Source organism: Astatotilapia calliptera, chromosome 8, assembly GCF_964374335.1.
Source record: "Astatotilapia calliptera chromosome 8, fAstCal68.1, whole genome shotgun sequence".
NCBI classification, from domain to species: domain Eukaryota; kingdom Metazoa; phylum Chordata; class Actinopteri; order Cichliformes; family Cichlidae; genus Astatotilapia; species Astatotilapia calliptera.
In genome coordinates this window covers 18,710,225-18,779,301 of record NC_137429.1, presented here as the reverse complement: position 1 = coordinate 18,779,301, position 69,077 = coordinate 18,710,225, and the positions used below count along the sequence as shown (strand labels likewise).

Genomic DNA, 69,077 nt, shown 5'->3' with positions numbered 1-69,077 from the left:
AGTAATTTTGGCTGTGGATCACAGGGTGAAGAGTGGCGACAGCCTAGAGTCAGAATCCAGTGAAATATCTGCGTCACCTCTTATAGTTTTCCTGTAATCTGAGCTCAAAAATGTCAATATGTAGAGTACAGTAAAGCAAAATGGGAAGATTTTACTATCAATTTTCTCAAAAACCGTACAGTAATTTTTGCTGTGGATGACAGTGTGAAGAGTGGGGGTCACCCAGAGTCATAATCCAGTGAAATATCTGTGTCACCTCTTACAGTTTTCCTGTAATCTGAGCTCAAAAATGAGAATATTAAGAGTACAGTAGAGTAAATTGGGTAAATTTTATTGTTAATTTTCTCTGAATCATACAGTAATTTTGGCTGTGGATCACAGGGGGGAAAGTGGAGATAAACCAAAACTGGGAGTGGATTGTGAAGTAAAATAGTGTCAGGACAGAAAACACTTCGTTTCTAAGCCAGTCGGCACCTATACCGTAATATGCGTAAGAGTAGTGCAACCACATTTTAGGTGCGGCTGGCGGGGCGGCTAGCTTGACTGTGACTTCGTAAGTGAGGGCTCACTTGACCGCAGTCTCACTGGACCCTCTACAGTTCGCATACCGCCACAACAGGTCCACTGATGATGCCATAGCCCTGACACTACACACTGCCCTGTCACACCTGGAGAAGAGAAACACGTATGTGAGAATGCTGTTTGTAGATTACAGCTCAGCATTCAATACCATCGTTCCCTCGAAGCTGGACAGGAAACTGCAGGATCTAGGACTGAGCAGCTCCCTCTGCAGCTGGATCCTTAGCTTCCTGTCTGACAGACGCCAAGTGGTCAGACTGGGCAGCATCACCTCATCCCCCGTCACACTGAACACTGGTGCTCCACAGGGGTGTGTACTGAGCCCTCTCCTATACTCACTCTACACCTACGACTGCACAGCCACTAACAACTCCAACATCATTGTGAAGTTTGCGGACGACACTACAGTGGTGGGTCTTATCACCAATGGTGATGAGACGGCTTACAGGGAGGAGGTCAGCGCCCTGACCCACTGGTGTCAAGACAACCATCTCACCCTCAACGTCGCAAAGACAAAGGAGTTGATAGTGGACTTCCGGAGGTGCAGAGAAGTACACACCCCCATCACCATCAGCGGCGCTGCTGTGGAGAGAGTGAGCAGCTTCTGGTTCCTTGGTGTACACCTGGCTGAGGATCTTACGTGGTCAGTACACACAAACAAAACAGTGAAGAAGGCGCAGCAGCGCCTCTTCTTTCTCAGGAGACTGAAAAGATTCGGCATGAGCCCCCGCATCCTCAGGACCTTCTATCACTGTGCCATTGAGAGCATCCTCACTGGATGCATCACCACCTGGTATGGCAACAGCACCGCCTACAACCGCAAAGCTCTCCAGCAAGTAGTGCGGTGCTCTGAACGGATAATTGGAGGTGAGCTTCCCTCCCTCCAAGACATCTACAGGAAGCGGTGCCTGAGGAAAGCGGGGAGGATCATCAAGGACTCCAGTCACCCCAGCCATAAACTGTTCAGACTGCTTCCATCAGGAAGGAGGTTCTGCAGCATCCGGTCCCGTACCAGCAGACTGAGAGACAGCTTTTTCCACCAGGCCATCAGACTGCTGAACACGTCATAGACACCTCAGCTTCACTACTGGAACTTTAACATTATGCACTCCATACTGTACAGTAATGCCACTGTTTTGCACATACAGAGTCTCAACTCTGTATATTTTATTTAATTTATTTTATATATTTTATTTATTGTTTACTCTATTTAATTTGTAAAATATGTGTACACACACACACACACACACACACACACACACACGTAGAAAAATATTTAGTATACACATCCAGAAATGCATATACTATTATATATTGTACATATATTTATTAGTTTCAGATGTAGCCATTCTTGTATTTTGCTTGTTTACATTATTGTATTTTGCACAACTCTGTTGCTTGTGAAGCTCGCACACAAGAATTTCACTCACATGTGCTGTACCAATGTACCTGCACATGTGATGTGACAATAAAAGTGATTTGATTTGATTTGATTTGTGTCTTTATTTCCACATAAACTGATGAAGCAGTAGTGATGGACTGCCTGACAGATGAGGTCAGCAGGAGTCTCTGTGAACTGTGATGTTTGTTGATGACACTGTGATATGTAGTGAGAGTAGGGAGCAGGTGAGGTGGAGGTGTGCTCTGGAGAGAAGATACAGCTTCTCTCCAACTGTGAAAACTTTGACATGAAGTCAGAGGTTCAGGACCAAACCACAGTAACTCCAGCAGCTGAGTCTGCTGCAATAAACCATCTATAGATTACATCATCGGTTTCACGTCTCCTTGTTGTAAAATATGCCTGTGTGTAGACTCATTTAAGAACTGGGAAAATGTTGATGCATGAGTCAAGTCTCAGTCTCCTGACTTACAATAACAAAAGTTTTCTTTCATTTGTTGTAACTGAATTTATTTGCTTCTTCTTGTGTGTGACAAAAATGCTGTTTTCCAGAGAAGCTGGTTATGTTTCATAATCGTTTGGCTCTCAGTCACAGAGGATTCATGGAAAACAAGAGAAACACACAGAGCTTCTACACAAAGTCAGTAAGAGTGTGTCCAGATTCCTGAACCATGATGTCCGCATGTTATGAATGTTCGTGGCAGTGCTCCATGGCTTATGTCATGTGCATGCTCACCATTTTTCCTTCAGCTGGATCCTGTGACAAGAGTTTATTACTCAAGCTAGGTCATGCAGATTTAGGCAAAAATTACGAGTGACCACACGTGATGAAATCTTGGATGCAGTACTACTACGACTCTAATAATAATAATCATTATAATAATTTGGGTTTAGAGCCCTCATAAATATAAATACTGAAGTACAGGAGATGACCATGTGAATTTATACTCCGTCAGTATCAGAACAGAGCAACCAGAAGTTAACTTTGACTTCTGCACGTCAGAACGTACAACATACGTTGTGCACTGCAATGAGGAAGCTGGTTTAGAGCTATTACTCCTGATCTGCATCATTTGACATCCACAGGAGTCATGCTATACCACAAATTTAAAATTTAGATCACAGGGTTGTGTAGGATTAAGGACTTGGACTTGCATCCTGACTAACCACAGTTCCAGTCTCATATTACTCAGCCTAATGTGGACATAAAATCTCATCTGCACTGTCTGCTCTGGAGAAACATGACTGTATGAAATTGATGTTTGAGGGCTGAGAGGAAAGACTTCTTTGAAAGATATTTTAATGGATCTCTAAATAAAATAAGTGTGAAATTGGTGTAAAAAGCATGTTGACGAATGTGTTATTGTTTAAGGTAAAAGAGAAAAAGAGGAAAAAACCCGTATTATTGGTAAACCTGTTCAAAGAATATTGCACTGTTACTAGGCTGTACTTTATTGAAGCGTAATACATTCACTAAATAAAGGTTAAACGAGCTGCAAGGATACCAAGCTTCCCTTGTTTTTTCAAATGTATGTGAGCTCTGTTTATTTTCTCTGTTTCACTTTTGTAATTTTTCCTTAGAAGAGACTAATAATTAAAGAGGAAACAAATATTCTTTTTACCCCAGGACTGATATACTGATCAAGAGCTGAGCATCAGCATAGAGCACTCAGGTGTGTGTTAACAGACTGTTACACCTCCCAGGAGAAAATTCATCCCAAAGCCAGAGAGTGCAATGCTCAGAAAAACTGCCACAGCATGTTAAATATTAATGACAGTTGAATTAGAAAAGGGCTGAACAATTATTTTTTTCAATGGTTACCAGGAGAAAACCATTGTTCTCTTTCTCTGTGTATTTGCACAGCAGCAGATCTACAACAGAATGGCTGAAAAACAATTGAATGTTTGAATTGTCCAGCCACGAAGTCCAGATTCCATTTAATTTAAATGCTGTGGCAGAACCGTGAGAGAGCTGTGCACAAGAGAAACTTAGGATAACTTGATGATCCAAAACAACATTGTGTGATGTAGAAGAGTGGGTCAAAATTCCTTCGCAATGATGTGAGAGACTGATAACGTCATATAGAAAACTCCCTCGCTGAAACACATTCAGTTTCATTTTCCCACACTTCTTACTACTTTCAGTATTGCTTTGTCATTCATGTTTGCGTGACGGAGGTCACACACATTGTGTGTAAAACAGCCACACGCTGGATGTTGCAACACAGACTTCAAAGCAGCTGACTGCTGTTTCTTATGGGCTCATCATGATTCACTCAGGTTAACAGCTGGATGTGGTACAGCTGTGACAACTGAAGCCATCCACACGACCCACCTCCCACGTGATCTTAATTCGGTCATTCCCGATCACCTTAGCTGGTGTCACCCATTGGGGCTTCCAGCCCACACATCAGCACAAATGTTGCTTTATACTATACCATGTTGCCTGTTGTATTGGGTGCAAAAAATTAGGGCTGGGCAATGTGAGGAAAATCTCAAATAAGAACATTTCTGTTTTGCTGTATCACGATATATGTAAATAACCTAAAAATTCAATGTATCGCCCAGCCCTACTAGAAATACTTGTAAATATCTTCAAATACAGGAAGCTATCTGGGCAAAGTGATCTGGAACACGGAAAGTAGAATATCTAAACAAATGTAACCAGCTAACATCAAACACAGGTTATACTTTATTTATCTTCTGAGTTTTTTCACATACAGAAAGACAGTACTATGACATCCACTTCAAACTGGGAAATGATGCTATGATACATAATATTGAGACACACTATTCTAATCTACTATTACATTCTTTGTAAATTTACAGCAAATGAAACGAAGCACAAAGTCACAGTTGTTTTTTTTAATTTAATTTTTTTATTTTAATTTGTGGTTTGACGCTGTTTCTTAACTCAAAATGTCCTGTTGTAATTGGACATTTTGAGATAAGAAACAGCGCCAAGCCCCAACAACACTTCCCTCATGGTGCTTTATATTGTCAGGTGAAGACCCTACAAGAATGCACAAAAACTAACCCCCTAGAGCAAGCACATTGGCGACAGTGGGAAGGAAAAACTCACTTTTAAAAGAGAGAAACCTCCGGCAGAACCAGGCTCTGAGATGGGGGTGGCCATCTGCCTCGGCCAGTTAGTGATGAGGGAAGGAAGTTGGGGTTTTAAAATGTAATTTAGGTTGCTGAATTAAAAGAACATTTGACGCCAGTTTAAGAGTTTTGTAACAGAATCACGTGCACGTTTCAGTTGGATTTTAGCGTGCACATGAGAAAACCCTCAAGATGACATTTTGGCTCCTCAGCTTGGCATGTTTTTTGAATATGCTGACGACCGCTTCGTCAACCACTGGGTTGCTTGACCTCATTAACAGTATTGGAGAAGGCCACTTTTCACGGAGATCATTGGCTACTTTCAGGCCGAGTTGTTCAATGTTTTCCATGGACATTTTGTAGCTTTTGGACAAAATTTTGTTCCAGATCTTGTGGGAAAGCCTCTGTACAATAAACTCTGATGTTCCTGCATTCCATGTAGCTGCCTCATTTTCTCCCTTCATAGCGTGCATTACCAGATCTTTGGTGACATTTTTCACAGCCTCCTGGTACTCTTCCCTGTGTTTAGAGACACTAAGTACTCTTGTTGGTAATGCCAACAGGTGTTTGGTGAAGGTTGGGACAGTAATACTATCAAGCTGTTCCCTCAGATTGAAAATCAGATATTTTCCCTTGCAGTTGTGTGTCTTGCAAAGATCCTTGAGAATGGCCTTGTCTATGTTTTTCAGCCATTTGGGGGATAGATCCAAATGTTTCAGCTCAATTTCAGGCCAAATTTTTTCCATCAGGCGATCGCTAATGCAGTCAGCAGTGAGGCGCTCTGTGAAGAGCTTGTATTTAGTGGAGACTTGTTCTATGGCCTGTGAAACCACCAACTCAATCACTTTGTTGACACACAACTTTTCCCCACTCAGACAATCAGATGAGGACGACTCTGGGGTTGCCGTCTCCTGTGTTTCAGTCTGAGACTCTACTAATTCTTTTCTCTGCGTGTCCAGTTCTGTCTGCATTTCTGGTATGTTTGTCTCTGCCTGACTTTCTTTAATCTCACTGGAGTCCTCACTCTGTGGCTGCAGAGCTTTCTTGTCCTCCTCCAGTTCTTTCTCTTCTTTCTCTGCATCCTGACATTTTGTGATGGCCTCTTTGACTTCTTCTTTTGTGTCCTTCACCACTTTCTGTTCTTCCAGGAGTTTCTTATTTTGTTCCTCCAGGACTTTTTTCTCCTGCTCCAGATTCTCTCTCAGTGTTTGTTCTTTCCACAGAGCATTCCACATAGTTTCTTTCAGATCTCGTTCATGTTTCTGGAGCTGCGTGAACTTGGCAGACAGAGTGTCCTTCTCCTGTTTCAGCATCAGGATTTCGTTGTCCCTCTGCTGAAGCTGCTCTTTCAGACAGTTCATCTCAAGGTCAAGGTTGCTGACCTTTTCCTGATCTGAACACGTCTGTTGCTCTTTTTCTTTGGTGGCGCTGCTCACCTGCGGTTTGCGCGACACTGATTCGTCAGTGACTCCTGCAGCTTGGTTCTCATACAGCTCCAGCTTGGTGCGCATGTTTGAAATTTGAGTCATCATCTGTTTGATTTGCTGTCTGGCTCTACTTTCACCCTCTTTTAAAAGTTTGTTTTCAGTCAGAGTGTTTTGCAAGGCTTTCCTAACCAGCATGAGGTTGTCGAGTGCACTCTTTGGCAGAGTGAAGACAAATTCTGGTTTTCCTTCCTGATTGCTCATTTTTGATATTTAACTTTGAAACAAATTTAGCGTGTTACACTAAATAAGATATTCAGATGTGAATTCGATAATCAGATGTGAATCAGGGTTTGAAGTTGGCTGTAGCAGAACAAAAGTTCGTCTAGTGAATCGCTCGTGACTGTAAGTAAGAAACGTGCTTGACCAGTGTGCTGTTTCACCCCTATTTATAGAATTTTGGTGACTGTGATGTCATGGCCTCATTCTCTTTGCTTTGATGTTTGAAAATAGGTCCCGCCCATTGAAAATAGGTCCCGCCCACAGGCTCTCAGAATTTGTCAGTTAAATTCATACATTAATTTGAAATATGTTTTTGTTTTTTTTTAAATTTTAATTCATCCCTCTTCTAAATTTAACCTAAGCCCATTTTCAGAGCGCTGCGTGTTCATCACAGCCATAAATATGTTAGAAATGAAGAGATTTCACTGTGTTCAAGTACCAGATTTAGTGCTAATTTTATTCAGTCATCCAGTGTTTGTTTAGCTTGTTCAAATGTTTCAGGTGCTGTAGAACATCTGATTAGTATTGTTCATTAATGCTTGTTTCCTATTCCTGTTCAAAGTAATACTCTGCGCACGCAGCCAGTGAGAAAACGTCTAACGCTAGACCCGCCCCCGGGAGTCAAGCTGCTTGCATCTAATGTCTCTCAGTTACATAGTAAACAAAGCTTGCAAGGAATCAGGAATCCAGCATCATTACTAAACATCTAACAGGTGCCAAAAAAAAGAGCAACATTGAGCTGTTAACACTTCACAGCCTGCTCGTTAAACAGACAGTAGGGATCCAGTAGGACTGGACACAACATCAAGCCTCTTGGCTTCTGGTTTGATAACTTCACTCATTTAAAAAAAGAAAAATGCTGTAACACATCAGTGTGACATGTTTGCTTTCATCCTGCATCAAATTAAAACACAGAGAATATGTGTACTAGGTTTTTTTAAGGTGATCTTTTTATTTTTCAACAGCTTATTACTAATTACGGATTTTGGGGAATACTAAAAATCATGACACATCAGGAAAAAAAAATCTTATAAAGGACGTGAAGCGATGTCACTGATGTTGTCACTGCTGATGTGACGCTATACCTTGTTTATGGTAGTACCTGAACTGCCATAAAGTTATGTTAACGCTGTGCTTTAGATTACAGCCAGGAGTGTGGCAGAGGAGGAATTTTGCACTTTCATATAAAATCCACTTTTGGACTAAGTAGATCAGTTAATGGCTGGACTATGGAGGAGAAGTTTTTGCAGAAGTTCCTGTAATAACCTACCATTCCCAGGAATCTGCACAGTTCAAGTCCTTTATTTAGGTGTGGGATATTCATTAATCGCCACCACTTTGGCGCTAAGGGGCCGCACCTGACCACGTCCCACTTCCCTGCTCAAGTATGTTACAGTGGCCTTGGCAAATTCACACTTTGTCAGGTTGAGTGTCAGCGCTTATTAATCTTGAAACCTGCATGACACACTGGCAGACAGAAAAGACCATTCGGTGAAAATATCAATTCTGGGGATCTGGAACATGGAAAGTAGAATATCTAAACAACATTATTGGTGTGTTTTGCCTCAGTGTTATTGATATTTATATGCTTATATTTTCACAATTGCAAAATCTCACTGTGGATGTAAGAGCCAAATTGTGGATATTTTGCATCCACTTTATTGTGTAATATTTTAATTGATTGTATTTGATGGCTTAGGCCCCAGGAAGACTAGCAACCACTGTTGTGGAAGCTAATGGAGTTCCTTATAAATAAGCAGACAAATAAACACTATTCTAATCTTATATTACATTCTTAGCAAATTTACAGCAAATGAAACAAAGCACAAAGTCACAGTTGTTTTTTTTTTATTTAATTTTTTATTTTAATTTGTGGTTTGACGCTGTTTCTTAACTCAAAATGTCCTGTTGTAATTGGACATTTTGAGATAAGAAACAGCGCCAAGCCCCAACAACACTTCCCTCATGGTGCTTTATATTGTCAGGTGAAGACCCTACAAGAATGCACAAAAACTAACCCCCTAGAGCAAGCACATTGGCGACAGTGGGAAGGAAAAACTCACTTTTAAAAGAGAGAAACCTCCGGCAGAACCAGGCTCTGAGATGGGGGTGGCCATCTGCCTCGGCCAGTTAGTGATGAGGGAAGGAAGTTGGGGTTTTAAAATGTAATTTAGGTTGCTGAATTAAAAGAACATTTGACGCCAGTTTAAGAGTTTTGTAACAGAATCACGTGCACGTTTCAGTTGGATTTTAGCGTGCACATGAGAAAACCCTCAAGATGACATTTTGGTTCCTCAGCTTGGCATGTTTTTTGAATATGCTGACGACCGCTTCGTCAACCACTGGGTTGCTTGACCTCATTAACAGTATTGGAGAAGGCCACTTTTCACGGAGATCATTGGCTACTTTCAGGCCGAGTTGCTCAATGTTTTCCATGGACATTTTGTAGCTTTTGGACAAAATTTTGTTCCAGATCTTGTGGGAAAGCCTCTGTACAATAAACTCTGATGTTCCTGCATTCCATGTAGCTGCCTCATTTTCTCCCTTCATAGCGTGCATTACCAGATCTTTGGTGACATTTTTCACAGCCTCCTGGTACTCTTCCCTGTGTTTAGAGACACTAAGTACTCTTGTTGGTAATGCCAACAGGTGTTTGGTGAAGGTTGGGACAGTAATACTATCAAGCTGTTCCCTCAGATTGAAAATCAGATATTTTCCCTTGCAGTTGTGTCTTTTGCAAAGATCCTTGAGAATGGCCTTGTCTATGTTTTTCAGCCATTTGGGGGATAGATCCAAATGTTTCAGCTCAATTTCAGGCCAAATTTTTTCCATCAGGCGATCGCTAATGCAGTCAGCAGTGAGGCGCTCTGTGAAGAGCTTGTATTTAGTGGAGACTTGTTCTATGGCCTGTGAAACCACCAACTCAATCACTTTGTTGACACACAACTTTTCCCCACTCAGACAATCAGATGAGGACGACTCTGGGGTTGCCGTCTCCTGTGTTTCAGTCTGAGACTCTACTAATTCTTTTCTCTGCGTGTCCAGTTCTGTCTGCATTTCTGGTATGTTTGTCTCTGCCTGACTTTCTTTAATCTCGCTGGAGTCCTCACTCTGTGGCTGCAGAGCTTTCTTGTCCTCCTCCAGTTCTTTCTCTTCTTTCTCTGCATCCTGACATTTTGTGATGGCCTCTTTGACTTCTTCTTTTGTGTCATTCACCACTTTCTGTTCTTCCAGGAGTTTCTTATTTTGTTCCTCCAGGACTTTTTTCTCCTGCTCCAGATTCTCTCTCAGTGTTTGTTCTTTCCACAGAGCATTCCACATAGTTTCTTCCAGATATCTTTCATGTTTCTGGAGCTGCGTGAACTTGGCAGACAGAGTGTCCTTCTCCTGTTTCAGCATCAGGATTTCGTTGTCCCTCTGCTGAAGCTGCTCTTTCAGACAGTTCATCTCAAGGTCAAGGTTGCTGACCTTTTCCTGATCTGAACACGTCTGTTGCTCTTTTTCTTTGGTGGCGCTGCTCACCTGCGGTTTGCGCGACACTGATTCGTCAGTGACTCCTGCAGCTTGGTTCTCATACAGCTCCAGCTTGGTGCGCATGTTTGAAATTTGAGTCATCATCTGTTTGATTTGCTGTCTGGCTCTACTTTCACCCTCTTTTAAAAGTTTGTTTTCAGTCAGAGTGTTTTGCAAGGCTTTCCTAACCAGCATGAGGTTGTCGAGTGCACTCTTTGGCAGAGTGAAGACAAATTCTGGTTTTCCTTCCTGATTGCTCATTTTTGATATTTAACTTTGAAACAAATTTAGCGTGTTACACTAAATAAAATATTCAGATGTGAGTTCGATAATCAAATGTGAATCAGGGTTTGAAGTTGGCTGTAGCAGAACAAAAGTTCGTCTAGTGAATCGCTCGTGACTGTAAGTAAGAAACGTGCTTGACCAGTGTGCTGTTTCACCCCTATTTATAGAATTTTGGTGACTGTGATGTCATGGCCTCATTCTCTTTGCTTTGATGTTTGAAAATAGGTCCCGCCCATTGAAAATAGGTCCCGCCCACAGGCTCTCAGAATTTGTCAGTTAAATTCATACATTAATTTGAAATATGTTTTTGTTTTTTTTTTTAATTTTAATTCATCCCTCTTCTAAATTTAACCTAAGCCCATTTTCAGAGCGCTGCGTGTTCATCACAGCCATAAATATGTTAGAAATGAAGAGATTTCACTGTGTTCAAGTACCAGATTTAGTGCTAATTTTATTCAGTCATCCAGTGTTTGTTTAGCTTGTTCAAATGTTTCAGGTGCTGTAGAACATCTGATTAGTATTGTTCATTAATGCTTGTTTCCTATTCCTGTTCAAAGTAATACTCTGCGCACGCAGCCAGTGAGAAAACGTCTAACGCTAGACCCGCCCCCGGGAGTCAAGCTGCTTGCATCTAATGTCTCTCAGTTACATAGTAAACAAAGCTTGCAAGGAATCAGGAATCCAGCATCATTACTAAACATCTAACAGGTGCCAAAAAAAAGAGCAACATTGAGCTGTTAACACTTCACAGCCTGCTCGTTAAACAGACAGTAGGGATCCAGTAGGACTGGACACAACATCAAGCCTCTTGGCTTCTGGTTTGATAACTTCACTCATTTAAAAAAGAAAAATGCTGTAACACATCAGTGTGACATGTTTGCTTTCATCCTGCATCAAATTAAAACACAGAGAATATGTGTACTAGGTTTTTTTAAGGTGATCTTTTTATTTTTCAACAGCTTATTACTAATTACGGATTTTGGGGAATACTAAAAATCATGACACATCAGGAAAAAAAAATCTTATAAAGGACGTGAAGCGATGTCACTGATGTTGTCACTGCTGATGTGACGCTATACCTTGTTTATGGTAGTACCTGAACTGCCATAAAGTTATGTTAACGCTGTGCTTTAGATTACAGCCAGGAGTGTGGCAGAGGAGGAATTTTGCACTTTCATATAAAATCCACTTTTGGACTAAGTAGATCAGTTAATGGCTGGACTATGGAGGAGAAGTTTTTGCAGAAGTTCCTGTAATAACCTACCATTCCCAGGAATCTGCACAGTTCAAGTCCTTTATTTAGGTGTGGGATATTCATTAATCGCCACCACTTTGGCGCTAAGGGGCCGCACCTGACCACGTCCCACTTCCCTGCTCAAGTATGTTACAGTGGCCTTGGCAAATTCACACTTTGTCAGGTTGAGTGTCAGCGCTTATTAATCTTGAAACCTGCATGACACACTGGCAGACAGAAAAGACCATTCGGTGAAAATATCAATTCTGGGGATCTGGAACATGGAAAGTAGAATATCTAAACAACATTATTGGTGTGTTTTGCCTCAGTGTTATTGATATTTATATGCTTATATTTTCACAATTGCAAAATCTCACTGTGGATGTAAGAGCCAAATTGTGGATATTTTGCATCCACTTTATTGTGTAATATTTTAATTGATTGTATTTGATGGCTTAGGCCCCAGGAAGACTAGCAACCACTGTTGTGGAAGCTAATGGAGTTCCTTATAAATAAGCAGACAAATAAACACTATTCTAATCTTATATTACATTCTTAGCAAATTTACAGCAAATGAAACAAAGCACAAAGTCACAGTTGTTTTTTTTTTATTTAATTTTTTATTTTAATTTGTGGTTTGACGCTGTTTCTTAACTCAAAATGTCCTGTTGTAATTGGACATTTTGAGATAAGAAACAGCGCCAAGCCCCAACAACACTTCCCTCATGGTGCTTTATATTGTCAGGTGAAGACCCTACAAGAATGCACAAAAACTAACCCCCTAGAGCAAGCACATTGGCGACAGTGGGAAGGAAAAACTCACTTTTAAAAGAGAGAAACCTCCGGCAGAACCAGGCTCTGAGATGGGGGTGGCCATCTGCCTCGGCCAGTTAGTGATGAGGGAAGGAAGTTGGGGTTTTAAAATGTAATTTAGGTTGCTGAATTAAAAGAACATTTGACGCCAGTTTAAGAGTTTTGTAACAGAATCACGTGCACGTTTCAGTTCGATTTTAGCGTGCACATGAGAAAACCCTCAAGATGACATTTTGGTTCCTCAGCTTGGCATGTTTTTTGAATATGCTGACGACCGCTTCGTCAACCACTGGGTTGCTTGACCTCATTAACAGTATTGGAGAAGGCCACTTTTCACGGAGATCATTGGCTACTTTCAGGCCGAGTTGCTCAATGTTTTCCATGGACATTTTGTAGCTTTTGGACAAAATTTTGTTCCAGATCTTGTGGGAAAGCCTCTGTACAATAAACTCTGATGTTCCTGCATTCCATGTAGCTGCCTCATTTTCTCCCTTCATAGCGTGCATTACCAGATCTTTGGTGACATTTTTCACAGCCTCCTGGTACTCTTCCCTGTGTTTAGAGACACTAAGTACTCTTGTTGGTAATGCCAACAGGTGTTTGGTGAAGGTTGGGACAGTAATACTATCAAGCTGTTCCCTCAGATTGAAAATCAGATATTTTCCCTTGCAGTTGTGTCTTTTGCAAAGATCCTTGAGAATGGCCTTGTCTATGTTTTTCAGCCATTTGGGGGATAGATCCAAATGTTTCAGCTCAATTTCAGGCCAAATTTTTTCCATCAGGCGATCGCTAATGCAGTCAGCAGTGAGGCGCTCTGTGAAGAGCTTGTATTTAGTGGAGACTTGTTCTATGGCCTGTGAAACCACCAACTCAATCACTTTGTTGACACACAACTTTTCCCCACTCAGACAATCAGATGAGGACGACTCTGGGGTTGCCGTCTCCTGTGTTTCAGTCTGAGACTCTACTAATTCTTTTCTCTGCGTGTCCAGTTCTGTCTGCATTTCTGGTATGTTTGTCTCTGCCTGACTTTCTTTAATCTCGCTGGAGTCCTCACTCTGTGGCTGCAGAGCTTTCTTGTCCTCCTCCAGTTCTTTCTCTTCTTTCTCTGCATCCTGACATTTTGTGATGGCCTCTTTGACTTCTTCTTTTGTGTCATTCACCACTTTCTGTTCTTCCAGGAGTTTCTTATTTTGTTCCTCCAGGACTTTTTTCTCCTGCTCCAGATTCTCTCTCAGTGTTTGTTCTTTCCACAGAGCATTCCACATAGTTTCTTCCAGATATCTTTCATGTTTCTGGAGCTGCGTGAACTTGGCAGACAGAGTGTCCTTCTCCTGTTTCAGCATCAGGATTTCGTTGTCCCTCTGCTGAAGCTGCTCTTTCAGACAGTTCATCTCAAGGTCAAGGTTGCTGACCTTTTCCTGATCTGAACACGTCTGTTGCTCTTTTTCTTTGGTGGCGCTGCTCACCTGCGGTTTGCGCGACACTGATTCGTCAGTGACTCCTGCAGCTTGGTTCTCATACAGCTCCAGCTTGGTGCGCATGTTTGAAATTTGAGTCATCATCTGTTTGATTTGCTGTCTGGCTCTATTTTCACCCTCTTTTAAAAGTTTGTTTTCAGTCAGAGTGTTTTGCAAGGCTTTCCTAACCAGCATGAGGTTGTCGAGTGCACTCTTTGGCAGAGTGAAGACAAATTCTGGTTTTCCTTCCTGATTGCTCATTTTTGATATTTAACTTTGAAACAAATTTAGCGTGTTACACTAAATAAGATATTCAGATGTGAATTCGATAATCAGATGTGAATCAGGGTTTGAAGTTGGCTGTAGCAGAACAAAAGTTCGTCTAGTGAATCGCTCGTGACTGTAAGTAAGAAACGTGCTTGACCAGTGTGCTGTTTCACCCCTATTTATAGAATTTTGGTGACTGTGATGTCATGGCCTCATTCTCTTTGCTTTGATGTTTGAAAATAGGTCCCGCCCATTGAAAATAGGTCCCGCCCACAGGCTCTCAGAATTTGTCAGTTAAATTCATACATTAATTTGAAATATGTTTTTGTTTATTTTTAAATTTTAATTCATCCCTCTTCTAAATTTAACCTAAGCCCATTTTCAGAGCGCTGCGTGTTCATCACAGCCATAAATATGTTAGAAATGAAGAGATTTCACTGTGTTCAAGTACCAGATTTAGTGCTAATTTTATTCAGTCATCCAGTGTTTGTTTAGCTTGTTCAAATGTTTCAGGTGCTGTAGAACATCTGATTAGTATTGTTCATTAATGCTTGTTTCCTATTCCTGTTCAAAGTAATACTCTGCGCACGCAGCCAGTGAGAAAACGTCTAACGCTAGACCCGCCCCCGGGAGTCAAGCTGCTTGCATCTAATGTCTCTCAGTTACATAGTAAACAAAGCTTGCAAGGAATCAGGAATCCAGCATCATTACTAAACATCTAACAGGTGCCAAAAAAAAGAGCAACATTGAGCTGTTAACACTTCACAGCCTGCTCGTTAAACAGACAGTAGGGATCCAGTAGGACTGGACACAACATCAAGCCTCTTGGCTTCTGGTTTGATAACTTCACTCATTTAAAAAAGAAAAATGCTGTAACACATCAGTGTGACATGTTTGCTTTCATCCTGCATCAAATTAAAACACAGAGAATATGTGTACTAGGTTTTTTTAAGGTGATCTTTTTATTTTTCAACAGCTTATTACTAATTACGGATTTTGGGGAATACTAAAAATCATGACACATCAGGAAAAAAAAAATCTTATAAAGGACGTGAAGCGATGTCACTGATGTTGTCACTGCTGATGTGACGCTATACCTTGTTTATACCTGAACTGCCATAAAGTTATGTTAACGCTGTGCTTTAGATTACAGCCAGGAGTGTGGCAGAGGAGGAATTTTGCACTTTCATATAAAATCCACTTTTGGACTAAGTAGATCAGTTAATGGCTGGACTATGGAGGAGAAGTTTTTGCAGAAGTTCCTGTAATAACCTACCATTCCCAGGAATCTGCACAGTTCAAGTCCTTTATTTAGGTGTGGGATATTCATTAATCGCCACCACTTTGGCGCTAAGGGGCCGCACCTGACCACGTCCCACTTCCCTGCTCAAGTATGTTACAGTGGCCTTGGCAAATTCACACTTTGTCAGGTTGAGTGTCAGCGCTTATTAATCTTGAAATCTGCATGACACACTGGCAGACAGAAAAGACCATTCGGTGAAAATATCAATTCTGGGGATCTGGAACATGGAAAGTAGAATATCTAAACAACATTATTGGTGTGTTTTGCCTCAGTGTTATTGATATTTATATGCTTATATTTTCACAATTGCAAAATCTCACTGTGGATGTAAGAGCCAAATTGTGGATATTTTGCATCCACTTTATTGTGTAATATTTTAATTGATTGTATTTGATGGCTTAGGCCCCAGGAAGACTAGCAACCACTGTTGTGGAAGCTAATGGAGTTCCTTATAAATAAGCAGACAAATAAACACTATTCTAATCTTATATTACATTCTTAGCAAATTTACAGCAAATGAAACAAAGCACAAAGTCACAGTTGTTGTTTTTTTATTTTATTTTTTTATTTTAATTTGTGGTTTGACGCTGTTTCTTAACTCAAAATGTCCTGTTGTAATTGGACATTTTGAGCTAAGAAACAGCGCCAAGCCCCAACAACACTTCCCTCATGGTGCTTTATATTGTCAGGTGAAGACCCTACAATAATGCACAAAAACTAACCCCCTAGAGCAAGCACATTGGCGACAGTGGGAAGGAAAAACTCACTTTTAAAAGAGAGAAACCTCCGGCAGAACCAGGCTCTGAGATGGGGGTGGCCATCTGCCTCGGCCAGTTAGTGATGAGGGAAGGAAGTTGGGGTTTTAAAATGTAATTTAGGTTGCTGAATTAAAAGAACATTTGACGCCAGTTTAATATAAAGACTTCGGACTTCACGTTTCCCAATTTTTGCTTTAAGTTATTTTGTTATTTACATAATAATGTAAATAACCTAATAATGATCCTTATTGCTGTTTTAGAGAGGAGCGGTGCTTCAAAGGATAGTTGCAGATTTCTGTCAGAATCTGCAGATTATACAGTACAAATAAAATGTTTACGTTGTCTTCCCAACATTTTCACTGACATCTACACTGGATGGCCAGGAAGCGTTCGCGATGTCTTCTCTGGCGCTGATAATTGGCTTCAGTCTTGTGTCGGTGACGTAAAAGGCGGATTTAATGCGACTTGACCGTTCACACAGCAGTCGCTTTCTAAAACATCGGATATGTATCGGATTCAGTACCACATACGAAAGTGACCCAGATCGGATTTGAAAATATCGGATTTGCGCTGTTCACACTGTCATAGCATGATCGGATATGGGTCGCATAGGGTCAAAAAAAATCGGATTTGATGCGCTTTCGCCTGCAGTGTGAACGTAGCCTAAGATTGTAGATGGGACCTGTTGTGGGGCACTCCTGTGATGTGGAAGGCACGTTCTCCATAACGTTAGCTGGATAACCAGGGGTTATCTGACCGGAGAGGTTCACTGCATTTGGTCTTCCACGATGAAAAAGTGAATAAATTTCTTCATCAGTAGTACGATGCGGTACACTAGTACAAATATTAGGTTGGCCAGAACATGCATTTGCCAGGGTGTTAATTAGCTCCTCATTCCTTAGAATTTGAGCCACAAAATTCCGTGCGGACTGGCTCATAGTGCCATTCCTCGCAGGTATATATATATATATATATATATATATATATATATATATATATATATATATATATATATATATATATATATGCATGCTGTTATTGGCACACTGAGGTGCTAGCTAAACAAGCCAAGACAAATAATGAACTGGATGGTCCACAAAGCACTATTAAATATGGGTCAAAGGACACAGATCATTTTCTTCTTACAATTTTAAATACATGTTCTCCTTCTCAGTTCATTGTCTTCAGAGGCTCCAAACATCATAATAACTGCATCTATAACATGCAGGCTTAAAATAGCCAAAAGCCTCATTTCCAATAAGGTCGACTGCAACAAGAAACATTGGAATAAATAAAAGGTTTTACTCAGTTCTGCTCAGTTGGAGTGTATTTGTGTCATGTCAGTATTTCTGGTATTTAACACTTGTAAGACAGGCATAATAAACCAAATAGAACAACAAAGGTTATAAAACCAGTTTGGTCCTCCTGAAGTAACTTACTTTTTTTTTTTTGCCACATTTAATTGTGCAAACAGAGCAAATGTACAAAATGGCACCTTAATGGAGGAATTCTGCTCTACTTTAACTTCCTGAGCTTAATGTGTGTTTATTACATTACATATTGTGCTTCTCAAGTGTTTGTCTAAAGCTGAACTGCAGCTTCAAAACAGCTGTTTAGTCATCTAATAAATATTACAGAATCTATATAAAAATGCAATGCACCAAATAACTTGTCAGAACTATTATACAGAATGAGTTAAATTACATAGTTTACATCTGCTTTGTATAACAACAGCAGCTGTTATCCCCGTGCTGGTAGCATGACCCTCCTCAGTGACGGCTGCTCTCTCTGGTGGGCTAGATGTCCACCACGCAGCCAGAGGCACTGGCTCTTATAGCATCAGATATGACTTTAGCTCCAGATTCTCCAATGCCATTTCCCTGCAAACTGAAGGAACAGTTTTAATACGACAAATCGATAAACAGGTAAATAACAATAAATAAACGGTAAAAGAAAACTTACTTGATGTATGTCAGTTGGTGGTTTCCCTTCAAAGCTGTTGCAATGAATATGGCTCCATCCATGCCCAGAGAGTTCTCCTGCAGACTGATGAATCACACACAGAAGATTTATTTTTTGATCAAATGTAGCGATATCTGTGAGTAACTCTCTAAATTTCAAATGTAAAGGTCTGGATATTGATGACTGTTGGATTCCAGAAGAAAACAAAAACAAAATCAGGGAGTTCAGCACACATGCATCTCTGTAGCTGGGGTTATTTGCAGCTAACCAAATAATGGATGAACAGCGGAGGAGAGTGTGGGAGAATAAACTTCAGCCCTGACTGAACAGATAAATCAGGCAGCATGAAATCAGCAGCTGCATTTACTTTTCTACCACAGGTTTAATATACGAATGTAGTTTATGTCATGAAATGAAGTTCCAGTTGTGCTTACTTCAGCGCCTTGAGGCTTCTGTTGGATTTCAAGGCGTTGGCCAGGGCCTTGGCTCCCTCCATTCCTACAGTGTTCCCACGCAGACTGAAAAACATAGTGGAAAATGAGCTGCCGAGCTCCACCCAGGTGAGCGTCTCATCAAACTAGAGCCTTCTATCATTTTTCTCACTTTTCTCTTGTGTCGTCCAATGACAGGTGAAATTGGTTGTTTACCAGGACTAAAAACGACAATTTGCAATGAGCTGCTGGAGGCAATTGTATTTTAATTGTCTCTTTTGTTGCTTCAAAAAAAAAAATTAATTATCCTTTTAGTGAAGTTCCTGAAAGGTTATGACAAACCCATCAAGAAAATCTTGAGATAAAAAGTCACTAATGAAGAAAGTTTGTATTGGTTACTTCAGCAAATAAGAAGCAGTCCAACTCATTCTAAAATCCGCTGACCAATCTTTGTTCACTGCTGCAAAAAAAGCCATTTGAATAAACAAAGAGATTTTACATTTTAAATTTACAATAAGATCAATAAAAATGCCAAATTACTGATGAAAAACGAACTACATTGCATGTTTCAGTAGCTTGTAGAGTCACCTCTAGCAGGAATAATCATTTCAGCATGTTTTTATCAGTGTCTCACATCACTGTGGAAGCATTTTGGTCCCCATATTTGATTCCAAAATTATTCCAGGTACAGAGGAGGTCATGGTTGACCTAAGGACTGCAAGGTGTCCAGATCCTGTGGCTGCAAAACAAGGCCAAATCACCATCCCTCCAACACAGTGATTGACAGTTGTTATGAAGTGTTTGTGCTGTGTTCAAATTTCCCCAAATGTTACTCTGTGCATTGTGGCCAAACATCTCCACTTTGGTCTTTTCTGTTTAAAGGACAATGGGCTTCATTTAATGTGCGTGGAGTTCTTACTCTATTCAAACAAACAAGTGGCTATGCAAAATTACTCTTAGATTTAAGAAACACGTGCACCAGCTTGTTTTTATTCTTACCACAGTTTATATGTTGATAAATCAGACTCTTTATGAACAAAGAGCCCTTTGTAATCGCCATAAAATCTGGATATTGTCACGTCTCCATGTCATTCAGGCGTACGTGCTTGACTTGTAGTCAAGACCGCCTAAACCAAGACAATACCAAGATCAGAGGGTATCGAGACCAAGACAAGACCAAGACCAAGACAGACCAAGTCAAGACCAAGACAAAGTTGAGACGAGACAAAGACCGAGACGAAAAAGTCTTTAAACTGCAGCCAGATGCTGATTCGTTTACGGGTGTCGGGCATATTTATGTGTTTTTGTGATGCACTCGCACAGCCCTCCTCACCACTGTCTACTGTCTCACTCACTTACTGGGAAGACAGACTCCACTTGACTGCCGCGTCTCTCACCCTCTCTGTTTTTCACATAATGATATTATCCTATATCCTCGCATGTGATTGGCCACAATATGGAGGGATTGGAGCATAGCTGAGCCACTGTGTGAGAGCTGAGCAGTGAAAGGAAATTAAGTGAGGAGCCGGCTCTCGCTTACTGGGAGTCGACTCTTGTGATTCACTACAAAGCACTCTCTAAGCACGGCTCTTAGAGCTGATGCTTTTGCGCATGACACATTAGACAGCAAGATCAAGACAGTGAGACCAAGACAAGACCAAAGTCCGTCGAGACCGAGACAAGATCAAGACCACGTAAAAGTGGTCTTGAGACCAGTCAAGACATCCAACTCTAGTACTTCCAGGTAAAGCAGAGAAAGCAGTTACTATCTTGCAAGAGAGAACCGTGCACCACTAAAAGAGGAAAACAGGAGAAAATCCAACTGAAGAAACTTAAACAATTGTCCAAAGAGGAAAAGGCACAGCTTTCCAGAGTGTTTTCAACAGTTTAAAAGAAAAATGAAAAGTGGGGCTCCTACTGACAAAATAGTAGCTCTGTATATCACATCCCCTGAGACTTGCTTGGAACTCAAAGTTGATATAAAAAAGTCTAACTGAATGAGAGAAAAAGAACAAAGAGGACCATATCTGTCAATCTGTGATAATAAACTCACTGAATTCTATTTTTCAGCATCCATTAGAGAGGGCCAAGAAATTAGACTGAAAGACATCCAGCACTAATATCAAGGCTTTTTTTTAAAATAAAAAATAACTGTAATTCTAAACATCCTGTAGAAATTTCCTACGACAGCCAGATTTTAATTTGTCTGTATTTTTGATTGCACATTGTTAGTAAATGAGGTCCAAAGTCCCAGAAATCTTGTGGTTTGTTCAAATACAACTTTACTATCCTAACCTGTGCAACTTCTTAAAGAGAAGAGGTGTCGTCCTGGCAACCCTTTCGAACAAGCCACACTGGTTCAATCTTGTTATCATTGCGCCATCATGAAATTTAATGCTTAGGCCTGTAGAGTCTGTGATGTAGCTCTTGGTTTGTTTTGCAGTTTCCTTGAGCACTGCATGGTCTGACCTCAGGGAAAACTGGTGGGCTGTTCACTCTTGGGAAGACTGTGACATTGTGTTAACACACCTGAATTCTCCAAACCAGCAAAATGCCAAAACCTTTGCTTTCACAGAGGTGCTCGCACTTGCTGATGATCAGTTAATCAAGTGTATTTGATTAGCAGCACCTGCCTTCTTAAGTCTTATAGAAGCAGTTTGGTGTTTTTCACATTACTGGGATTGTTGCATTTCTTTTTCACATGGCTGTATGTATTGTAATATTGTTATGGTATGTTTAAATTTAACTCTATAAAATCAGAGTGAATGTAAATCAACAATAATATAGACAAGTCATTACATGTGAAAAAAAATAAAGAAAAGTAAAGTTGCCATTAAAACACACTGAGTCATTTAATCATCAAGCAGCACGAGAGCTTAAATAGTCTCAATCTGGTTGAGGATTAGTTGGTGAATTTTCTCACATTATTCACAAAGAGAAGGTCTGGAGGTATTCTGATGAATCATCACTTTTATTGTTTAACATTTGGAAATAACGAACGTTTCCAGGGAGGCGCACTCATTTGATCTAGTGATCGCAATCGTGACTTGTCAGTGATCTGTTAGAGACAACTAACTGCCTTCTTAAAATAATATCTACCTCAAGCAGACACAACATTGACAGACTGCAATCAGTAAATTCAAATTGCATGCTGGGATTCTCAAATGAAGATAAACAAAGTTCATAACAGGAACCAATCAAAAGCTATTAATCTTTAGAAGCAGACAGATAAGAGACTAGCAGTTAGTTTAGATAGACAGTTAGTTTCAGATAGAAGTTAACGAGTGCTGCTTGGTTTCACTCTGCTGTTGATTAGGCCAACTTTAACTGACAAAGCTGAACTGCCGAAGAGCGTGTCAATGATATGCAGCTAAAACAAAGGAAAGGTTGACACAAGGTAAAATTTGTACTCACTCTAATGTTTGGAGGGTCTGGTTGGTCATCAGAGCTTCTGCCATTTTAATGGCGCCACTCATCCCTGCTGAGACTCCCTGAAGACTGAAGAGACGTCACACAAAAGGGTCACAACCACCACAACCACAAAAATGATTGATCTGTCGATGGACATGATCGTTATGCCAACCATAAAGTGCGCAGTGACGTGTTGGTTTTCAGAGCCTCAGCAAGATAAGTGACTCCTTCATTCCCGATAGCATTTTCTTGAAGACTGTAGAATGGAGATAGAAGCACACACAGAAACTGCTATGAATAACAATAAAGCTTTGCGAATAAAGTTTTACATAATTGCATGGTTGCTGATGAAATATGTTCACTCAAAGCCTGGAGCGAGTCATTTTCTCAAAGTAATATCAGCGCAGGCTTTGAGGAAAGAGTTTTGAAATTTTGGTTGAGATCGATATATTTACAAACAAAGGAGTGAAAAAGGTTTATTGGTCTTACTCCAGGAGTTGCATTGTGGAATTGGAGAGGAGTGCATGGGCCAGAGCTTTAGTGGCCGTGGACTTGATGAAATTCCACTGCAGACTGTGAAAAGAGAGGAAAAGAAGAGACCCAGTATGAAGCAAATACACTTGAATTCATTAAAGATCTATTAAACAGGTTGCTGGTTCAATCCCTGGATGCTCTACTCTGCATGCCGAAGTATACTTGAACCTTAAAGTTGCTCTCCATGTGTCCATCAACGTGTGAATCTTAGAAAGCATTTAGGTGTCGAAAAAATATGGTTGAATGAGGGGTGTTGAATGAGGCGCTTTAAAAGCTCAAGTAGAAAAGTGCTACATAAGAACCAAATCGTTTACTTTACTATTTTGATTTAGCTCAAATTTCTGCTCAACCACATTTCAGAATCAAAGACTCTAACCATTCATTCTCTTCCACTTGTCCTTATCAGGGTTATGGGTAGAGTGTGTGCTTAAAGATGTAGGTATAAATATCCTGCTTTGTTCACTAGAACTTTATTACATCACTGAGAATGCATCGGTTGCTGTGCAGTGCAGACTCCCACTTCTACTCTCAGACTTGTGTGTATCTGTTTGGATGTGTTTATTTCCGATTCAAGCTCCACTTACTGCAAGGAGGTCAGGCCTCGATTAAACTTGATTGCACCAGCGATAGCTTGAACTCCGTCATCATGCAAAAGGTTGGCTGTGAGACTGGAAAACACACAAATATGCAAACAAAAACACAAATATGAGCACTGTTGTATGTAATGCAAAGACTGTCAGAGCGTTTTCAACATGTCTGCTTTCACAGAAGCTTCAAGTTTTGAAAATAACACTGGAAAAAGGTGTTTACAGGAAGTATTATAACACTAGAATATGGCTGCTGCTCTCAGTGTTGCAGTAGGTTGGAAATGTCCCCACATTACCTCAAAGAGCTACACAATACAAACAGTTATCTCACAGTTTTTGTGCTTTTCATCATGCAGCAGTATTGTATGACAGGGCATGATCTGGGGGAATGACATTTACTGAACAGTTGGGTATTCCTGCAGTTCTGTGAGGGATGATACTGTACTACTATTAACGAGCTGACTCACTCGAGGTCCTGCAGAGTGTTGTTCTCGTGGAGGGCATGGGCCATGTTCTTTGCTCCCTCTACCCCAATGGAGTTCTCCCTCAGACTAAATAGACAGAAAAACACATGAAAAGTGACATAAGACACAAGCATGACAACTTTACAGCCACTAAAATGCCAAGATACTGCCAATTTGGCAAACCTTTTCCAAAGAGAGGCTTTTTTTACTCCCTTTTTTGAGACACAAAATATGAATACTGATCACATGTGTCTAACAGATAAGATATACTGCACATATGATACAATTAGTTTTATAGGTTTTTGAACAGCGAGACAATATTTGTCATTTTGCCTCCGCACACCACATCAGTGGATTTTATATCAAATAATCAAGTGTGAATGATGTGCAGACTTTCAGTTTTCTTTTAAGGTGTTTAACAAAAGTTGTGCCTTAAATAATCAGGAATTACAGCCATCTTTACGCAAAGCCCCCCTGCTCCACAACAAAAAAACCCAGAAAAACCACAGAAGACAACTAAAGTGGATGATGACAGAATTATTTCCATGGTTAAAGGAAAAAAAACCCAAACACCTTTAAAACATCTAACCAAGTCAAAACTGTTTTTCAAGGAGGTAGGCGTATAAATATCAGTCTGCAGTAAACACATGCCTTGATGAATGGAAATAGAGAGGGTTTAAAATGAAGGTGCAAATAACTACATTCAAGAATAACAACGCTAACGTAGCCTTCGCCAGGAAACTTCTAAAAGAAACTGGACTTCAAGATGCCTACTGAAGCTAAGTAAGACAAATAACTGACCCTGATCACTGATTGGTCTCCTAAAGCTCAAAATAACATCAGCGTTTTAAATAATTTCTTAGCTAAAGTAACTCTCTTCTGAGTTTAACTGACAGCTGCTTGTTGGAAAATCACGTTCTCCCAAAAAAGACAAAATATTCTTGGGTTAATGCACAAATACAAACAGGGAAACAGAGTGAAACTTTAAGCTTGGTCCTTACTTCAAGGAGACAAGGCCATGGTTCAGCCTCAGTGCTTTGGTTAAGGCTGTCATGCCCTTGTTGCTGATCGAGTTACTCTGAAGTCTATGAAAAGAGATGAAAAGTTAAATGCAGCTGTAATGAATAGCATTCAAAGCAAACACCATTTCCCCTTCTGTGGTGCATGAATTGAAATGTCACTTCCCACACTATTAAAATGCATTTGCATTGCACTCATGGGCAGAAGATACTAACTGGAGTGAGAGAAGAGTGTGGTTGACCGCCAAAGCCTCGGCCAGAGCTACCGTCCCTTTATCCCCAAGCTGATTACCACAAAGGCTGCAGACAAGAACACAAATACACCCGACACATTAGGAGAAAGAAAACCTGAGTTATCAGTATGTGAACCAGGTTCAGGTGTGGTGGTAAACAAGATCAAATGAAGCCTAGTAACAAACAAGTGTGTCAATGAGCTATCATAACTGTACACCTCATCATCAATCTGCAAAAATGTGAAGAAGTAATGATTAACTTTTAGTCTTTAAATGTTCTGGCCTAGAAGTTCAGTACATTATCTCCAAGATCACTGAATGAATATTAATTCTGCATTACATCAACTTTGTGAGAGTCCGGTTGGTCTTCAGTGCTTCTGCAATCCTTTTGGCTCCACCTGCTGCGATTGTATTCTTCCGTATACTAAAAAAAAAGATGCACATTAATCTACAGAACATTCATTAAAACAACATCTGTAAACAAGACCAAACTCACTTCAGAGACACCAGTTTGCGGTTGCACTGCAGCACTTCTGCAAGCGACTGAGCACCCTCCTCCTCGATGGCGTTGTTCTGAAAGCTGATGAGAAGTCGGGGAAATTGAGCAAATACACCAACTAGAGTAAATAAACTGGAATTCTGGGTGTGTCAGTTAAGCTGTAGAGCAATTATACTCAACTTGATTGATGTCAGGACTTGGTTCATTTTCAGAGCCTCTGCTAGGAACTTTGCACCTTTGGAGCCGATGTTGTTATTCCGAAGACTAAAACAACATAAACAGGTCATTAGATGATTTACTAAAACTCTACTTAGCAATAATAAGATGTAAATTATAAGATGCAGGTTTAGCATTATTATTATGTAGTATTATGATCAACTCTTGAATGACTATACTACATCAAAACTAAAAGCCTTTTCCCCATTTCAGATTACTCATTTTTATTACAAGGTTCTGTTTTTGGAAAACATTATATACTGTATATAAAAGATGGAAGTAGCCCCCATGTTGTCATGGTTACTCATCTTTTAAAGCTTTAGTGTGAGCAATTTATCCACTGCCATCTTAGTTTTTGAATCTAGACACAAGAGAAACTGAGACCCTGCACACTAACAGCTAGCCAAGCTCTAGAGCAGTGATTCCCAAGAAATTGAGTTTGAAATGACTCATAATAATGTACAGTTACTTATTTATATTAATTGATTTAAACAAAAAGTGAATTAAAACTGGTACTTGGAGGTGGTTATTAGTGATATTACTCTGACCTAAATTCACTGCTCTTTTATTGACGCTTGTGTCCCAGTGGCAGGTGGATCACCTATTGGCCTTAATACTCCCACTCCTGTATTTTGATTAGAGTGAAGATTTAAGATTGGGGGGGGGGCTCCATGGGATTTCCTGTTTTATTAAATGGGTCACAGCACTCTTGACTGGGAATAGCTCCTCTAGAGCATACTTGGCTTTGAGTGTCTGTAATAAATGAATTAAAACTAGCTACTGACACCATAAAATATACTTTCCAGACCTGGGGGCAGCAGCTTTATATACAGATAATTGGAAATACTGAACTCAAAAGGTTTTATTTGTTCATTCAGACATCAAACACTGCAGATCTCACTTGAGAGAAGTCAGCGTGCGGTTCACCAAGAGGGCTCGACTCAGGGCTTTGGCTCCTTTGTTGCTGATGGCATTGTCCGCCAGACTGATGGAGGGATAAAAGAAATTGTATTTATGTTGTTCGAGTATTAATAATAATTACAACCACAATTATACTTTCACCAATCATACAATCACACAACCACTGAGAGTAATCAGCAAGGTCAATCATAACTTCATTTAAAAGCTCCGCTGTTTGTCTGAGTTTATAAAGCAGCTTGATGTGATACAGTTGTTCAGAACAACAATTGTTCCTCGTATGATGCTTTACCACAAAAAAGGCTCACCTTATTTTTTGGATATGGCAGTCTTTGGCACTCAGGAGACTTCCCAGCAACTCCATGACATCATCTTTAAAGTGATTATTCTCCAACCTGATGAGCAGATAAAACCACTGAATCTGGAGTTTTCCTTTTATTGGATGTATTTGGGTTGAGAAGCTCACCTTAGATGCCTACAGTACAGCAGCTGCGGGAGCAAACATTTCACTGTCGAGGCGTTCAGAGAGGCTGTCAGGTTGGTTTGTTCGCTGCACTCCGGAGACACGTGGAGCAGGTAACCCAGCACCACACAGTGAGGCCGCGTTAACTTTCCCGCTAGACTGCTGAGCCGTAAATCCTCCTCTACGCTCCGCAGCATCTCTGTGTGCTGCAGCTCCTGTAAACAGTAAGCTAGGTTGACTGCACGCAGGGAGACCACAGCACCCCCGCTGACCAACAGACCCTGCAAAAACCCTGCTGCCCATGCCTTGTTGTTGCCATCGTCTTTCCCGAGGGCCAGAAGTCCAGCAAGAGGTTTGATTGCAGCTGAGCACAGCAGGCCTGTTAGGAAGCGTACGAACACATCCAGGTGACCATCCTCAGCTTGTTGTGAGTGCTGAAAGGCACTTCTGAAGTGGTTCTGGAAACCAATCTTGGGCCAGGACATGGAGCTCTCAGAGAACAAGTCAAAGATTGCCCGCTTTGAGGAAACATGGTAGAAGGTAGCTGCAAGAAACTCCTGCAGAGTCAAATGTGTGAAGCGGAACGTCGTGTTGATGGTTGACTCCTCTCGAACAAGAACTCCAGAACCGAGACTGCTTTGAGTCAGCAGTAGCTCAATCCCATAGTTCTTGAGGTCTTGTTCACTGAAGACATACTTGTGTTTAAGAAGCCCATAGAAAGCCAGTCGTCCGAGATTCCCCAGCAGTTTCCGATTGCTCCCGTGAAGTTGCTCCGTTTTTACAGGCTCTCTGCCTCTTGGTTCGCCCAATTCTGCTTTCATTGAACAGAAATTGGCATACAGCTCAGTGCAAGTCCTCGGAAGACTCTCCTGTGCTTCATTCTGCATGATGTATAACAAAGTATCAGCTACTATCCAGCAAATGCAGGGTATGTAGCACATCACCATCAAGATCTTATTGGATTCCAAGTGTGACCATATTTTCCTGGCAAAATCCTTCTCAGAGAAATGGTGATTCAGAAAGATCTCTATATCCTTAGGACTAAATCCTGGGATCTCAGTCACCCTGTCAACCAGACCTCCGGGGATAAGGGAAGCTACTCTTGGCCTGGAAGTCACCCAGACTGCTATATCGGGAAGCAGATTCCCTCGAATGATGTTGGTAACTAAGTCGTCAATAGGCACTTCTTTTTTTGGGTCGCTGCAAGAAGCTGCGTCGGAAAAATTTAATTTGCAGCGGAATTCGTCCAAACCATCAAGTATGAGCAGAGTCCGACAGGAGCTGTTCAGGACCAGACTGGGATCAGATATATGAGGAAAAGCCATTTTCACCAGCCTCTCAGCAGAAAGCTTGTCCAGCAAGTTCAGCTCGGCAAATGTGAACGGTAGCACAAAGTTTATGTCTGTACAGATGATCCCTTGGCACCACTGCCGGACAAAGTGTCTCACCCAGGTTGTTTTGCCGATACCAGCTACCCCAACTGTGAGGGAGACCCTAGGGGGCATACTGACTCGGGTAAGGGGCTCAAACAATTTTGCTAACCCCAGCTGCCTAAGATGATTTCTTTTCTCTCCTCGAGTCACTCCCACCTGCATCAGGTCATGCTCCTTTTGTTGGAGGTCAGAAAGTCCATCGACAAGTAGTAAGGTTCTTGATGAGATGTTAAGTCTGGGGCAGCTGATTGAGTCTCTGTCTCTGTACTGTTCATATCGGCGTAAGAGGACCTCCTTGTGCTCTTTTACCATGGCATCTACAGACAAAAACAAAAGAAATTCACATCGGTTATTCTCTGGAAAAAGGACACTAATATGGAAGAGTAACTTTGTACTAAGCTTTGATCCCAGTGAGTGAAAAGTGCTTTGCATTTAAACTTACACAATCATACACTAAACACTATAGAAACACTTGTAAAAGCCGCACGTCTATGGAGGAACCAAACTGGCAGAAAAAGTATTAATATCTACATTTCATATACATATTTCCATATGCAAGCAAGTAAACAAATAAACATTTTAAAAATTATTAATTAGTAAACAAAAATGGGAAATAATTCAATTCCATTCAAATTTATTTATACAGCGCTAAATCACAACAGCAGTAACCTCTAGGCGCTTTATATTGTAAGGTAGACCCTACAATAAAACATACAGAGAAAAACCCAACAATCATATGGCGCCCTGTGAGCAAGCACTTTGGCGACAGTGGGAAGGAAAAACTCCCTTTTAACAGGAAGAAACATCCGGCAGAGCCAGACAGAACTTACAGAATATTATTTTATTGATTTATTTTCTTTGCAGTTTCGTTCCTCCAGACTCGTTGCCTGAGCTACTTACCCCCCATGACCATTTTAAAGAATTACACAGGACAGAGAGAAGCAGCCTCTTACCGTGGTTAATGATGAGCTGGGCAACCTGAGAATCTGAGCTCTCTATAAAACCCTGAAGGACGTCAGAGCCTTGACTGTCCTTGGCAGTGACAATAGTGGTGAGCATGTTAACCTGATCCTGCAGTCGGCCTGCTTCCTTGACCTTGGTCTCCTCAGCTGAACTGAGCACATCCAGGTTTCTCATGTGGTTTAAGATCTCCCCCAGGAAGGAGGGCGTAATAAAGCTCTGCAGCTGGTCTTGATGCTTTTGGATCCAACCGAGATCTAAAGAATAACAGAACACTTTTAGGAATTTTATGATTGATGAGATTATTGTGGTGTTAACTCATGAGCAAAGATACTTCCTTAAGCTGGGACAATGCAGGATTATTTGTGTTTTTGTCAGATATTTATTCTCATTAAAAAGTCTGATGATGGTAAATGACTTTGCACACAAGAGGACACCATATTTTTAAAGAAATAACATGCCTTTGCCTCATTTATTTTTTCCCCCTAATCTTTATAAGTGTGTGTGTGTGTGTACACACACTCAAAATTACAGACACGTCAGCTTCTTCTTTGTTGTGTAATACACAAAGAGACAGATAAATATTTTCACATTCCTCTTGGAAAGTAGAAATCACCACATCACAATCGGAGCCTGTGGTGTCCTTAAAACCACTTCAATAATACATCAAAACCAACAAGCTGTCATTTAGAAACGGTGTAAATGTTTCCTAACAAAGAGGGGGAAAATAACAGGAAAGAATAAAGAGCATCAGCGAGTTTACAGGAGAGCTTGAAATACAAACCTGAAAACTGAGGATCTGCGATGATCGCACATTTTTTTTGATCTTGCTTAAAAATCCTAAGTCAGAAAATCTTCTGCTTAAAATTGGCGAATGTCCAAGCAAGTGTTTACCTAATGAACTCCCAGGATTGACAGGTTTGTTTAATCTTTCAAAGTCAATCAAAGTCTCTGCTCAGACTGCTGCTCGGAGCCGACATACGGCTGGATGGTTGGATGGAGATCAAAGTGATTTTTTAAAAACCTGCAAACTTACTGAGAAGTATTAGGGTTTGCCCCTACAGGAAATTTTCGAGCGGACGTGGTGAGCACTGTTTCAAAGTTTTGTTAATGGTTACTAGGTGACAGGCTAAACACACTAACCATAAACAGCACCTGTGACTGCACACAGTATGAACATCGCCACACTTTAACGCTTTTTCAGGTATAAAGCTGCCAGACTGAGGTAAACCTACAACATTTTTGCATATTTGTAAAAGAACAATTCTGTTTTCTGTAATGCAATTCTACTTATTCTCTTCTCCAACAGCAGAAGTCGGCATCTTGAATCGTGATAACATTGTTGTCTTGTTTGCGAACCATATGGTGAAACAAAGACTTGAAAGCTAAACCACAGAGATCAGATTGTCCTACAGATGACACCTCTGCAGCTCAACACTGCTGATAATAGCAGAATACGATGTGCACCGCTAATGTTAAAATAACTACTTCATTTAAAGTCAATTTTATGATCCTGCCATTATCACTGACACACTACGTCCTTTTTTGTCAATTCATAAATTTTATTTTTTTAAAAAGAACAGCAGCGCAGGACGAGGACAGACAACGAGAAAAACACGGCAAGCTGAAACAGATAGACAGGGAGAGATCGAGGGTACTGAGATATAAATGGAATCAAATAAAAAAGAAGCAATATCAGTGCTGATAACCTTGATATATGTGTTCATACCACAAAGATGTATATGTGCACATGTATACATGTGTATATATATATGTATACATGTGTGTATATATATATATATATACATGTGTGTATATATATATATATATACATGTGTGTATATATATATATATATATATATATATATATACATGTGTGTATATATATATATATACATGTGTGTATATATATATATATACATGTGTGTATATATATATATATATATATATACATACATATACATATACATATACATATATTGGGGGTGATCATGGCTCAAAGAGTTGGCAGTTCGTCTTATAACAGGAAGGTCGCCGGTTCGAGGCTCAGACAGTCTCGGTCGTTGTGTCCTTGGGCAAGACACTTCACCTGCCGCCTACTGGTGATGGCCGGAGGGGCCGATGGCGTGATATGGCAGCCTCGCTTCTGTCAGTCTGCCCCAGGGCAGCTGTGGCTACAACTGTAGCTGCCTCCACCAGTGTGTGAATGTGACAGTGAATAAATAGTGGAATTGTACAGCGCTTTGAGGGCCCCGAAAAGTGCTATATAAATGCAATCCATTATTACACACACACACACACATATATACGTATATATATACATACAGTATATATATATATATATATATATATATATATATATATATATACTGTATGTATATATATATATATATATACTGTATGTATATATATATACATACAGTATGTATATATATATACATACAGTATGTATATATATATACATACAGTATATATATATATATATACATACAGTATATATATATATATATATATATATATATATATATATATATATATATACATACAGTATATATATATATATATACTGTATGTATGTTAAAAAAAAAAAACACCCAGCACGCCCCTGCGGGCGGTTTATCCTTCAAGCTCGGGTCCTCTACCAGAGGCCTGGGAGCTTGAGGGTCCTGCGCAGTATCTTAGCTGTTCCCAGGACTGCGCTCTTCTGGACAGAGATCTCCGATGTTGTTCCCGGGATCTGCTGGAGCCACTCGCCTAGCTTGGGAGTCACCGCACCTAGTGCTCCGATTACCACGGGGACCACCGTTACCTTCACCCTCCACATCCTCTCGAGCTCTTCTCTGAGCCCTTGATATTTCTCCAGCTTCTCGTGTTCCTTCTTCCTGATATTGCTGTCATTCGGAACCGCTACATCGATCACTACGGCCGTCTTCTTCTGTTTGTCTACCACCACTATGTCCGGTTGGTTAGCCACCACCATTTTGTCCGTCTGTATCTGGAAGTCCCACAGGATCTTAGCTCGGTCATTCTCCACCACCCTTGGGGGCATCTCCCATTTTGACCTCGGGACTTCCAGGTTATACTCGGCACAGATGTTCCTGTACACTATGCCGGCCACTTGGTTATGGCGTTCCATGTATGCCTTGCCTGCTAGCATCTTGCACCCTGCTGTTATGTGCTGGATTGTCTCTGGGGCATCTTTACACAGCCTGCACCTGGGGTCTTGCCTGGTGTGATAGACCCCAGCCTCTATGGATCTTGTGCTCAGAGCTTGTTCTTGTGCTGCCATGATTAGTGCCTCTGTGCTGTCTTTCAGTCCAGCTTTGTCCAGCCACTGGTAGGATTTCTGGATATCAGCCACCTCCTCTATCTGCCGGTTGTACATACCGTGCAGGGGCCTGTCCTTCCATGATGGTTCCTCGTCTCCCTCCTCTTTCTTGGGTTTCTGCTGCCTGAGGTATTCACTGAGCACTCGGTCAGTTGGGGCCATCTTCCCAATGTATTCTTGGATGTTCGTTGTCTCATCCTGGACTGTGGTGCTGACACTCACCAGTCCCCGGCCCCCTTCCTTCCGCTTAGCGTACAGCCTCAGGGTGCTGGATTTGGGGTGAAACCCTCCATGCATGGTCAGGAGCTTTCTTGTCTTTATGTCAGTGGCTTCTATCTCCTCCTTTGGCCAGCTTATTACCCCAGCAGGGTACCTGATCACGGGCAGGGCGTACGTGTTGATGGCCCGGATCTTGTTCTTACCATTCAGCTGACTCCTCAGGACTTGCCTGACCCTCTGCAGGTACTTGGTGGTTGCAGCTTTTCTAGCGGCCTCTTCATGGTTCCCATTCGCCTGTGGGATCCCCAAGTACTTGTAACTGTCCTCTATGTCTGCAATGTTGCCTTCTGGTAGTTCAATCCCCTCAGTTCTGACTACCTTCCCTTTCTTTGTTACCATCCGACTACACTTCTCCAGTCCGAACGACATTCCAATGTCATTGCTGTATAGCCTGGTGGTGTGGATCAGTGAATCGATGTCTCGTTCACTCTTGGCATACAGCTTGATGTCATCCATGTACAGGAGGTGGCTGACAACTGCTCCGTTCCGTAGTCGGTATCCGTAGTCGGTATCCGTAGCCAGTCTTGTTAATGATCTCACTGAGGGGGTTCAGGCCTATGCAGAACAGCAGTGGGGACAGAGCATCTCCTTGGTAGATCCCGCACTTGATGGTGACTTGTGCTATGGGCTTGGAGTTGGCCTCTAGTGTTGTGCGCCACATCCCCATTGAGTTCCTGATGAAGGCTCTCAGGGTCCCATTGATCTTGTACAATTCTAGGCATTCCAGTATCCAGCTGTGGGGCATTGAGTCATAGGCCTTCTTGTAATCAATCCAGGCAGTGCACAGGTTGGTCAGTCTGGTCTTGCAGTCTCGGCTGATTGTTCTGTCTACCAGTAGCTGGTGTTTTGCGCCTCTGGTATTCTTGCCAATTCCTTTCTGTGTCCCGCTCATGTATTGACCCATGTGCCTGTTCATCTTAGCCGATATGATGCCTGACAGGAGCTTCCATGTAGTACTGAGGCAGGTTATTGGTCGGTATATACTGTATGTGTATATATATATATATATACACATATATATATATATATTGTTACGAACTTGTATGTCCATGTGTTTGTTTGTGCAGGTGTTGTGCAGGTGTTGTGTTTTTTCTATGTTAATTTAGCTGTGCCAGGCCCCTGTTCCGATTGGTGCGTGGATATACTGCCCCGGCGTGATTGGATCCAGCTGGAGGACCCGCCCATTAAAAGGAGGCTGGAGTGCTACAGCGGGAGAGGTCCTCGCGTTTCTCCTCATCACCCAGCAGTAGTCCTGTGGTAGCCGCTGGCTGCAGTATACGCTTGAAAGTTGTGGAAGTGGAGTGGGTAGGGGTGAGCTGCCGTTTCTTTTGATCACCCGTTTTGTCCTGTTTTGAGTTAGTTAAGGAGGTCAGACTCTGTCTTTATTTTTGACTTTGTTTTGGTAAGGTCAGGGGTGCGGGATTTGTGTAGGTTTGTTTTGTTTATTGTTTTGGCCTTGGCTCACCCTGAAGTATTGACACTCCCGTTTTGGTTCTCTTTATTCACATTGTAAATAAATCACCTCACATCTAACGGATTTGTTTCGTGTGACTGCTGGGTTCTTGGGGGGGAAGCGAGTGCCTCGCTCATGTTATGGCCTGGCCCTAGATGGGTCGTAACAATATATATACATAGAAGAACAGGGACAGGATTATAGAGGTCACACAGAGATGAATGAAGAGCCACTGAGGACTGGAGACCTCAGTCTGACCCTGAAAGATCTCCATTATTCATATATATATATAAATAAACCTGTATGTATGTAGATGCCAGTATTTGTACACTTTAGTTCCACTGATGATGACTTATTTTGAAAGGCTAAATAAACCGTTACAGACACAGTGGCTTCGACTCTTACCCTCCGTTTCTGCTTGCGATGAGGTCGTAGACTGAAGATCCACATAGCAGTCGTCCTGCCACGTAATGCGTTTGCTTCGGTCCAGGATAGAATCGTAATGTGTCTTCTCCATGAGAAACTCTGATATATGTCTACCGCTGATGCTCCTGCTTTTATCTATGTGACACACACACACACACATTACTTACTGCATGCAACCGAACATTATGGGCTGTGATCAATGGGGGTTAAGCCAATCAAACAAGTTTCGCCTTCAGTCATCCTGCTGAAGCTCTGAAGAAGAGTTTGCTGTATAATACTGCTACTACTAACCCTAATACATATTTATAATAAAAGTGAGAAATTAAACTGCTAATTAGAGTTTAATAAAAACTTTTTGCACATTGTTAACGATGAATTTTCGCCTTTAACTCAAAGTCTAAAGCATCATCATTATCATTTTGACCAGTTCCTTTAGAAATATGTGTGCAGAGCATCATTGTTATTTACTTAATCACCTCCAATTAATCAGTGTGTTTATTAAAAAGGTACACCTGCATTCACCTCAGTAACACATGCTTATGAGAGCTTATGAGAACACAAGCACAAGTTGAACACTGTGTTTGTTGTTGTTTGTGTTGATATTGTATGAAGACTTCACCACATGCAGATTTTGTGACTCTGAACACAGCAGGAGACAAACACCACCTGCACCCCCTTAAGGCCTTTCTCAGGGCAGAAGGATGTGCTAACTGGCTTGGGATACACAAGTTTGCAGGGCCCTGTAGGAGAGTTATGAGCAATGGATCTACATGAGAGATGAGGAATAGGTAGAGAACCAGAAGAATCAGACTTTTTGATCTTTTTCTTTTGCCAGGATAGACAACGGAGTGGAACTTACTGATTAAGTTATCTTGAAAGACCCTTCTCAATAAATTCAGGTTGCCCGCCCCCCAAGGACCCAAGTCGCTGGTGCTGCTCGATTATATTAAAGTCTGTTTATCCCCCGGGGGTGCTCGTTGTCGGTTTTGTCTATATCTTATTGAAACTGTATTTCAATAAGCTATTTTTCCAGTGGTCTTTGTATCTATTTTTGACACGACAACATGGACTAAGAATCTATTATCCCTTTACTAGACATTGTCGGTGATCCTGTGCAGTGTTTGCCTCTTAAGTTGATGCAGCTTTGCTGGGGAGTTACATATTATCCCCAAACTTCAACAACCAAGAAGATTTTATAAATTAATGACAAATGAAATGAGCACAATGTGCCCAGGTCTTTCAAGTTTAGTCCTCTGGAAACACCCACTGGTTTAACCATGAGTGTGCACAGCCTTTCAAATAACCAGATTTACGGTCATGTTGTGCTTGGTGCACATCCTGCACTTTGCAGAAGACAAACATACTATTAAACAGGCAAATATGTAAACTATACACATGAAAAAGTATCTGCCCCCTTCCTGTATTCTTAGTTTTTTTGCATGTTACACTTAAATGGCCTCAGATCAGGAAAGAAATCTAAATAATAGACAACGATAACCCAAGTAAATACAAAATGCTTTTAAACAGCCGTTTCTTTTGTTAAAGGAAAGAAGTACCCATATCTACCTTGCCTTGTGTGATAAAAGTAAATATCTTCTCCCTGCACTGTGCGCAGTTTATTAAACATTATTAAGCTGACAGTTTGTTGCATGAACATGAAAAGTGTGAAAGGAGCTTCTTCTTGTTTCCGCTGCGATTTTACTAAAGCGGAGTGAAAGTAGTGCAAACAAAAATTCAAGTTTTGTTTGAGGTTGTGCCGAGAAAACGGGAAACTGCAAATGTTTTCCTGTGTGGTTTGTTGCTCATTGCATCATGTCTCTAAAAGGAAGACACAGTTTTAGTAGCCAGAGTAAAATTTATATCCTTAGCAGCCTCATAAGAAGGTCCTACATGTGATATTTCGGAACTATGTCGTATACAAAATAAAGTACACGTCACTGTTAAAAGGCCATCCAGCACAGATAAGTCAGTAAAGATCATTAGGAGACTCACAGCATGAAATCTTCCAAACTACAGTATTTGGTAGCAGCAGCAAAAACACACATTACAGTAGCACAATGTGCTGATTCAAGAATGCCAGCATTACACAGCAAGAATTAAAACCCAGGAATATGAGTTTGCTGGAAATGTATCATATTTTATAGTAAAAGTAAGTGAAAGCCTGTTAAGATTATGCATACTTTATTTTCACTAGCAGGAGCTGATGCTGACTCAAAGCCATGATGGAAAAGTAACGTTTACGACTCTTTAAGCTGCTGAAGGCATGAAGTCAGACGCTCTGCAGCAAAAAAAGTAGGAAAACTCGAGTGACTCACCATGGGTTAGAGGAGGTTGTCTGAACGTTTCAAAGGATGAAAGATGCTTCCTTTACCGCGGTCTCATAAAGTAGCCACATGATTATCACAGAAAACACATATCTGAAGAGTAGAAGTGCAAATTTGACGGATCTTTAAAGATTATAATACAACTTTGAGTTGGCAGGCGAGTGAAGTGAGCCTCAAACACAGCGGCTGAAGTAGGTCTAAAGTCTGCTGCTGGAGATTCGCTTCGTGCTGCACCTCCTTTCCGGTGTCGTGCCTCATCTGCATTTTTGCACTGTGGTTGGCAGGTTGAACAGTGACAATAAGAGAGAGAGAAAAAGTAACTGCTTCCTGTGTGTGCAGACGAAGTCACGCTCTCCAAAACCTGAAACCGCACTGTAGGCCTCGTCTCTTCATCGACTGTGCAGATGCTGTCAAACCACAGGCAGAGGGCTGACACGACATATCAAGGGTCAATAGGAGGAAGTACAAAGAGCTTCAGGTCGCTAACATGTCAGGCAGTAATAGAGCAAGGTGATAAACAGTAAACATGCTGTAAATATGAGTAATTAACAGCACCTGCTGTGTTCATACATAAGTGTAGGAACATCTGCAATCAAGATTATATTAATTCATGTTATTTCAGGCTGTCACATTGTACTTAAAAAAAGACTGCCGAAACACAACTGCACATATTTCAAATTTATTGACTTCTTTTTTCAAATAAATGTGCAAAACATTTGAGGAAAAACATGAAAAATAAACCATTAAAAAAAAAATGGAAAAAAAGAGAAACATATTGTAATTCATGACTTGTGCATGCAGATGATACAAAGTTGTTGTTTTTTTTAACTTTTCCAGTGTTTTTTTGTGACATGTTGTTTGTTGTGTAAAGTTCTGAGAGTACTTGCTGCATGTACACACCGTTTTAGTGCTCAGTCACATTCGCACGCTTCTGTTTTCACTCCTAGTTTTGTTAGACTTTGAATACTGCAAAAACCCGACTCTGTGAATGAGTCAGCTCAGATTTGTAAAGCAAGAAGCCGACACGCAGTAGTGTTGCATGAGCCATTTTCTCACAATAGTTTATTTTAGGTTAGAGACATCAAAGTTGCACTCGGCGGCGAGCTCATTTGCATGTCCGTGTATAATCTGTAATCTTGAAGAGCAGCTTCTTCATCCTGTCTTTTCATTTTCTAACCTATCAACATGCACTGCGTTTCACAAAAACCTAAAATATACCAGAAAAGACATTTAACGGGCATTAAAAGGTGGAAAGCCACACCACTAAATCACTGCGAACGCTTAAAAAAAACAAAAACAAACAAAAAACCTTAAATTGCCTTGACTTGGCTAAATTGATGTAAAAGAAAAGAAGTTGCACAAAAGCAGCAGCGCATCTCTAAAATAAATCAAGCACAGTAGCCCACGAAGTCTAGCTCGGCCTCACATCTGATCTCAGTGCGAGCCCACGTCACATCAGCTGATGGCACAGCTGATACCGTTCTGTGCATCCAGCCTCACTTAGGCCACGCTACTCAAGCTGCTTTAGCCTTCATACACTTGCCGTTGCATGTGCAAACCTCCACCCACAGCTCCTCCTTCTTCATGCTGTTTCTGACGCAGATCTTGCTGCTGCTCTCCCCAGCTCTGGCTTTCCACTTATTTACAAGCTTATCTAGAGCTACGTAAAAAAAAAAAAAAAGGTTTTCTTTTAACTATAGTGGCCCTGACTGAAATCCTATTTGACAGGACTGATGTAGCTTTACATGGTTGTATTAAGAAATGTTACTGTGAGATTAGAGTTGACGAGAAAGGTACAGGGAGGTGGGGGTGGGGTCATTTCATTGATGAGAAAAGCAACACAAAGAGGCAAACAGCACTTCAACGCTATCAAAAACAGCATACACATGCTCATTCAGGGCACATTATCTTGGCAATTTTGACTATTTTAGGTCTGATATTTATAATCTATTAAAAGTGAACTCAAACTAACTCAACTGATAAAATTCTCTCTGCATCCCTGCAATAACTTATCATTTCAGACTGCTAAGAATGTCTTCCCCCCCTGAGAATATCAACGTCATATTTGTAGTACTGACACTTATCTCTAACTTGTGCTGTCCCCTCTATTAAGTGGAGAAACAACTGATCAAACGAAACACCGGGCAAAGGCACAAGAGCGGTTTCCGAGCCACTAAGAACACAAGCGAAACACAGAATAAGCAATATTTCATCTCTTATAAACAAATTCTCCCCATTTAAGGAATTACTTCATACGTCTCGCACAATCCCTTCTTCTAATTTTCAAAAACGAGACACTGTAAACAGTTTTCTTTGACCAAGAGTACAAAAGTGGTTACAGACACTCATTACAGGTTAGAGACATTCACATTTAAAGGGCAATCAGGCCCTTTGACTACAGTTCAAAGTCATCTATCAAAATATAGAGCAGAAAAACAAGGCAGGAAGTCAAAAACATAAGACATGAACAGAATGTAATCTTGTTATACAGCCTGGTGTTAAAAACACTTTAGTGCTAGCAGGCATTCCTGCAGAAATCAGAAGCATTGTTGTTTTAAATGTCTTAATTTAAAAGCTTCATTCATAGCAAAAGAAAAACAATTTAGGACTCAAGTACTTAAAAATAAATCCCTTTCTTATATCTTCCTTTCTTTTAAAAGTAGAAACCAGCACTGTTCACAGGCAAAGGTTGCACATCGATTCTTAGGAAAAAGAAGAAGAAGAAGAAGAATGTTATGACTTTTAAAACGCAGCACACTGGTTGCCTAATTTCATGTCACTGAAGCTATAAAATGTCACGTCATGCACACACTGGATGCAACCACATAGTTAACAATTACAAGTCATTTTGACAGAAGGACACTTTGTGGCGTTTGTTTCACAACAGCCGCACATTTAGTTACCCACAGGTCAAATTAACCCTTTGATTACCCACAGTAGCTCTCTCTCTCTGCTGAAGTCCTCCCCTGCACGTGGCCACTACCACATGCAAAAAGCCGCTGGCCCAAAGCCTGGATTATAGATCAGACAGTCCCTCCCCGTGCTCACTCAGCTCCATGGTGTAATAGTCCAGAGGACGCCTGGGAAAGCACACAGCAGCGTTACAAAATGTAAAACTTTTATTTTTTAAACAGCTGACAAAAAGTGTCTTTTAGATGTAGCTGAAGAAATATAAGACATACTGAAGGGTTTTCACCTAAATTCTGCAATCCATAAACCTGAAAATGTGGATGTTTGAACCTTAAATCTGCTCTTGTGTTGTTTCACTCTTTGATACACTTAATATACCTCTAATAATGCATAAAAATGTGTGATCAGAAAGTTCTAGGACTCCAGCACTCCTGCTAGTCCCAACGGTGACCCCTTAGCTCGTGAATTTCATTTAGAGGAGAAAGTCGCAGAGTAATGGATTTCTGTGAAGTCATTTCCTGACATTTTTTTTTTTAAATCACTGGTCTTTATATAGTCCTGTGAGTTTTACTTCCTCCCTGTGGTAGTTATTCATCCTGGATAATCAGTTCATCTTCCTCCATGCGGGAACCCAGTTCTGGTAAGCAGGGTGGGAAGTGACTGAATGAAGGTTTCACAAAAAAGATGAGGATATGTCAGGTACCATAACTCAAAGGAACTGTATCCTGATCGATATTATTACAGAGACACACACACACACCAAAAAACAAAAAACAAAGCATGCTCCTGGCTTAGACACTGCTATCTGGTGTCTGACTTGTAGTTCTCGTTACGAACTGTAATCCTCAAAATGAAACTCAGGTCAGCTCATCAGGCAACGTTGTGCAAACTCTGTGCAAGTTTGAGGTCTGCAACTAAATTGAAACACATGCATGCAAGTGGCTAAAAAGAGTTCAATGTAATCTAATCAGTAGGAGTCCTACAGCAGTCATGGAACTTCACAAGTAGTGCTGACAGGAAGAAGGTCAGTTTTTATAAATAGTTACAGAAGACGTTTACAGACACTCAGATGAGCAGGAACTTCATGGTAATTTGGGGCTTTAATGATTTCTTTAAATTGCTCTTTCTCCATGGTGCAGTGGTTGTGTTTAATTACTTTAATAAACAAGAAGTGGAAGCACAAGTTTGAATTTATTTTGGATTTTCTCTAATCCGCCTCTAATACATAGAGGCTCAAAGATAAACACAGACACCAACTAATATTTTGTTAAATGTCTCTTAGCACTTCGGCCAGATGCCTCTCTTATAATTCTGGCTGGATATTTACCAATTCTGCCAAGAAGTGTGGTCAAAGTTCATTTAAATTGGTTGGTTGGTTTCCTGGCACAGACCCGGCTTGTAAGAGTAGTCCACAGACTTTCAACAGGTTTGAGGTCAGGACTTTGGGAAGGCTGTTCCAGCAGCTTAATGTTAGCCTGCTTTATCTGTTCCAAAACCAGTCAGTACATGTAAACTTCTGACTACAACTGTTATTTACTCAATCTTTCACAGCTGGAAGCGTACACCCAAAAGTCAGAGCTCAAGGCTGGATTATAACTTGGACACGTGGTCTTGGCTAAATGAGCAGTGCCCATTGTGGTGTAGTGAACTCTGACACACATATTTTAAATCACAGGAATCACTACAAATCAAACGATTACACAAATTTCTGAAAAGATTTATACAGCAAATACATCCATAAAAGGCTTCTGCCATATTGTGATAAGATATTTAAAAATGTCTACATTCATATGTAGTATGAAAGGGGGAGATGATGCAGGAGATCTTACCTCCTCCTGTAGAAATACGTGACCAGAGCAGCTCCTAGTCCCAGCACCAGGATCACAGCTACTATCAGCCCTATCTGTAACCCCAGGGCAGATGCTAAAAAGAAGAGCAAAGGTAAGTTACACTGTCCTGGTCGTGATTGGTGTTGTAACATTCAACCTCCTACACGCAGCAAAAAGCCAACGCAGCCATCGCCCTGGACAGGTGGTTCATTCGCCTTTCCCACGTTCCAACCAGCCACACCTGTGTCCACCTGCAGCTCTTGCCAGTCTGAAGGTGTTTGAGGGGGTGAGCTGCTATTTGCTATGACAAGGTTTTCTCATGCTTATGTTAGATAAGGAGGCAATTTGTTCGATTTGTTTGGTGCTCTTTGGTTAGCTGATAATACTTTACAGATTCATTTGTTTTGCCCACTGCTAGCCCCGATTCTCATTCCAACTCCTACACTTCTATAAATCTCTAAAGCAAACAAAATATTTGAACATTTCTAACAAGTTGTTTCTGTGGCTGTTTGGAACCTTGGGAAGGTGGATGTTATGGTCCTGCTGTGTTTCGGCCAGACCTAAAAGGCTATAACATACAATTTCTGAAAACGTAAGCGAAGAATAACAGCAATTTAAACATTAGGAAGGAAATTTAAAAGTGCAACAGAATTTGTTTTATTTAGATATTTTGATGCATAGAAACCTCATCTCTTTTTGCAAAACACAGCTTTCTGGGTCACAGAACACAATACAAAGCAGAAGGAGTCCAAGCAACACTGAGCCGAGAAATACTTCATACGGCAGCGAAACAGAAACTCCAACTGTCTCTTGTGGAGAGTTTTTAATTAACAGCAAATTATTTTCTCCTCAGTCTATTTTCACTTTGTACTATTAGTCATGTATTTGTATTTGTATGTGGGATCAGTTCTTTATAAATCGTTCCTTACCCTGCCAAAATTCACAGGCACAAGACCCTTTACTTGATTGATAATTACATTTTTGGGCTTAAATGTTGCTGTGTTGAATCTAAACCAGGGTCTTTCACTTCTTATGTTGAACTTTTTAAAATACTCTTGTTTAAACTAGAGATGGCACGATACCACTTTTTTATGTCCGATACCGATACCGATATCATAAATTTGGATATCTGCCGATACCGATATGAATCCGATATAGTGTTTTTTAATCAACAAAACTGTTTTTTAAAATATCTTGCTGCATTTTGCAAGTCTGCAAGTTCATACTCAAGTTTAAAACAACAACTACACTAAAGCTATTCTGTTATACCTGTATACAAAAAAAATATTTCATAGTTCAGCAATACTGATCAATCTAATAAACTTAGACCTACACCATCCTCCCTATTCTGGTATTTTAAAGAGTACTTAGCGTAAATATTAAGCAACCTAACTAATAGGGTTCCAACTCCCAGCAACAACAAAAAGAAATAAATAAAAAATAAGGAACCACCCCTCACGCGCCACCTCATGATGCTTAATCGACGTAATCAACCTTAATTTGATGCAGTGTGAAAAAAAATGCACAGAAATCAATTATTTTTCAAGAAATATTAAATAGATTCAACATCTTTCTTCAACAAAATTGCAGACTGCACAGATGGTACCTTCCCAAAGGAAAAAGTACTATAGCTTACTAGGGTATATATATTAGACTTAATAGTTACTATATACAGTAATTGACTTCTATTCATTTTACATCAAATTAAAACTTTGGGTGTCAGATAATTATTTATTAAAAGCTCGACATTTTAAATGAGAATAAGAAAGAAAAGTATGTCTTTGTGCCCCCTTTTCCCAGTTAATGCCCTATCGGCCCCCCTGGCTAAACTTTGCTAGATCCGCCCCTGCACAGTTACCAGCGTCAGCTACGTAGAAAAAGATCCTGGTGTAGAAAGTAATATTAAATACATTCTAACAACAGCTTATCAAGCTTAAACGTTCTGCTGTTGTTCAGCCGCTGGTTTCCTCTTTCTGGTGCAAAGTGGGCCAAAAACAAACAAGAGACACGGACTCGCGACAGAAAAGCCGATCAGCTGATCATTTAAGCAGTTTCACGATTGAAGTAGCAGCCGGAGAGCGAGAGGCAGTCGCTTGTTAAGCTTAACGTGGGAATGCTTTACAAACATTCAGAGATGGACTTACACACTTGCTTTACTTCTCTCGGGGATAACTTTGTCGGAGATGAAATGCCGGGTTGCTAGCAAAGCTCCAAATGCTATCCAGACCACGACAGGTCCCGCATGCCACAGCTGCTCTATCACGTGATGCATACTGCTCCGACTGCTAACGTTCTGAGGTGAGTTACGGCGTGTTGCAAGTTTTGCGAGGTGCTTTCGTGATATTTAATGGATCGGATTACATTTTTTATTTTTCTCCGATATCCGATCCAGTAATTTAGGTCAGTATCGGACCGATACCGATACGTAATATCGGATCGGTCCATCTCTAGTTTAAACCACTGTAAAGTGTGCACCTACTATAAAAAAAGATATGCATAATGTTCCAACATTTAAACTAACAGAAGAACTTATTATTAATATAAACATAACATAATAAGAAGTTACTTTCTCGTTTCCTTTTTGTTACTAAGGGTAAGAGCAGGTCAGATTTCATTCTAATTAGGGAGGTCCTTCACCTTTCACCTTTATAAATCATGCATGAAACACAATGATCTAATTATATGATCTAATAATTTCCCGCAGAGAGCAAGACATAGTAAAGATAAAGGTAATCAGCCTGCTGCAGCATTTCTAATCTAAAAATGACCATTTCCACTTTTTTTTAGATAACTTTCTGATGAGCAATCACCAGTTGTCACATTTCCTGCGACTGGTTCACAATAAAAGCCAGGATGTAAAGTGTGGCAGCACAGTACTTTAAAAATGAACTGTATGTAATTAAACATAGTATCATGATGGCAGTTAACACTTAGGATCATAATGATTACTTTAAGTACTTTCAGACTTCGTGGCAGGCTGGTTGCTCTCCAGATTTTACATTTTCCACTATTTTACATTTGACAGATTTACACTTGCTTTATTTTTGTTTTCAAAGAGGCAAATTCTGTCTTACATGAGCCTTTTGAACCAGAGGTCAAAAGGCTACAACAAATTCCTGTGTGCCAAAATCAGACAGGCCACGATTACCTTTTAAAACAAGTGGAGACACAAGAAATTTCTTTGATTTCATGCAGTGAAATTTGGGATCCAAAGAACCAAATTTAGAAGTTTAGACTTATGCCTGATTAAGGCTTCATATTTCTTACATAGCCTACTAGAGTAGTCAATGACGTTTATGCTTATGTGTGCTGCATTACATGCTAATTACCATGTGGTATGTGCCAGCCAGCCAGTTCCATTTCTCGGGAGGCGGACGTCAGGCAACTAGGTGGGTTATGATGCAGATTTCCTGCTGATTTCCTGCTAAATTGGGCACTTCACTGCAGACTACAGGGTCCTGACTGATTGCTGTAGCTAATCTTTTTGAAACAATGATGCTGAACTGCTACAAGGTCATTCTTACATGTGCTTGTGTAACGACCGGTAGTGGGGGAGGAGCAGACATCTCCCTGGGTGGACGACAGGTTCATATGCGATGTCTGGATGATCAGGGCCCTCTGATGGGCCGACAGAGCCTGAATGCTCCCCCAAACTCGCAGCCAGCCAGACACACAAGAAAAGTTTGCCCCTTAAACAAGAACAGACAGACAAATTTTTCACCTTCTACAAAAAATTGCTCAGGTTGTGCATTTTTTTGTATACATATAGACTCTGTAAACCTGGGAGGTTGGAGCTTATATTGAACAGCAGCATTTGTGGCAGTTTTTCAGTGTTTATGAGGGACATAGGGCATGATGATGAAAGGAAACAAGCCACACCTTATCTCCTAATGATTTCATTCTCCAACTATAAGTTTCTAGAGCTGTTTCAAAGACCAGGGATGAGCTACTGTAGTCTTTCATTGAATATGAGCCTAATGTGGTTGGTTTTGTGGAAAAGTGGCTCACCTTGGAGATACAGAGCAGAAATGCCACAATGACATCGCTGCTCTAAGTAGTCTGCCACCTCAGAGACCCCCTTCCCCTGGATAAGACCACTGCAGTCTGTGAAAAACAGAGTGTGAGCTCTTAGTTACTGCGTTATAATGAGACCATCTTGATTTTATTAATTTATTTATTTATTTTTAAGCCGGACGCCACGAGCAAGGGATGAATCTGACAAACAAAATAAAATGGGCATTAAATTGTGTTCAATGAAGCTAAAAATGAGCACAAACTAACATAAAATTTACCACGAAAATAATGTCTGATTATGTCAAAAATGAGAAATCAGACTGTTTTTCCATTTCTTCATAAATTTTGACTTCTTTTTGCAAACACAGGAGTTGCCTTCTGCTGGCAGTCAGAAAGAATGCAGGTATAAGGCACTTCATGTAAGCTTCCATATCCCGTAACATTTTTTTTTTTTACTTTTATAAACGTTCATTTTAAGATGCCTTACCTCCCACCTGCTCTTGCCAGTCAGTGGACAGCGGTCCGAGGCAAAGATCAATCTGACTTGAGAAGGTGGAGCTAGGACAGAGGTTGGTGCTGTGAGGTGTGGCAGACGAGGTGGTCCAGGATGAGGGGCTCCTCACCTCACAGCATGAACACCGGCTAAGTGTGACGGGACCATCTTCCACTGACCTGCACGTACAGCGCATGTTTGAGTACAGTGATTTTGAATGGTACACATACTGACAGTAATTTGAACAAACATTCCTCAAAATGCCAAAGGTGCAATTAGGTACATTTTTAAATGCTTGTCTGACTCAGTCAGTGTTAAACAGCTAAACAAAAAACAGTTTCTTAGAAAATAGTCAGTTTTATTGACTTGGCTGAAAGTGAGTGAAAAAGCAGCCAAGCAAAGAAAAACTTTGGAAAACATTCGGAAAGCCTGGAGAGCCACTGCTCAAGTGCACTTGGAAAAAAATTATATTTAGATATGTGGGGTGGCTCAAGACTTGCACTGTGTGCATTACTTCAGACGCTTATCAATCTTTTCATCAATCTTCTTGTCTCAGAGACACTCTGCTAGGCCTCTTGGACCCTGACCTCTGTTGATCTCTGCACTTGTCCATCAGGCCAATCTTTTCCAGAAAGTGTAAAAAAAAAAAATCTTAATAAAAACAACTATTACTTTGCTGTATGGTCGAATGGTGTAGCCTTTAAACACAGACAGTATAGTCTCAAATGTCTGATTGCATTTGGCAGTCATTCCTCTTGTTCTCCAAATTTGTGCTGATAGAATATGAGCCGAACTTCACAGTTCAGCACAAACACACACACACACGCACGCACACACACACGCACACACACGCACACACACACACACACGCACACACACACACACGCCTCCAGCTGTTTGTTCCTGATTGAACCTTTTACCACCACCTGGAGAAAATTGGGTTTCTACTTTCACTTTCTATTTTCACAGCTCCAATTACCTGAAGTGACGCATGTTTGAAATGTGTTTTTCTGATCAAATCATAGACAAGTCTGACAGACTTTGATTAATCAAATATGGCATTTGCTGTGATTAGGAAACATTTTTGCTACAGGTTTCTATGGTTATATTTCACTGAGTTATATTTGTATAGTAAGTAATGGAGGCAGCTATGCCTACTTAAAACGTATGAAAAGGCTAAATAAATGGTTACTTTCTGTGTTTAAATGTGTTGTTTTATGTTCTTTGGATCTTTTTTTCCTGTGAATAAGGACATCTTTTGTCTTAATGACAAAGTCTTGAAATATCTCTACAAAGCTGTGGTTTTGAGCGCCATCATTAATTATAAAGTGTGTGATTCATGTGTTGAGTCATGTGTGTACCTGAGAGCTGGGATTACTTGTCTCCCCCTGGTGGTGGACAGAGAGGACAGCAGTTGCCGGTTCTCACTGAACACAAGCACATCTCTGAGGCTGGAGTTGGTCAGAGCAGTTCCAGCTCTGCAGATGCTGAATAGGTCGTAGCACAGGACTACAGCTCCTCGCCCGGGAATCGTGGAGCCCTCTGGGAAGGTCTGATCTATGCAGAGAGAGAAGGTGAACCGGTTACAGACAAAAAAAAAAAGTGAGGCGAGTCAAAGAGGCAAATAGATTTGGTTGGTTTTAAGAAAGAAAATCTTCAATTGCTCTCACCTGCACCGGTGACATTTCCAATGATGTAAAATCCGTCCCGGTTAATAGATCCGGTCAAGGGAAGGGCAATGACGGTCCCACTACGCTCCTGGTCAAACACAGAGAGCACCAGGCCCTGCAGGTCTGTCATAGGTGGCCCGTGAAGCTCCACAAAGGCCCGCTGCTGGCTGTGATTGGTCCAGTGGTTGCTAGCCACCTCACTGATAACCACACCGTCAGGGGCAGGAGGAGGGCGAGGGCAGCTGTTTTCCCTCAGAGGGGTTGGTGGAGCCACCTACACGGGATGACACAAGACGCAGACCTATATTAACTTCAAAAATGTCTGTGACAAAACAGAAAAGATAATAAACCACCCAATCCTGACTTAGTGCTTTATTGTCTGAAATGTTAATACTCACTGAAAAAGCAGACAGGTCATAGGGGTAAAGGCCTCTACAACGGCTAAGGGCCTCATCACCAGGCAGAACCTCCGGGTCCTCCAGCAGTGGCAGCTGTCCTGGAGTCAGAGCTTTACTCAGCTCCTGTGCCTCCCTGTCTGACCCTCTCTGTCGATAAACCACAGCATCCAGCAGGCCTTTAGTAGGAATTCCCCTCTGCGCGGCCGACGGTGGGCCGAAGGGGCTGCGATAGAGCGCCACAGCATCTGGTCCGTTCTGGATGGTGTTGGGAGGCAGGCGCAGCGATGGGGCTGGCACCAACCTGTCGCTGCCCAGCAGAAAATACCCTTTGGAGGTGGTGAAGTGTCCGCTCAGGCTGATCTCCCTGTACGGTTTGTTATTGTGCGCACTGAAGAGCAGTATCCAGATGTCCTGCAAGGAGACTCGGCGGCCTGATGGGTGCCACAGCTCGATGTACTCCCCGTCCTCAGCTGCGCCGGGTGTATCAGTGTTCAGCTCGTTGATCAGGAAGTCAGTGTTGCCCCAGGGTGGGAGGTGAGGCGGCGAGTCTGTGCCTCCTGGAACCACTGGAGCATAAAAGGAGGAATTTATTAGGGATTTATTAGGCCACTGCAGCTCAGCAACAAGGTGATGTTTTCCTACAGCTGACGACGTCCCCTCTTAAACTCCCACATACAGCGCAATCATGAAACATAACACCGTGATAAAAGTATGATGTCACCTCTACTACTAGTGATCTCATGATCACGTTTGTCATCATATTCAAGATGGTTTGATTTGTCATAGGGCAACCTTAATGGAAACATAAACTGATCACATAGCTGCTTCAGAAGGAAAATACTACGGAACTGTGAGAGACAGAATGTGGAAAAAAAAAATCCATGAATCCACATGGTAGGATTTGTAAAGAATTTATTTGTAAATCAGGGTGGAAAATAAGTATTTGGTCAATAACAAAAATACAACTCAATACTTTGTAACATAACCTTTGTTGGCAATAACAGAGGTCAAACGTTTACTATAGGTCTTTACCAGGTTTGCACACACAGTAGCTGGTATTTTGGCCCATTCCTCCATGCAGATCTTCTCGAGAGCAGTGATGTTTTGGGGCTGTCGCCGAGCAACACGGACTTTCAACTCCCGCCACAGATTTTCTATGGGGTTGAGGTCTGGAGACTGGCTAGGCCACTCCAGGACTTTCAAATGCTTCTTACGGAGCCACTCCTTTGTTGCCCGGGCGGTGTGTTTTGGATCATTGTCATGTTGGAAGACCCAGCCTCGTTTCATCTTCAAAGTTCTCACTGATGGAAGGAGGTTTTGGCTCAAAATCTCACGATACATGGCCCCATTCATTCTGTCCTTAACACAGATCAGTCGTCCTGTCCCCTTGGCAGAAAAACAGCCCCATAGCATGATGTTTCCACCCCCATGCTTCACAGTAGGTATGGTGTTCTTGGGATGCAACTCAGTATTCTTCTTCCTCCAAACACGACGAGTTGAGTTTATACCAAAAAGTTCTACTTTGGTTTCATCTGACCACATGACATTCTCCCAATCCTCTGCTGTATCATCCATGTGCTCTGTGGCAAACTTCAGACGGGCCTGGACATGCGCTGGCTTCAGCAGCGGAACACGTCTGGCACTGCGGGATTTGATTCCCTGCCGTTGTAGTGTGTTACTGATGGTGACCTTTGTTACTTTGGTCCCAGCTCTCTGCAGGTCATTCACCAGGTCCCCCCGTGTGGTTCTGGGATCTTTGCTCACCGTTCTCATGATCATTTTGACCCCACGGGATGAGATCTTGCGTGGAGCCCCAGATCGAGGGAGATTATCAGTGGTCTTGTATGTCTTCCATTTTCTGATGATTGCTCCCACAGTTGATTTTTTCACACCAAGCTGCTTGCCTATTGTAGATTCACTCTTCCCAGTCTGGTGCAGGTCTACAATACTTTTCCTGGTGTCCTTCGAAAGCTCTTTGGTCTTGGCCATGGCGGAGTTTGGAGTCTGACTGTTTGAGGCTGTGGACAGGTGTCTTTTATACAGATGATGAGTTCAAACAGGTGCCATTCATACAGGTAACGAGTGGGGGACAGAAAAGCTTCTTACAGAAGACGTTACAGGTCTGTGAGAGCCAGAGATTTTCCTTGTTTGAGGTGACCAAATACTTATTTTCCACCCTAATTTACGAATAAATTCTTTACAAATCCTACCATGTGAATTCATGGATTTTTTTTCACATTCTGTCTCTCACAGTTGAAGTGTACCTCTGGTGCAAATTACTGACCTCTGTCATCATTTTAGGTGGGGGAACTTGCACAATCGGTGGCTGACTAAATACTTTTTTGCCCCACTGTATTAGGATACTGAATTATAAAAATTCTATTCAAAACACAAACATTTCTTTTTTAATGACTATTATATATCAGTCGCAAGATTCATAGTCACTATTTTCTACACCTACAATCTATTAATACCTAAATGACAGCCAGTGTTACATAATACACACAAATGGTTTCCAACATGATAAAATAGGTTGTGCAGTCTGAAAATATTTGATTGTTTTGAGATGAGAGATTCTATTGATATTTTTTACATGAGCAGCGAAAGATGATTCTGATGTGATGTAGAGGAGAGACAAGCTTTGGGTTTAACACGTTTGTATGTAAACTTAAAAACAAGTATATTAGCTGATCGTGTGTGTGTGTGTGTGTGTGTTTGTGTGTCGCATGCAATATTTATGCAGTGGGTTATCATTTAGGGACGCAGCAGAACACTGAAAGTGAAAATATCTGCATTTGTCCCAAACTGTGACTTCTGCAATGAAGTACCAAAACATGAATTTTTGTAGCACTACATGCTTAATAAGACTGACAGAGTATCATTTATTAATGAGGACCATATTTCCCCAAACACCGGGATAGCTGCCTGTTTTAGGAAAGCTCTACTTTAGCCCGGAGATGCACATGGATAGGCTCAAGACAAGCTTCTTCCCAATGGCCATCTGGGTGCTCAATGAGAACACTGCTCGGGGCTACAAAACCCTCCATCCATCAGCTCCACCACTATAGAATAAACAGCCATATCCCATAAAACCAACTCATATCTTCATTGCCTTATTAATCATCATATGTAAACACCTAATTTACCCTAAAACCAACTTAAAGACCTTCACTGAGAAGGTTGGAAGTTCACAATGCAGAAATACAAACACCTCACTGAACTCTGACCAATGACAGCCAACAATGGAAAAAGCACAAGGTTGCTGATCATTATAACCGTCATGACTTTCCTGCAAAGTCTGATTACGTGTGTACATCTAATTAAACTTCTTGGATGTGTCACTTTCTGATTTGTTGTGGTTTACAGTTTAGTGATATGTTATTGTGGAAAAATATTCATGCACTACATTTACAGCTCATGGACCCAGTCTTCATGACATTACCTACTAGTTTCTGAAATTTGGATTTTTAAGCCTCAATGTTTTGTTGCCACCATGACAGGGCTTTTTGTTGTTTGTTTTTAAGCCAGAATTGACCATATTTGGATGAGGACACGCACTGCTAAGTTATTAGCTAATGCTAGCACGTTCCATGTGGATGTACCGCACAGCGAGCCATAATATTTGACAGGCAAGTACATAAAAACGCTATAAAAGGCAGCAACAGCACAATAGAGATGATCAGTTCAGTGACTCATGAGGTGAGGTCACATGGCCACATGGCCATGATTGCATGCCTGTCAATCAAACTGGCTACAGTTCTAACTTTAACTCTTAACAGGAAACAAATTGACCACTTATCCCCCCCCCCAAAAAAAAGAAAAAAAAAATCATCCACCATACATAGTGTGACTGCTTTCATATTCACTTGGTAATTTGAGTACTTCAGCAACTTTTCTGTCTTTTTTTTTAGCAGCGATTAACTGAAATTATTTTGGGGCCTTAAAGAAATGGATTTGATTTTTTATCATTATTGCGACCTCACTAATTACAAACTCCTTGAAAGCTCTTTCTTATTTGTCTGATCCTAACGGTTGTGAAGGCATGCCTAGACAATGCATTTGTTAGGCAGCCACCACCACACAGAGCATGTGCAAAGTGGCGGGCGTTGTACGGTTCCCACACACTGTCACAGAGGATAAACAACCCAAATCTCTGCCTGAGGAAGAATCACCATGGTCATAATTAAGTAAATACATAACAGCTGCACAGACAAAACTCTTGCATTGTTTTCTTTGTGAGCAGTAACCTTTTTTTATTAAAGGATTCTCTCCTATAAATAGTGGGACATTTAGTTTTTTTGGTTTTATGTATAACCTGTGAAGCAGACATTCAATTTTCCATTTTCTTATAACCTTTATTTAACAAAAATATTTAATAATAAAAAATAACTGAAAATACAAATAAAGCTAAACTAAAATAACAATAAAATATTAAAATAAAACAAAATAATAATTAAAAAATAATTAAAACATTTAAATAAATGACAGACAGACCGATAGATTTTTTTTTTTTTTTTAAATCAACCCTGCTGCAAAAACATGCATAACGGCTAATCAAAGGCACATGTTGGCATGACAAAACATGAGAATCAGAAATGATTGAGCCACATATGCTCAACAATCCCACTTCGAGCTTTAGGTTATTGTCTTGGGACATAAGACAAGATAATAAACCTCCAGCTTCTCCTGAGCTTTCCCTCTAATCACATGATCTACATAAAATCTTTCATTTCCAGTTTTATCTAAACAACATAATATTTCAACGTTTGCATCAACGTCTGGTCACAACTCTAACGGCACGCAAATTCTGAATAACCAAATTCATCGTCTCCTTGGGAAAATTCCTGCGACGAGATGAAAAAGAAAAAAAAAATCAATTTGAAAGCATCCCTGATTGCATGCCTATGCATGTAGTGCCTTATGTTACACGTGCCAAAGAATTCAACAATCAAAAACTGTCTTTCCCTGCAAACAGCTCACACAGATTTTCCCACGGACACTCATTGGATGTTTTTTTATTATGGCAATACGTCTTCTTGCTGCACTCCCATCTGTTGGAGTCAAAGCTGCTAACCGATATCCTTCCTGCCAGTTGTGTTGGGATGGTGCATGTGACGACTCGTCGCGTGAAGAGACTGGCAAATCCTCACGATACCACACACCAAGGCACCACAAAAACTTGGTGGGTGAGCAGCAGGATGAAGCATTTTTAGCCAGCTGCATTATTTACTACACAGAAAAGTCTTCTCTCATAAATACATTCACATGTCTGTTCTACTATTTATGACTCGTGGATTTTCATACACCATGAATCCAACCTTGTTTCTTTTGTCATGTTATTGTTTCACGACGCACTAAGGTCTGGACTCCAACCAGCGCAGTTTAGCAACTGGAGTCATGTTGTTGGAATATGTGCAAAATGTGGTTTGGTGGCATCAGGCCTTTACCTGAAAATAAGTCTTTTTAGTTTGGCAGTTTAAAACCTGCAGGCTATAAACGATGGGGAAAATAATTATTCCATGTTATGATGAATTTGTAAGTTTGCTCGTTCAAAGAAATGAACTAAAATTTTTATGGCCTGTTTAATCATAATGGACAGAAAGAGAATATCAACCAAATATAAAGAAAAAAATTTGATTTCCATGTCACTGAGTGAAATAAATACTTGATCCACAAGCAAAGCATGACTAAGTACTTGGTGGAGAAATCCTTGTTGGCAGCACAGCGCTAAGACATTTCCTGTAGTTCGTCACTCCTCTTCAGAGAAACTCTAAATCCTTTAGGTTTTTTTGGTTGCCACTCGGAAACTCAAAGTTTCAGCTCCCTCCACAGATTTTCTAAAGGACTGAGGCTTGAAGACTGGCCAAGTCACTAACCTTAATGTGCTTCTTCTTTAGCCAATCCTTTGGTGCTGCAGTGGTATATTTTGGGTCTGGAAGGCCCATCCATGACCCATCTTCCACGTTCTGATTGAGGGAAGGAGCTTATTGTCTAAGATTTTATTGCACATGGTCCATTGTGAAAAACAGCCCCAACCATAACTGTGGGGCGTTGACTGTGGTGCTCTTTGGGTCATATTTAGCATTTATCTTCCTCCAATCACGGCGGATGGAGTTGATGCTTGATTTTGGCTTCATCTGACCACAGCACTTTCTGCCAAGACTTCAGTGAACCATATAGATGTTAACTGGTAAACTTAACACGGGCCTGTACATCTGCCTACTTGAGCAGGGGAACCTCGCAGGTGCTGAAAGATTTCAATTCATTTCAGCGTAATGGATTGCATTTGTGTTCTTGGTGGCTGTGGTCCCAGCTGCCTTCAAGATCTCTAACTAAGCTCCTCCCTTGTTGTTTTAGGATGATCCACCAACTTTCTAACAGTCATCATCACCCAATGAGGCAAAATCTTGCATTGAGCTCCAGACTGAGGGCGACTGATGGACATTTCATCCATTTCTGAATAATCGCACCAACAGTTCTTCTTACAAAGCTTCTTCCTGATGGTCTTGTAGCTCATTCCAGCCTTGTGCAAGTTGACAGTATTGTCCCTGACATCCTTTGGTTCTTACCCATGGTGGAAGAAATTGATTCTGTGGACAGGTGTCCTTTATACACATAAGGAGCTTAGATCGGGAGTATCTGTAATTGATTGACTGATTGTAATAAATCTGTACGAGCCAGAATTCTGGCTGGGTTTTAGGGGATTAAATACTTATGTCACTCAACAACATGCAAATCTATTTATAAGTTTTATCTAATGTGTTTTTTCTGGATTTTTGGTTGATATTCTGTTTCTCTCCATTAAAATGAAACAACCATAAAAAATGAAACTGGTCATTTCTTGGAAAGCGAGGAAACTTGCAAATTCAGCAGGGGATCAAATGCTTATTTACCCTATTGTATCACTCAGCATTAATGGTGCCATGTGCTCTGATGCACCCAGATACCATCACACAGGCTGGCCTTTGAACTGTGTACTGACAACAACCAGGATACTCCTCTTCCTTTTCTTTAACTAAGAGGATGCGGTATGTGTGATTTCCAAAACCAGTCTCAGGACAGTTTTCAATTTTTCCTTAGTCCAGCTTAAATGGGAGCTGTGTTTTCTAGATTTTGTTCACCTTCTTTTACATAGTTTTATTTTGAATTAGTAGACCCAGCAACAATACACCAAATATGCACACGCCACAGGTGGCAGACCTAAAGTGGACTTTGAAGAAGTATAACAGGAACTGCTACATCGCCATCGGGACTCCAGCTATGTGTGTCTGCAATGGAGTATAATCGACACTTAAGATTTTCCATTAGAATAATCCAAAAACATGCATGCATGCCTGGAAAGCATTCAAAACACTTACCATTGCTGTGAGGGCAGATTTTTGGCCAGGGGCACTGGTTGGGCAGCCCAGGAGTTTGTGGAGCCTCCCAGAAGATGCCAGGGTCTCTGGCCCAGGTAGCCACACCACAGCGACTGAGATAGAAGCCGCCCTCCCTCAAACTGACAAAATAAAGAAATCATATGAAGAGCAATCATAGTTAACTATGGGCAAACACATTTAACTCTTGATGCTACCCAATAATAAAACCTTAAATTTTAAATGCACTTTTTCCATCAGGCTAAGACATTTTTGGCTTTAGAAAAATGTCATTTGGAATTTGGAACTAATTAATCCCATAAAGTTTGATAACTGTGATTGTAGGTCAGAATTCCCACGTAAACCATACATTCATCCGCTCAGAGCACTTAAGTACATCCACACAGAGCTAAAACAGCTCTAAAACACGGTCATATTTTTATCAGGGACGTGTTAATGAAATGCAGTGTTCAAATTCAAGTGCAAATATCAGCACAAGTCAAAGGCTACTTTTCACTACAGCTCTGCTGTGACCACACAGTGGAGAAAAGAGGAACACTGGTCACAAGCTGACCCTCTTCCCTCCATTGAGTGACTCAGCCTCATGTTGCACAACAAAACTACTGGCTCAAAAATAACCACAGAATATTGCTGACAGTCAAAATATCCACACACACACACACGCAAATATATTTATATTTTTTCTTTTTTTAAGAGTTTTACTTTTGAGCTTAAAATCGAGAAAAAACACTAAACTGTCAACAAGTCTTGCCTGTTGCTGAGCTGGTACGGCTGCCTGCCCGGTATGAGAGTCTCTGTGAGGTTGGCACTAGGCTTGTTTCCGGGTCCGGCATACACAAATGCATCTAGAGGCTGTATCTGGCTCAGTGGACTGCCTACAGGAAAGTCTGTAGCTTTTCCATTGTAAATGGCCACTGCCCCAGACTCATCTCCTGAGAAGCCATAAGAAAAGACGAATGAAAAATGACCAACGCACATGACAAACCTACAAAAGCAGAAGAAACCTAGACCCACAAACAATAAGCTTAAACTACAATAAAAAAGCCACTGGATCAGTACACACTGACCTTTCATGTAGCTCTTCTCTATGGTTACAGAGATCAACCCGTTCCTGGAGGTGTCCACATCCACGTCCACGCTGACACTGACCCGGTCTGTTTTCCCATCCCACACTACCAGTACCAGAGAACCTGCAGACGGAGCCTCCGTCAGCTCCACCAGCCCTTCCACCTGCCCTCCGCCTAGCTTCAGCTCAGTAATTAAAGGGATGGTCAACGGAGCAGTAGGAGGGGTGCAGTTGTTTCGCTGACCAGGGGAGGGTGAGGACACCTGAAAGCCCCACCGATCTTCAGACAGCAGGCACCTTTCGATTGATTCGTCCCCCTCGAGCGCCATTTCATCCTCGACGAAAGCCGGCTCCCCGGGCGTGAGCATCTCCGCGAGGAACTCTGCACCTCCAGTACGGCGGGTCATGTAGACGACGGCATCCACTAACCCAACAGCCGTGACGTTCATCTTCTCATTATAGCGAGCGGCAGGTGTGCGGTAGAGGACAATGGCGTCCGGGCCGTTCTGGACTGTGTTTGGCGGCAGGAGGATGGCCGGTTTGGGGAGCATGTCCACCGAGCCCACCAAGAAGAAACCTCTGTCATCCGTGCTGTGGCCCTTGAGGTCCAGCACCTTGTAGGCTATATTTCCGTTTCCATTATAGAACACGAGGGTGTACCCGTCCAGCGGGGCCCGCTGTCCGCTAGTGTGATACAACTCCACGAACTCAGTGGTGTCCAGTCTTGGGTTGTCAGCATTGATCTCGCTGATGATGAGGCAGGGGTCACCTCCAACCATCACCACCAGGCAGAGACAGGCAACGCAGGCTAGACCGACCGCCATGGTTCACAGCTTCACTGAAGCAGCTCGGAAGCTTCTGCAAAGACAAAAAAAAGAGGGGGGGAGACCACCAGTTGCATTCCTCAGTGAAATAAACTTAGTTAAGGAGTATTAATAAGCCTGAGTGACATTTCACAGTTGTTCACCACTTGAGGAGAAGCCTCATAACATCATGAATGAGTCCTCTATGAGTGTATTTTTTTTTTTCGTTCATGGTGACAGTGGGAATGCACGTCTTCTGAATGAGTCATGAATTGTTGCGAAACGCAGAGGCAAGCAGAGGGAAACTTTGCGTGAAACGATGAAATGCCACACAAGTGAATAAATGGGATTAAGAAACTAAACAGCCACATATACTTTGAACTATACGAGAGAGGCATCAGCCTTCCCAGCCTTTCTTATTTACTTATCCCATTTCTGAGTCAATCTAAAGCTTAATCTTCACAGTATTTAACATTAGCTTTTAGTTATTTTTTTTTAAATGTGTGTTAGGGAGACTACATTAGATTGCACGGCAGTCACTCTTCTTGGTTGGAGAGAGGAGGGGAAAAACGCCTGTGGAGTTAAATTCTTTCACCAAATTATCTCGCATCTCACTGCAGTTATTCCGGTCACGGTTAGGCTGCTATGCATGCATCTTTCCGTCGAAAAGAAGAAGAAGAAAAAAAAGGCTGTCAATCTGATTTCTATCATTGCCACACAAGGTCCTAAAAAGCGTCGCGACTTACAGATTTTTCTCGGTCCTCTTCGTCCAGGTGTCGCTGGTTCGGCAGCTCAAACTTCTCGAGTGGATGTAAAATCACCTCCCCGTCGGAAATATTATTGCTAAAGTTTGTTTTCTGTGCTCTGCCGCTCCCGTCATTCACAAAGCAGCACTTTCTCCCCCCACCTCCGACACCACCGTGCTGTGGGCGGTCAGACTGACTGAGGGGGATGATGCCTGCCAGGGAGGCTCAGGCCAGTCGCAACTGAGGACAAAACGCCAGTAAAAAAACAGAAATAAAGAAAGAAACAGAGAGACGCAGTGCTAGCAGGAAGGAAAAAAACAAGAAACAAAATTAGTCCGCAGCTGTGTGTGAATGCTGTAAATATGTCTGTCTGACTGACTGTCTGCAGCCTAATAATCTTCCGCGAAAGACGCCTTCAAAGACCTGAAGGGGGCCCCTGACCCCGCTCTGTGAACTAGGGGAGAGTGGCTTCAGTAACACTTCAATGAAAGCACAAGTCCCTCCCAGCGCCAGGTTTACTGTTTACTGCTGGTTTGTCTTTTAAAGAGAAGTTCATTAAAAAGCACAACTTCACAAGCATTTCTGTGGACTAGAAAGCTGAGCAGGTATATCTAGTTATATACGCCTCATGCACAACAATAAAGCTCCTATTTGTTTTTGGGCATAGGCATAACAAAAACTCACGGGGAGATGAATACAAAGCTGGATCACCAACTGGGCCAAGCAGACCACTGACACGGGGCCCCTGACCCCCACAACAAAAGCCCCGGCTTAATAATGGGCCAGGTTGCTTCATTTTTCAAATAATATAAATCATTATATTCATATATAGCCAGTGCCCTCCAAATGTAAATAAACAACATAATTTGTATAAAATTAAACACCAACTTGGATCTATCTATCTATTGATTTTCTATTATATTTTATTGCAGTTATTCATAGTTTGTATTATTACTACATATCTGTGAAAAGTGCTTTATAAATAAACTTTACTTAACTTTCAAGAAAAGTAACAGAGAAGTTACTAAAATAAAATCGGTCTAAATGATAGTAATCTTAATGATTATTTCAGGATATTTCTTTATCTTTAAATTTCCTCTGTACAAGTTTTCTTCCCCTTTCTTTCAATGCTACTCAGGGTGTCTGAAGAGGGTTAACATTTGTGGAAATGAAAGTCCCCAAACACCAAAGTTACTGTGGTACTTTCACCCTCGCTACTCCCGCAGCCTTCTGCTGGGATTTGAGCTCCCAGAGGAATCATCTGATACAAAACTGACCACACCAACCGAGTCCAAGGACACTGTTTGTGTAATACAGAGAGTGAATGAGACAGTTTCATTTCTGCTCTCTAGAAATTGCAGTTACTGCAGTTGGGTGTTTTTGTTATGATGAAAGTGCGTATTCTTTTCCCCCTTTTTTTCCCTTTCCTAATATATATTTTTATTAGGGCGACTGGTTTAGCAGTAAGTGTTAAGCAATAGGTTTCTTTTTATCTTTTACAAATTTCTCTTAATTTAAATTTAAAACTAAATATGGAAGTATGATTGAACTTTTTCTTTTTTTTTAGTTTGAATCTCATGTTTATATGCCACCCTTATATGACTCATTTTTTCCCAGCCACACCTACAATAGTTTCACTTTATGAACATCAGCATCTGTTGTAGCAAACATTGTCCCAGTGTGACTGTAATAAATTTGAAATGCAGTTGGATTTGGGGTTGTTGCACCTTGAGCTCAGGTGAATGAGATTACATCATTAAAGACACATTTATGAGTAAAAAGGGAGATTATTGTTGTGTATGTGGCGATGTTAGAGGCAGGAAAAAGAGAAAAAACTGAGAAAATTCTTTTCTAATGATATTTCCTATGCAGGTAGTCATATGACGGCATTATTTGGGAGGTGGGAGGATGGGGAAAGATGAAGGTGTCAGGAAGATCACGCAACCTAATCTAAAAATATGAGCTGCCAAAAGGGGAGTGGAGATGATGCATATCACACATTAGATATGTGGCAAGCTTGGATGTTCAACATGAAATGAAGACTTAACTTGGAGCAACTCCCGTGATTTTTGCTCATCATCATTAAAAGCGCACTCTTCGTCCTGTTTTTAAGACTTTAGAGGTGTTTTTGAAGTGCTTGGTGACTGGGTTTATTGCCTATGAGCACCACAAGATGGCCCTATAATCATTGGAGTGTGTCTGATGGGTTGCACCGAAGATGAAATGAGACTGTCAGCTGGGGGGAAATAAGCAAAAGTGTCTTTAATAACTGTGGCTCCCTGAAGTGAAGCCTTTTAAACGTGACTCTGATTCAAGGGTGGGTGGTATTTCCTGGTGTTTGTGTGCCTCTGTGTGTGTGTGATGCTATTTGACATCACCGGGTGTATTTTGACACAGAAAAAGGTCAGTTGAAATGTTAATGATGTACGCGTTTTGTTTGTGGTGTGCACACGGTGTGTTTTTTTAAAGTTTTTTTTATTACCACAGAGCAAGCATTTGAATTGCTGTCAAAAGGGGTGCTCTCTTTTCAGGAGTCAGCCCATTGACAAGGTACATCTAATTCATTTGGCTGGTTTGTTTTGATGACTCACGATTTAGATGTCATCGCCTCTGATTCATCACCGGGCCCCTGCCTGTGGTGGAAAATGCTCTTCCTCACAGATAATATGGAAAGACAGTATGCTATGCTGGGATGCATACCACTGGAGATGGATTTAATTAACATGAAGATTTAATGCCGGGCTCATTTGTCCAGAAGAGTCTTTAAGTGAGATAATTGGGTTTCAGTTAATTCTTAGAGGTAACCAATCTAGTAAACTATTAATTATGTATAGCTTTAAAATACCCGTTCAGTGTAATACGAAGTCTTCTTACTCATAGACCTTGACCCCTGTGTTTCCTTGAATCTGGTGTATTTACTCATCAGAGAAACAAAAACTAGTGGTGTAAAAGTGTACAGCAGGACAGCACATTTTTATTTCAGACGAGTGTGCTGTCGTGTCACTTTCCGATCACAGCAAAGACTGTGACATCGACTGGATGTGAGTGTTGGATCTGAGCACAGCCATCAGATGAATGTGAGGGCCAGCAAAAGCAAAAGCATGCTTGGTAGGATATTTTCATCCACTGGGAGTGTGGTGCAAATGCCAGAGCGAGCACGGTCTAATAAAACCACAGAGCATCCTAGCCCGGACTCAACACAGAGGGCCACCTGCAGCTCAAAGCAAGGCACGTTGCAGTATTGCATTATTAGAATTACTCCTCACACCGAAGCTCAAAGCTGTGCTCGGATGCAGAGTGATTAACCTGAGGGAACTTCAGAGCAGAATATAACCTGCTGAAGTCAATCTAAGAGCATTTCCTTCGTGGGGATTTCTTTAAACTTTCTAAACCACAATTCTTATGAAATCCTTTCACCAGATAAATAAATAGTGGTGGAGTAGTTAATTACTCTAACATTTAAGACAGCCCCAGGATTATATGTGACAGTCAAACCTCAAGGGTACTGTATATTTATTACAATTGTTGAGTCTTCAACTAACACCTGACGGCAGGAATTAAAGAATAAAGATTAATTTTATTGCAAATAAATACTACTGATGATTTCTGATGTCTGTCAGTTGTGCACTGTTAGTGTTTAAAGATGGCATTACTGTCACGGCTGGGGCAGCAGTCGTGTGGTGGAATGAACGAGGACCCAAGATGCAGATGGCAGTGGAGGTGCAGGTGGAGATTTATTTACAGTGAAAAACCCAAGGTGAGGGCAGAACTGAACAGAAACCTAAACTGGGAAAACTAACACAAACAGAGGACACGAGGCGAGGACCAGAGCGCCACGGCGATATACCAAAAGGATGCAGAGAAATGCAGACGACGCAACGAGGAGCACAGGCAGACACATACTATAAATACACACACCAGGTAATCAGGAAATAGCACACAGGAGGGGACACAGCTGGAACTAATGGGCATAACGAGACACAGACCTACAAAGTAAAACAGGAAACGCACAGACTGTTTTACAACACAAAACTCAGGCACCCGAACAGAGCACAGAGGGAAGACACAGGTAGGGATAATAAATGTGACAACCAAACCCAAAGAACTAATACAAAATCAGAATAAACTAGAAAATGATAATAAACTCCAGTTCCAAATAATTTGAGGTGCTGGGTAAAATGTAAATAAGAACAGAATGCAATGATTTGCTTATCTCATAAACCCCTCACAACAGAACACAGAAGGTTAACAAACAAACGAGTTTAAGAAAACTGTTGACTCAGCTTGAATTTGATGGAAGTAACATATCTCTAAAAAACAACAAGAAGAACAAAAAACTGGAGCACCTGCTCTTCTTTAACAATAGTCCATAAACCTCTGAGAACTAAGACCAGTAGCTTCACAACAGTCCTGGGACTTCTTAGTCATAGTTCTTGTTTCTTGATGGACAAATGTTTTCAGGTCCTGACTGCAGGCAGGGCAGTTCACCATCCAGACTCTATTACTGCAAAACCACGGTGTTGTTATACATGCAGTATGGAGTTTAGCATTGTTTTGGTGAAATTTACAAGACCTACCCTGAAAAAGTAATCATCTGAATGGGAACATATGTTGTTCTAAAACCTGTATATGATGTCAACTTTACAGACACAAGTGCCATCAGAAATGCAGGCTTTAAAAACGGAGCACTGACTATAAGCTGCAGGCTCTCTCTCCTTGTTACTCCAGAGGTCTGACCACAGTTTTTCATTTTGTCTCAGTCCTTTTTAAACGAGCTTTGGCTCAGAGAAGACGACGGGTCGACATATTGTTTCTTCTTTGCAACAATAAAGCTTTAAGCTGTATTTGTAGATGGCACGGTGAACAAACAGACAGTAATTTCTGGAAGTGTTCATGATTGATAGAGCCCAATTATAATGCAGTGTTGCCTGAGGGCCCACAGATCAGACATCAAGACTGATTTTCAACTTTGTCCTTGCACGTACAGAGATTTCACCAAATTTTTGTAATCGGTTGATGAGATTTAAGTCTTCACAATTTTGCTTCTCTAAGATCTGTAGCTGTAAAATGTTCCTCCAGCTTAGTACTCCTTATTTTTCAAGCTTTTGTCTTTTGTCCAAACAGTGTTTTAAGATGTATTGCCGCCACCAAATTCAAAATGATATAATATTTCTCATGAAACAATAAAACGTGTCAATTTTATCGCTTGATATACCCTCTGTGTTGGGTTTTTCCTGTGTTTTTTTAATATTTTACACAGCATCCCAAATTTCACAGATTTGGATTTGTAGAAGTAAATTAAAAAAAATAGAAATTTTCAGGTCATTATGCAAGTTTAAACTGCAGTGTGTGGAATTTATGTCTTCTTCCACTACCCTTGCCATGGACATCAGCTGCTTCAAAAACAGCTGGTGGCATTAATTGTTCAGTCACGTGGCATTAAGTCATGGCAGAAAACGAGGGCACCATAAAGTGATGCCATTAACAGTCTGGCAGTCCAACAATTTAGAAAACACGTTGGAAATATGGTATTTATGTTTGATTTTCTTGTCATTAATTTCACTAAATCTATGAGTATTGCACATTCCTTAGAAACAGATGCATGTAAAAGATTTAATGGTGTGCATTTTAATCATTTAAAGACGACGGTGGAGGAAAAATTGCTACTTCAGACCTTGACCTAAATAACCTGACCTGACACGGTGGTCTTATTGATGATTGGTTGTTAATCCTGTGTATTAACTCTCAATGTCCATATATGCAGCTGTCTCACACCAGAAAGTGCTTTGCATGCCGCTGACCCGAAAACCTTCCCTGGTGTGCCTCGAGCTAATTTTTCACCACATTAGCCTGGGCAGACATAAAAACTGGGCCACCGTGAGGACAAAGCCAGTTTGTGTATACATCCACAGCAGGAAGGCATGGGACAACGCAGCGGAGAAAGAGCTGGAGTGTTCTGAATACTTCACTTCTCAGAGGCATAAAGACAAAGAATTAGGTGATGAGAAAAAAATCCCCAAAACATCAGAGTGACACGTGAGTGCGAGAAAGCATTTCCTGCCTGTGTGTGTGGATATGTGGCGGTACACAGAGACACACACCAGTACAGGCTAACCAGGAGGTGAGAGCAGGGTTTGACATTGATGAATGCCACCCTCTCCTTTCCGTCCTCTCTGTCTTAGAGGCACAGAGGAAGCTTTCTACCGCTTTCCTTTTTTCAAGAAAGAACCTCATCAGCATTCAGCATGCATCACCAGCTCACTGCATCCAATCACGTGCTCTCACCATACAGAGCGAACATTTGTGACTGTGTGTGTGTGTGTAAAGTCTGTGTGTGATGATGGGAGACTGGCATAGACAGGCAGGGAGAATCCCTTTGTGCTGCCTGTGAATGCCCAAGGTCATGTATGAACACATCTGAGACGGGCACCAAGAGGAAATAATAACATTCCAGGTCAAAGTGTGTGATTTGTTTGTTTGCTTGCAGTTCGTTAGGGTTAGTGGAAGCAAAGGGAAGATAAAAGGGTGCTTCTCGTTGGCTAGATTTGCCTTAGATTATTAATCTAAAGTGATGCTTCATCTCCCTTCTCTCCAAGAAAACCCTCCAAAGCTCATACATTTAAATTTATATTCAATCATAATCTTAGGATAATCCAAAATGGTTAAGTGCTAAAAGGGGGATTAGAGGTGTGGGAGCGAGAGCTCGGCCACAAGTCGATTTCTCCGAGAGATTGCACTCATGTTTGATACCCAGTTCCCATGGCAACCAGTTACTGTGGCGTACCTGACCTATATATGTGCTGTATGTACACAAACATGTGCTAACCATCTGTTACTGTTGCTTCGTACAGTGGCTCATGGGGACTTTGAGGAGCTGCTTAATGAGTTTTGGTAATTACAAGAACAAACACAGGAGCCATAAGCTGCTTTTCACCATTTCTCATGAGCTGTGCAAACAGAAACCGCCACTCACACGGATGCATGTTATGTGTTTGTAATTAGCACTGTAAACGTAAGAGGACACGATTTTAGATATGGTGACACCTGACATGTTGTACCAGCAAAGCGCTCCAAAACGTACCACTAATAATAAACCGCCATAACTGCTGCAATGCTGGAAAGTAAAGTTACTCAAGAAACTTAATTACAGTTTTAAGGTAGATTTTACCTAATAACATTTCAGTTCAATTTTATCTATGTAGCACCAAATCATAACAACAGTCACCTCAATACTGTAAGTTACTTATTCTTCAATAATAAAGAGGAAAAACAATTAGATGACCGCCTATAACCAGGTCATCTAACTGTTGACCTGGCCTATGAGCAAGAACTTGGTGACACTGGGAAGGAAAAACTCCGTTTTGACAGGAAGAACCAGGCTCAGGGAGTGGCAGCCATCTGACTCAACAGGGGGGGGACAGGACAAAGACCTGCTGTGGAAGAGAGCCAGAGATGATAATAACCAGAGCTGGCAAAAGTACAAACAATCTGTACTTATGTAGTACAAATCCTACTGTTAAAAAAATACTCCAGTAAAAGCTGAAGTACTGATTCAACTTCTCGACTCAAGTAAAAGTAAAAAAGTACAGACTCTGAAATGTATTCAAAGTAAGAAAGTAAAAAGTTTGGAGGATGTTTCCATTTTGTACGAAGCTAGCTGAACCTTGTGCTATATTAACATAATGATAAAATAATATCAGTAGAATAAAAACCTTAGTCTTTTTAAAAATTCGAATCATATTCAGCTTGAATCAGAGGGAAAAGAAGGAAAATAAAAAAAAATATATCTATTTTCTGTTTCCTACATTGTAGAGGGCATCTTTGCCTCTAAACAGGAAAATGTGCACAGTCAGGGGGTTAAAGTGGATTCAGCAGGTGGAAGAACCCTAAAATTTGCTGTAATGGTTCAGTGTGGGGAAAAGAATCATAACTCATGGTAATTTCTATTGAGAGCTCCAGTAGATTTTCATAGTGTGCAGGCTGTGATCAGCTGACCTGCTGCGCTTTGTGGATGTACACAACTGAATTCAACAACATGTCAGCAGATGTTTCATGAGTTGTCCTGGCTGATTTCCATCCTCTACACTGACAGTACACTGTTTATGTTGTCTTTTTTCCTAGACGGTATAAAGTTGGAATTTAGTGAATGGATCTCAGCATCATCAGCTAAAATCATATGAATCTCTGTTGCACTTTATGTAACCTAACTCTGAAAGCACAGGATCTCTACTTTCACGTCATTGCAGCTACTAGAATAAGCAGCTACCCATTATTAAGATATTTCGCCTTTTAATCACGTGTAAATATAAAATAAGTAGCATTAAAATGAATAAAACAAACCTCAGAGCCTATTTTCATTTGTCTCCAGCACCAATCCACATAAACGTACACACTCCGCTTGTCACCAGATGAACCTTTTGATGTATTTTTCCACTTCCTGGTTGTAAATTGCTTTTCTAACACCATCCATCACTCCAGTTCAGAACAGCACAAAGTGGAGCCTGCTGATAGATTATCAATAGCCAGTGAATGACAGGGTGGAGAGAACCAGACAGGTCGGTAATTTGCTTTAGCTGACATGATGAGAATAAATTACGATCTGTGGTTCATATATATTAATAAAAATGTAACTAATGTAAATTAATTATTTTGATTTTCTGTTTTATCATAACAGAAATGGCACGGCTAACATCAGCCCTATGAGTTGATAAATGAAAGTCGGCACACAAGTTTTTAATTTGCTCACAGACGAAACAAACTGTGACACTGAGTTAATATGACTCACAGCTATCTGTTGCCATAGAAAGAAACCAAACTACCCCGACACTTATTTGGACACGTTTCCAGGTGTCTGATGAATTTGGGTCCAATATGCCCTCTGTATTTAGCTCTGTTTTGCTCTCCTCCTTGGCAACAAAATGCTTCACTGTGTTCACCAGCTAATTTTTGCTTCATAACTTTTGCACTGTCCACTTCCTGCTGTGGCAAAACAAATTTCCCACACGTGGGACTAATAAAGGTGATCTTATCTTATCTTATCTGATCACTAAAAGCATTTTCAGACATGTAACATTCCTAGAATTATCGTTTTATTCAGGCGACAGTGTTCTGTCATTTAGAACTAAAGTAAAATTCATGCTGTCATTGGAATCATGACTATAAGGTGACAATAGATAAAACATCAACAATGAGGACAAAACAAGGTATTGGTGCTTGTTTCTGCATCATAGACATTAAATTGTTCCTTTTTTTAGATTAGGTGTCCTTTATTATTTTTTTAGTTTGTTTCTTTTGTGTTCTTTTTTTCATATTTTTGTTTGCATGTACTATAAAATTGGAAAAAGTACAAAATAAAAAGTTTAAAAAAAATTGTTCCTTTTTAGACATTGAGTCTACGTTAAAGGCCAGTAACAACGCGTGAAATTGATTTGGTTGTCATTTTTGCTTTTTTCAGCTCTGACTTCCTGTAACTAGGTTCTGCAGTTATGAAGTTATGAGGAAATGATGAAAATACTTGCACGTTCTTTTAATACATTGATTCTGATGTGGCCGAGGGAGAATTTCTTAAATAGATTTTATGTGGAATAGCCCATAGCTAACTCTTACATTAAAGTTTTTACTTAATGAGAGTGTAAGGGATATCCATACAAAATGTTTTACAATTGTGGCAATAATCACTGTCAGCATCTTTATGCCATTAGGAATAGCTAGTTATCCTTAAACAAAGGCTCTGAGAGAAATTTAAAACAAATGATTTAACATGTGATGATATTTTCCTCCATGTATTTTATTGTGGTCAATAGGCAGGCTGGACTCAAATGCAGGACTCAGAAAGCAGGTTAAATTAATTTATTTACAGTGGTTGCTGCAAATGAAGTATTTACAAAATCGTCTAACAGGAAATAATCCACAGTCTCCATTTACAAAGCGGTCTTCAGGTAGTGCGTCCATTAGTAAATCCAAGTCTGCAGAGTTTCCTTTACAATTGTGTCTCTCACATGAACACCGTAGCAGGGAAACATCCAGGATCCTGCACAGAGGAAATGAGAGACTAGAAATCTTTAGATAAACAACTGAAAACAGACTTGCAGGCCAGCAGGCTCACTAACGCAGTGCGACACTCAGATAAGCAGTAAAGGGTTGCCTCCAGCTTAGGTACGCTGCCAGCAGATTAGCTGATGACAAACAGGGCGGAAATCCAGGAAGACCCCACCCCTTTAAGGTAAGGTGTGGTTATCCAGACACACACACACATCATGAGAGACAGAGAGGAAGAAAGACAAACAGCAGGCAGAGATGCCCATGAGAACTGGAGGACCATGACATATTTAGGTTGAGGTGGAGGCAGATGACCCAATGTGGCATCTCCTTAAGAGAAGCATCAGAAGAAGATAATGCAGAAGAAGTTGG

At 41.0% G+C, this 69,077-nt stretch overlaps 2 protein-coding genes and 1 long non-coding RNA gene across 5 annotated transcripts; 1 reads left to right on the top strand and 2 right to left on the bottom strand.

Annotated features, from left to right (window-relative positions):
• Nucleotides 1-17,704: 17,704 nt before the first annotated feature.
• Nucleotides 17,705-37,614, bottom strand: nlrc3 (NLR family, CARD domain containing 3). 3 transcript variants are annotated; one of them, XM_026178795.2, is made up of 19 exons: nt 37,354-37,614; nt 35,018-35,173; nt 29,546-29,809; nt 27,163-28,909; nt 27,005-27,091; nt 26,680-26,763; nt 25,743-25,826; nt 25,560-25,643; nt 25,404-25,487; nt 25,047-25,130; nt 24,813-24,896; nt 23,815-23,898; nt 23,345-23,428; nt 22,716-22,799; nt 22,399-22,482; nt 22,230-22,313; nt 18,819-18,902; nt 18,385-18,468; nt 17,705-18,309 (listed from the first exon to the last, which is right to left on the bottom strand). In XM_026178795.2, exons 2-19 carry the CDS (start codon nt 35,127-35,129, stop codon nt 18,219-18,221), a joined length of 3,393 nt encoding a protein of 1,130 aa, XP_026034580.1. In that variant the 5' UTR covers nt 35,130-35,173; nt 37,354-37,614; the 3' UTR covers nt 17,705-18,218. The 3 variants fall into 3 exon arrangements, 1 of the variants encoding a protein (XP_026034580.1); XR_003273242.2 differs by lacking the exon at nt 17,705-18,309 and adding an exon at nt 19,450-19,554 and having other exon boundaries at nt 18,413-18,468; XR_003273241.2 differs by lacking the exon at nt 17,705-18,309 and adding an exon at nt 19,404-19,554 and having other exon boundaries at nt 18,418-18,468.
• A 411-nt stretch (nt 37,615-38,025) lies between these two features.
• Nucleotides 38,026-59,370, bottom strand: LOC113028484 (uncharacterized). Its single transcript, XM_026178794.2, has 12 exons — nt 58,668-59,370; nt 57,120-57,976; nt 56,804-56,984; nt 56,035-56,174; nt 48,677-49,242; nt 48,279-48,552; nt 47,970-48,165; nt 46,603-46,787; nt 46,110-46,205; nt 45,626-45,790; nt 42,102-42,195; nt 38,026-40,442 (listed from the first exon to the last, which is right to left on the bottom strand). The coding sequence occupies exons 2-12, from the start codon at nt 57,940-57,942 to the stop codon at nt 40,379-40,381; spliced, it is 2,784 nt and encodes a 927-aa protein (XP_026034579.1). The 5' UTR covers nt 57,943-57,976; nt 58,668-59,370; the 3' UTR covers nt 38,026-40,378.
• Nucleotides 59,371-62,673: 3,303 nt separating this feature from the next.
• Nucleotides 62,674-65,757, top strand: LOC145430338 (uncharacterized). Its single transcript, XR_013910855.1, has 2 exons — nt 62,674-62,736; nt 64,432-65,757. It is a non-coding gene; the product is annotated as an uncharacterized LOC145430338 (long non-coding RNA).
• The last annotated feature ends 3,320 nt before the right edge of the window (nt 65,758-69,077 follow it).

What these genes read in the sequence shown, in the direction of transcription:
- nlrc3 (XM_026178795.2), bottom strand. Translation starts at nt 35,129, where the DNA reads ATGGAGAAGACACATTACGATTCTATCCTGGACCGAAGCAAACGCATT. An exon ending in CGCAAACTGGTGTCTCTGAA is followed by an intron (nt 25,488 to 25,559) that starts GTGAGTTTGGTC and finishes CTTTTTTTTTAG; the next exon opens with TATACGGAAGAATACAATCG. An exon ending in AGAAGCCTCAAGGCGCTGAA is followed by an intron (nt 18,469 to 18,818) that starts GTAAGCACAACT and finishes GTGATTCATCAG; the next exon opens with TCTGCAGGAGAACTCTCTGG.
- LOC113028484 (XM_026178794.2), bottom strand. Translation starts at nt 57,942, where the DNA reads ATGGCGGTCGGTCTAGCCTGCGTTGCCTGTCTCTGCCTGGTGGTGATG. An exon ending in CTGGCAAGAGCAGGTGGGAG is followed by an intron (nt 46,206 to 46,602) that starts GTAAGGCATCTT and finishes TGTTTTTCACAG; the next exon opens with ACTGCAGTGGTCTTATCCAG. An exon ending in TTCTGCTCTGTATCTCCAAG is followed by an intron (nt 45,791 to 46,109) that starts GTGAGCCACTTT and finishes TTCTTGTTTAAG; the next exon opens with GGGCAAACTTTTCTTGTGTG.